The sequence below is a fragment of the Carya illinoinensis genome, chromosome 11 (assembly GCF_018687715.1).
Source record: "Carya illinoinensis cultivar Pawnee chromosome 11, C.illinoinensisPawnee_v1, whole genome shotgun sequence".
Taxonomy (NCBI): domain Eukaryota; kingdom Viridiplantae; phylum Streptophyta; class Magnoliopsida; order Fagales; family Juglandaceae; genus Carya; species Carya illinoinensis.
Genome location: NC_056762.1, coordinates 40,633,459 through 40,694,406, shown reverse-complemented (window position 1 = coordinate 40,694,406; position 60,948 = coordinate 40,633,459). Strand labels below are relative to the sequence as shown.

At 35.4% G+C, this 60,948-nt stretch overlaps 6 protein-coding genes across 6 annotated transcripts in view; 4 read left to right on the top strand and 2 right to left on the bottom strand.

Annotated features, from left to right (window-relative positions):
• The first annotated feature begins 408 nt into the window (after positions 1–408).
• Positions 409–3,280, top strand: LOC122280349 (basic leucine zipper 61-like). The gene is made up of 4 exons (XM_043091205.1): positions 409–1,468; positions 1,614–1,704; positions 1,826–1,952; positions 2,531–3,280. The coding sequence occupies exons 1-4, from the start codon at positions 888–890 to the stop codon at positions 2,686–2,688; spliced, it is 957 nt and encodes a 318-aa protein (XP_042947139.1). The 5' UTR covers positions 409–887; the 3' UTR covers positions 2,689–3,280.
• Positions 3,281–3,385: 105 nt separating this feature from the next.
• Positions 3,386–7,838, bottom strand: LOC122280348 (glutamate receptor 2.9-like). The gene is made up of 5 exons (XM_043091203.1): positions 7,358–7,838; positions 5,150–6,399; positions 4,702–5,017; positions 4,171–4,568; positions 3,386–4,070 (listed from the first exon to the last, which is right to left on the bottom strand). Exons 1-5 carry the CDS (start codon positions 7,629–7,631, stop codon positions 3,690–3,692), a joined length of 2,619 nt encoding a protein of 872 aa, XP_042947137.1. The 5' UTR covers positions 7,632–7,838; the 3' UTR covers positions 3,386–3,689.
• A 7,722-nt stretch (positions 7,839–15,560) lies between these two features.
• Positions 15,561–22,170, top strand: LOC122281632 (sodium/calcium exchanger NCL-like). The gene is made up of 7 exons (XM_043093319.1): positions 15,561–16,037; positions 18,514–18,699; positions 19,011–19,192; positions 20,523–20,668; positions 20,776–21,058; positions 21,145–21,453; positions 21,709–22,170. The coding sequence occupies exons 1-7, from the start codon at positions 15,623–15,625 to the stop codon at positions 21,955–21,957; spliced, it is 1,770 nt and encodes a 589-aa protein (XP_042949253.1). The 5' UTR covers positions 15,561–15,622; the 3' UTR covers positions 21,958–22,170.
• A 9,979-nt stretch (positions 22,171–32,149) lies between these two features.
• On the bottom strand, positions 32,150–35,077 carry LOC122282502. Its single transcript, XM_043094449.1, has 3 exons — positions 33,529–35,077; positions 32,932–33,114; positions 32,150–32,670 (listed from the first exon to the last, which is right to left on the bottom strand). The coding sequence occupies exons 1-3, from the start codon at positions 35,075–35,077 to the stop codon at positions 32,150–32,152; spliced, it is 2,253 nt and encodes a 750-aa protein (XP_042950383.1).
• Positions 35,078–37,314: 2,237 nt separating this feature from the next.
• LOC122280597 (sodium/calcium exchanger NCL-like) lies at positions 37,315–47,154 on the top strand. Its single transcript, XM_043091561.1, has 8 exons — positions 37,315–37,791; positions 37,891–39,028; positions 40,022–40,207; positions 40,632–40,813; positions 45,393–45,538; positions 45,645–45,921; positions 46,006–46,314; positions 46,764–47,154. The coding sequence occupies exons 2-8, from the start codon at positions 38,620–38,622 to the stop codon at positions 47,010–47,012; spliced, it is 1,758 nt and encodes a 585-aa protein (XP_042947495.1). The 5' UTR covers positions 37,315–37,791; positions 37,891–38,619; the 3' UTR covers positions 47,013–47,154.
• A 3,798-nt stretch (positions 47,155–50,952) lies between these two features.
• Positions 50,953–60,948, top strand: part of LOC122280611 (sodium/calcium exchanger NCL-like) — a 10,158-nt gene continuing 162 nt past the window's right edge. The window contains exons 1-7 of the mRNA XM_043091580.1: positions 50,953–51,577; positions 54,205–54,390; positions 56,084–56,265; positions 59,194–59,339; positions 59,459–59,777; positions 59,864–60,172; positions 60,635–60,948. The exon at positions 60,635–60,948 is cut by the window's right edge and continues 162 nt beyond it. Coding sequence (XP_042947514.1) covers positions 51,169–51,577; positions 54,205–54,390; positions 56,084–56,265; positions 59,194–59,339; positions 59,459–59,777; positions 59,864–60,172; positions 60,635–60,883 — 1,800 coding nt within the window. The 5' untranslated portion in view covers positions 50,953–51,168 and the 3' untranslated portion in view covers positions 60,884–60,948. The remainder of the gene's footprint in view (positions 51,578–54,204; positions 54,391–56,083; positions 56,266–59,193; positions 59,340–59,458; positions 59,778–59,863; positions 60,173–60,634) is intronic.

Sequence of the window (60,948 nt, the reverse complement as noted above, 5' to 3'; positions counted from 1 at the left end):
TCAGTTCCTTGAAGAAAACGAGCACATTAATCCATATCCTTACCACTAAAATAATGGGTACCCACCAATTCCCAAGATCTAAATCCTGATGATCATCAGACATCATCAATCAGGTAGTTTTGATATGCACTATATATTCTTTGCTAACAAGAAAAGTGGGCCATGATCATTAGGATGATGTTTCACTTACACACAAAAAACATCAATGTGAGATATGCATATAATATAGAGGGAAATCTTACATGTATACCAATATATATATATATATGTTCTTGGTGATTAGATCAATTAATATATATAATACTAAGGTGATGGATGCCAAGCAGAGGTGTCACATCGGCACGTGGTGGCTGATTCCGCCATCTATTAAACTACACTGACGACTTCCCTGTCGAACCCTTTCCCCCCCCCCCAAGCCCTCTAATTCCTTTCACCCCCTCATTGCCACCCCCACCTCCCCTACCAGCTGTTGCTAGCTGTCTCTAGTCCCTCCCATGTGACCCCTCCGAAGGCCTATGGTCCTTAGAAAAGTCACCACAATTCATGATAAAAGAGATCAGAGATATGTATCAGCAACAAATGCTGCTTGCTTGGATTTGTCAATGAACACGTTGTTGTCGTTGTTGCCCATGTTATGTTCTGGTTCTCAACACCTTCAACTTCTCCCAAGTGTTCTCCGGATTCTAAGATTTCGATAAAGGTTATGGTTTTGTGTTTTGCTGGGTCAGCTTGTTGCTCTTAATTAACTTGATTTCCCCTATCATATATAGCCCGCTTTTTTCGCTGTCTGTTTTTGGTGTTTTGGTTCGTCTTGAATCTCTCTCTCTCTCTCTCTCAAAATTGCACATATACTTCGCTATCTGTTTTATTACTTTGTTTGGTGTTATATGGCACAATTACCACCCAAGATACCAAGCATGGCTCAAAATTGGCATTCTTCTTCTCACCAAAGAATGCCCATTTCCACCGCAAATTTCGTTCCCACCAGCAATAATACTTCCACTTCCACGGCCACCGCCACCGCCCAACAACAACATCCCTCTTGGGTGGATGAGTTCCTCGACTTCTCATCCTCCCGGAGAGGTGCCCACCGCCGCTCCATGAGCGACTCCATAGCCTTCCTCGAGGTGCCATTCATCGAGGAATGCCGGAATATTAATCCTACCAACCGCACCTCACTGATTCATGGCGCCAGCGGCTTCGACCGATTGGACGACGAGCAGCTCATGTCAATGTTCTCCGACGACATCTCCGTCACGCTGCCGCCCACTGTGTCGTCCTCCAACGCCTCCACGCCGTCCGACCACAACAGCATTGACGACGAGAACAAGCCAATAATGCCGCTGGACCAACAGCTCAAAAGTGAACCGGGCGAGGTAGAAAGCTCATGCAAACCCGAGCAACAGGCGCCACTAACCTCTGCCATCCCCACCGGAGACTCCGTCGTCGATCCTAAGAGGGTCAAAAGGTAACCATATCGATATCCTACGCATTAGAAAACACAGAAACGTTCTTCATCATTATTAGTTAATATAACTGTATGAGGTACTCATGATCATATCGGATCTGTAAAAGAAGAATGAAAACTGAATTATTTCATGGGCGGGTGCTAGAATCTTGGCAAACCGGCAATCAGCGCAGAGGTCAAGAGTGAGGAAACTACAGTATATTTCGGAGCTTGAACGGAGCGTGACAACATTACAGGTACTCATGAATAATTTACTTGCCATTGATAAAATTTATTTCTTTATTTTTCCTAATTTAATACCTGATCTTCTAGTAAAAAATGAATATTTATTTGTAATGCAAACTACTACTCATGAAGACGGAAGTATCAGCATTGTCACCAAGGGTTGCATTCTTGGACCACCAAAGGTTGATACTTAATGTTGATAACAGCGCTCTCAAGCAACGGATTGCTGCTTTGGCTCAAGATAAGATTTTCAAAGATGGTAATTAATTAGCACTTTAATTCATTATCTTCTTCTTCTTCTTTTTTAACACATGCGAGAAATAGTTTCTTTCGCATAGTTAATCCTGCATGACACGCGAGAATTCATGCTTAATTTTTGGGGTGAGTAAACTATTTAATTAAGATCCGCGTGCTTAATTTAGCATGAAATTACCAGATAATTAATTATATATGTTACTTATAATAACCATTTAGAAATTATAGAAAATATAGGGTAATGAAATTTAATGAGCCGTAATATATGAGTAACGAGCTAGCTATTGGAACTGATGATCATATTACTGTGGCTGTATCATCTCACGTACTAGCTACTTGCGGGTCTCCAATATTTAGATTATGTGCAGAAATTCGTTTAGGTCTACCTACCTAGCTACCAGAAATATTACCCTTAAATATGTGTCACTATAATTACTTCCTCGGTCACTTTGCATGTTAATGTCTGTTGAGAAGGGAGGGGCATTATCTGGGTTTCAAACTTCATGGTAATTTTCTTGGTGCTAATTTTCATGATCTCATGGCCGCTTTTCTTTTGTTCTTGTCATGGTATAATATTTTCAGCTCATCAAGAGGCATTAAAGAAGGAAATAGAGAGATTAAGGCAAATCTATCACCAACAGAACCTAAAGAAGATGATGAGCAGCCCAGGCAATCAAAATGCAGCAGGAGCAGCACAGCAGCCCCCAAGTTCTGATACCTTGGGATGTACGGCCAATTAGGAGGCCGTGGGTGGGCGCATGCATTCTGCTAACCTGGGTTTTCACGTGATGTGTTCCCACTTGTTCGCTGACATGGGGCCCCTCCAACCAAGCTTTTTTTTGGGTGGGATTTTAGAGGCCAGATTGGTGTTGACACGTTGACTGCTTAGATTGGGTGGTGAAAACATCTTGTTTTTCTTTTCCAATTTATTTGGGGATTTGGGGGTTGGAGACTGGAGTTGGGTTATTTATTTATTTGTTTATTGCTGTTTTCGTGATTACATTTTTTCTTTTCTTATTTCTAACTTTTTACTTGTTTTTTTTTTTTTTTTGGGAGGAGGGGGAGGAGGAGGAGGGTGGCAAATGATGGTGTGTTTTTGTTTGGTGGGGTTGCATTGGGATACAAGAAAGATGTCAGGGCTGAGGGGTTGTTAATGCCTGTTTGTTGTATCTTTTTCTGTGATTTTCTATCCCATTTGGCCTAATAATGTGCTAAGACTTTTGTTTATTTATTTAGTTTTTTTTTTCCTGTAAGAATGTAAATATATTGACTTTTGAGAAAGATTTTGGGATTAAGCTAAAGAATCCCAATGGATTCGTTTCGTTGCTTCCAGCTGTCTCTGTTATGGTCTTTTATGAAGCCCAAATCATATCCAACTTCTCTCTTACTCTATAAAGAGAACAAGATTTTCAGGTCATTTTCGTTGCATGGTCTATCTGTTTTTTATGTTCCTTTGGTCAATATCAAGATCATTAAATGTATGTATGAACCTAATTACATAGAGCAAGCAATAAAAGAACTATTTTCTGGTGTTGCCTGAGGCCCTGAAGTGCTAGGTGCTTCCTCCAGACTCCTTATCTACAGTTTTATATAGCAGCTGCAAAACAACAGTATTTAAGCCTGCAACAGGACTGAACTAGTCTTGCTGTGAAAATGGCGCTGGTGTTTCTACTTCTGTACATGGGAAGCCTTGGGAAGCTTTAGCAAAATTCTCTCTCCCATGCCATTGCCTCAAAAAATTTTACACCTGGGTCCTTGAATTATATGTGTTTGAAAAATTTCCAGATCTTTCAGTGATGCTGACTCTTCGAGAGAATGACTTCCTCAGATGCCACCAATGTCTCATTACAGCCAACACGAGTGTCCAGATGGTTCTATGTCCAAACAATTTGTGAGCAACAACATAGACCACAAGAGCAGCTGTCGATGTACCTGCCGTTAAAAGGAACAGAACCCAAAAGCTACTAGGGCTAAGACTTAAAATGTCATCAATCATTTCCATGTCCACGCATCTCTGGGATGTAATCATGCTGGTCTCTAAATCTAGTAATGTTCCATCCTCAAATATGTTCAGTAGTGCTTTATTTACCTCAGGAAGCAGTGGAGAACCCTTTGGAAATACCTGAGGCACCCATCAATGAAAACTCTGATCATTAATCTAAATAATTCATAGTTAATTTGCATTGATTTATACGAAAGGAAAAAGCGACTTGAAGACGTACATAACCGAATCCTCCAACTTTGAAAACGGGCCCAGCTGTTGTAAACTCCTTGCAGTATTTTGCCAGAAATAATTTGGCATAAGGAACTTCAAGAAAGGCAGCAGCGATTTCCTGGATTCTAAGTGCCTGAGCATATTCTGCAGGAGAGTCGTAATTCTTAATGTTTCTGGGGTGGATTTCTAAGACCTCCTCCAAATAACTTGCCACAAACGATCCCCTGCAGTTTCCAACCACTGCATTGCCTTTCCTCAGCGACTCAACGTCACTTACTGTGGGTTCAAGCCGCTGCAATGTGAGTATAGTGGTGAGGCTAGCAGTGAAAGTTTGAGTGAGGACAAGTGCCACAAACAGCCACACCACCATTGCCATTCGCGACAGATTGCTATGCAGTTTTCCCCCTGTGCTCAATCAGATGAAATGAAGTGATATTAGCCATATACTCTATAAAGTTTTTCAGATTGATTTCAGACAGCTATAAGCTTTAGCATCTAAGGTAAAATGATATTAAGATAAAGAAAGTTTCCCTGTTACCATGTGAGGAGAAAAGAGTAGTGAATGATGAAGAAAGCAAGATGCCCATTTGATTCAATCCGGAGCCTTTGAATTCAGGGCAGTGCTTTCGCTCTATCAACCAGATGACAAAGCCATTGTAGACAGTGATGGCTCCTATTAGCACCCACATGGCTTTTGTGAAGGGCTTCATGAATAGCCATGCTCTATCAATGCTGCTTTGGGGGCGAACGGGAACTATCATTACCAATCCTGATTCTGTGTAGGGTATTGTAAATTCTGCATGTTGATATCGCTTGGACACTATGGCTATATCACCAACTACTGCATCAAATCTCTACTCCCATGGAAGAATAAAAAAAATCATCACAAATCAAAAATGAAAACTAAAAGTTGAAATGGCAGAATAATGGATTTAAAATGTTCTCAATCATGACTTGAATTATAAAGAGAGTAGAAAATTCCTCACCTTTAAATGAACCTGCTTCACTATGTTATCATATGTTCCATTAAAGGGGGTGAAATTGTATGGCAAGTAGAATGGCAGGCTTCCAACGGCTGCTTTGAACAGATCGATTGCAAATCCTTCAAAATGAGTAGTGTTTGTTGAGTTACCGAGTGTTACATTAACATATTTTTTGAAACTCGATTTGGTGGGTACACCAATTATCAGTGGTTTGGCATCTGTTGGGGGAGTCCATCCTCTTGGAGTGATCATAGGTCCACCAGGCCAAAACACCTGCCCCAAGCCTCTCATTGAAGGCTTGTACTGACTTTTTTCATCAATTGTGACCGAGAAACCCAATCCATCTGACCAGAATCCAAGTTCATTATAACTCTTCCCAATCACATTGATGACCTGAAATCTATGTGCAGGAGCTACTTTCCGGTCAAGAAACTGAACCTTTCCACTCAAGCCGTTGAATTCACTTAGCATCATTTTATCTAATAATTGTTTGCCACCCTTGCTGCTTTCTCTCATTGCCAGGCACACTGTCCACACAGCATCATAGGCCTGCACTGCAAAAGTCCCAGGTTCATGATTGTCCTCCTCTTCTGGATTTTCCAAGCTATACTTTTTACGAAATCTATTATAGAAGTCTTGAAAATCGGGATTTTCTTGGGGGAAGTAGCTTTTGACTCCTAAAGTTCCTCGCATGGAAGAAATGGTGGAGGCATTGAGAGAATGGACAAGGCTTGTAACGGGATCGGTTGTGATCCAGACATAATCTATCTCCATCATGTTCATTTCTTTAGCCCTCTCAAAAAGTTGCACAGACAATGGCAAGGACAAATGAACCACAAAAACTCTGCATTGTTCACCTTTAAGCGTTTCAAGTTCTTTAGACAGTACTGAAGGAGAAGAAAATGGTGAGAGGGCTAAAAGATTGCTTATTTCTGCTCCTACTTCTTGCAGGGCATCAGAAAGATGAGGCATGACTCCACTGCGAAAAGAGTCGATGTCTTCATAAATTACAGCGACCCGACGCCATTCGCAGGACTGAACAATAGCAGCAATGGCTTTCATTTGTGCATTCTGGTTTGGGGAAGCTTGGAGCAGGAAGGGCCACCGCTCTAATGCCCACAGTGGAGTTGAGTCAGCAATAGAAAGGACTGGGATTTTAGCTTGGTTACCAATCTCTGCAACGAGAGAAGCTCCTTCCCACGTCCCTGGTGAGATTATAGCTTGGACTTCCTGTTTATTGATAAGATCCCAAGCTGCAAATTACCACAATATTATTATCAGAAAAATACTAGCACATCACCACTTCTTGTTTTACAATAACAATGTGAAATCCTCTAACTTGATGCTAGAACTCTGTACAGTGATCTTGTTCAGTTATATATGCAGCACTACCATGAAATCCGTTATGAAATGATAAAAAATTAAATTTATAGAACTGTTTCCTTTTAAATGAAGTTGCACTACCAGAAGTGCCCGCGTTATAAGTACATAGCTGATAGCACGATCATTTAATTTTGTTTTCCATACCTATATATTTTTGCTTTCATTCTCATAGTTCTTTCTGCTCAGTCTTCACTTTAAACTAGCTTGCTAATTATCTAGAGTCCCCTGCTTTAGAATAGCATTGATTAATTGATCTCTTTTGCAGGGGGATTAAGCTACCATATTTCACTATGCAAAACACTTTGTTCCGACATTATCTTATCCGAAGTCAGCACCTAAATATGATAGCAGGATGTCAGGCAGGTAGTATACAGAAAGACGGGGCCACCCAACCTTGGGATGACTTGATCGTATAAGAAAGGGCATGTACTTAATGTTTTCATTCTAGTAATTAATGACGTTCATGTATGGGTTGCAGAAGATATATGTTCTTATTTTGATTAAGTTTAGCAAAAAGACTCAAAATCATATACAAATTTTGTTTTTGACACTAAAAATGCTAGCTTACTTTTTTTTTTTTTTTTTTTTTTGATATTGGGGATTGGGGAGGAGGATCGAACCAAGACCTCTCTTATGGAGGCCGGGTCTCATGCCATCTGAGCCACAGGCTCTTGGCAAAATGCTAGCTTACTTGATTGTGAAGATAAGAGTGAAATTTTGTTGGACAGTTCATCTCAGTAATCTTAGCAGTAATTGTGGAAAAGACACCATCATATGCATCGATCATTAAACTAGAGAGATCTTTCATCAAATGCGATGTTTACAAACCTGCAAGAGCTTCCTGATAAGGTTGTTCCCCTTGACAAATTTTCAGGTGAAAATCGAAACTTTGATTTGTCCTGTCATGAAAATCCTTAATCGCCATTTCCATTGCCACTTTCTGTTCTTTCCCAGCTCGATTGCTGTCATCTACTATCGCTCCTATGCTACCCCTGACGTGGTCCATCCCTACTGTGGTGGTCCTTCCAAGATGATCATCTGCTGTTGCCTCTTGTGCAAGTAAGAAAACAAAGGCCAAGAAAGTGAAGTAAAACATGTCCATTTGATGCAAATTAACCTACTTTATTTGCAGCAAATGGTACTGATCATTCTATTTATACCTATAATTGCATAGGCGTCTCTCTGGTTGATCTGGTCTCTTTCTATATATCTAGTCTTTGGAATTGAATACGAGAGATCACCGGGAAGGTTCTCAAGGTTTGAACCCAATTTTGTAAAACACCAGAACTGAAAGAATGTTTGAATTGACCGCGCGCCTGATCTCCACAAACACAATGTCCATTAATTGATTGTATCTATAGCTATGGGAACTATTGATGACAGTGTAATAATATATAGGAATAGTCTTACAAGTTGGGTTGGTTGAGTCTTCGGCAAAGAAAATAGGAATAGTCGATGGCAGCATTAATTTAACAGTACTACTAGCTAGGATCGGAGTCCTTGACAATTCACAGCCATAACTATGCACATATGATTCAAGCTGCTTTGTGCAGATTTTACAACAAGAAGATTAATGTCACATGCAGGCCTTGAAAAAGACTAGAACATTTGACTTCGTAAATTTTGTCGAAATATCCGAGGTTATAGGAGAGGCCACGTATAATATAATATCCTGCATTGCATGCAGCTAGCTCGATCGTTACGTACATGAAGTTTTGTATGGCCCTTTGAAGACTTCCATGTTATTCATCAGGAGCAAAAGGTTGACAGATTCAATCGAATAATCATGTAGGAGTCTTTGGACTTGTTCATAACGCGGTGCATGCTGATCGCTTTTGTTGATCAAGACCGTTAAGCTATTATATATTGTATGTAAGTCGACGCACGGACGTTGGACCATACCGTTAAGCTAGCTAGAATCTTGACTCTAAATTAATATTTTGATTGAAATTTTTTTATTGGATTTTAAAAATAGATAGAGAAAAAGTTTGGTAAAAATATTTTAAAGTTAAAAATCTATTTAAATATAATTCTTTTTGAAGTTTAAAAAAAAATATAGTAATTTTATATTTTATTTTAAATTTTATAAAAATTATAATGGTAAAGGAAAAATTAAAAATTAAAAATTATTTTATATTTAATATCTTTTTAAAAAAAAGTGAAAATTTTCAAAAATTATATGTATTCTCGTTATGAGGACCCTTAAATCATGATGTTCTGCTACCATAACAAGTGGCACGCTAGCTAGGATGCAGAGTAGGACCCATGTTCACATAAATACGTACACCTAGCTACAAGGATGCTAGTACAACATTCGAATTTGGACCTAAGATAAATAATATCAAGTAGTTTCATCCTTGGTAAGTTTTCTCCCTCTTTTATAATTTAATATTTTTTCAGCCAATCATTCATGTAAACTAAATTAAAAGTACATTGTCTTTTCTTATCATAGGTGCCGCTGCCAAATCGTTTTCACATAACTGCACTCTTATATATTTCTTACTCTAATCAATAACAGAACTTGACGACTTTCATATATTGTCATAAGTTTGCTCCCCACTTAAAAAAAAAAAGTGTAGTCCCGCCGAGGCCAGCTAGCTAGCTAGCATGCTATCCACTTTTCAACGCATCCAACCAACCTCTACTTGATTTCGATGCATGCAACAACCTTTCATTATTTGGCGCCATATATATGCTGCTGATATATATGATCCAAGAGATGAGGCCGACATTTGGATGCCAATCAACCATCGAAGTCGGCACCTCCAAACAAAGATCGTGTTCTCTCTTCACTGTGGAGTGTGGAGCATATTCTTCGCATTGCCACAGGTTATGTTGAGGAAAAGTTGTGTCCGCACATTAAAGGAGGAAAAGTTGTGTTCGCACGTTAAAGTCAATGATGTAGGGATTTTCTAATGTTAAGGAATGCGGATGAGATAATTTTGTTAATAGTAAAAAAAGTAGTTTATAAATAGTAATGAGATGATTTGAGTTATGTTTTATGAAATTTTAAAAAATGAGAAAGAAAAAATTAAATAAAAAATATTATAAAATTAAAATATTGTTAAAATATAAATTTACTTTTGTAATTTAAAAAAAATTGAATTGTTTTTGTACGAAAGTTTAGAAAAATTATAATAATAATTCGTTTGAAAAAAATTGTAATGATCATTATTTGAAATTATTATTTTTAAGAAGTAAATAAGATAGGATGAGATGTGATGAAAACTATTTCTAAACATCCCTAATTGGTACGTGATTGTTCAATAATATATATATAAGTTGTTTCTGTTCTCAAAGAATTGCAGAAGATCTATACATGTAAAGAATTTATAAAAAAAATAAAAAATATTTCTATACATGTCAGCTATTGATATACTAAAATTATAAAATTTGAAATTTAAAATTTAAATTTAAAAAAAAAATGACAAAATAATTTTGGTACTTAAAAAGTATATTATTTATATATACTTGTAGCACTACTCTTGAAAATAACCTCTCGAAAGAATAAAAAGGGGACCAGCTTGTCAAGACTATGAGATTGGATTAGGGGTGTAATCGGTCCGGTTCGGTCCGGTTTTGTACAAAATTGAGGACCGAACCGGTAGATATCGATTTTGTATTTTTTAAAACCGATTACGCACCGATTTTCCTCCTAAACCGGTATTCCGGTTTTACCGGTTTCCGGTCCGGTTTTTCGGTTTTAATAAAATATAAATTTTTTATAAAAATTCAGTTTAAAAGAAAAAACTGATTTAAAAAATTCTGTTTACCATTTACAAAAATCTGCTTTGCAAAAAAAATCTGCTATGTAAAAAAATTCTACTATAAAAAATCTGGTTTATAAAAAAAAAAAATCTGTTATATAAACAAAATTCGCTATATAAAAAACTGCTATAAAACAAAAAATAAAATAAGAAATCTAGTGTAAAAAAAAATCTGCTATAATCCTATATTAGACGATTAGTATTAGTATATATATATTAGTATTAGTTATAGTTATATAATATATTAGACAATATAATAGTATTAATATTAGACTATTAGTATAGCTATATGTTAGTATTAGTTTTGATGATTTAGTATAACTATATTAGTATGAGTATAACTATAATCTATATTAGAATATTAGTATTAGTATATATGTGATTATTTTTTATGTGATTAAAAATTATATATAATATAAAATATATTATATATAATATTAATATATAAATAATACCGGTCCGGTCCGGTCCAAAACTAATCAAAACCGAAACTGGATTGATTCCGGCCGATTTTTCATTTATGAAAACCGGTTCCGGACCGAACCAATCCAAAACCGGCACAACCGGTCTGGTCCGGTTTGGTCCGGGCCGGTTTTTCGGTTTGCCGGTTTTTTTTTTACACCCCTAGATTGGATTTAAATTTTATAGAGTTTCTATTCATATTCTATGATCAAATTGAAAAGGAGATCAACACAGTAAATCATTCAATATTTATTGAGTATGTAATTTATGAAAAACTCACTCAAATATTAATAAATTTTAAAAACTTCTAAAAGTTTCAAATCTCGAGAGGCTAATATTGTAATACTACTTATCATCTCAATGTTTCTCATCTTCTTATCATCTTATGATATAGTATTAGATGATTAGAGACTATTTATTATATTTTATTTGTGAACCTATCATTTAATGTCATATCATGATATGTTAAAAAGATGATAAAAAATAGATGATGAACATATATATATTTATATTAAAGAACCATTATATACTTTGCGTATGAAATGAAATAATATTGAATAAAAAAAAAAACCTTACTTTTATAAACGTGGTAACGCTACAGAATTGAATTAGGATAATAATTAAAATAGTAACACTTTTAATTGGCCCACTTACTATAATAATTATATTAATGGTTAATTATTTATTTATTTTACCATTGATTTGCATGATTATACAATAATTAGTTAACAAACGCTTTATTCAATTTGTTGGTGCGCTTTTACTTTTGGAATATATGTTTTTTAAGAATGATGCTATAGGTATCGAAAAGAATGCACCTTTTCTTTTCTTTCTTGAATATCTTGAATATATTTAAAAAAAAAAAAAGAAAAAGAAAAAGTAGTTGCACTAAACTAAACTAATGCACCTTCGTTGTCACGTTACTTAGCACATGCATAATTTACTCAAGCACCTAAAATGTGTTTAGCTCTTAGCCCTTCTCAACATATTCTACTATTATTTATTATTTTATTATTATTATTTATTTATTTTTATTATTATTTAATATTTTATTGATATTTTTTACTTACTTTTCATTATTATTAACAACATGCCTCATCACTTCTCAGCATTAAAATCCAACCTAAACATGGCCTTTTCTCCCCATAAGGAATCCCATCAACTTTGGAGTCTGGAAACGATAAAGACACTTGAATATATTTAAATAAGTACAAAATCTCATTTTTTCAATTTATATATTTATCTATCTTCTATTGGAGACATTAGACTCTTACAATAATAATTTAAGGGGCTTAATTTATTTTTTATTTCTTAGAAGTAGAATGGATGGAAAGTGAAAAATTATACTCACTATTTTTTCACAGCACCTACTTTTATTTTTTATTTTTATAATTTTGTTTTCTCTTAACAAGTATATGGTGTAAGAATGATGAGTTAAAAAACTTAATTAATTTAATAGAAAAAAATAAAAACAAATGTGATATGTAACATATGCATATGGATAACAAAATCCTTTCAAAATCGAGGGAGATCATATGGTACATTATGTTTGGTTAATAAGTAATTAGACTATTTCATTATTATTCAAAAATTATTCATTATTTTTTATTAACATTTATTATTATTATTCATAAATTATCTAAGATCACTCTAAAATAACGTAGCTAATTCGGAATTGTGAGTCTTAGACTCTGTTTAGATGTTGAATAAAGTTTATATGAGTTGAATTTTTTATGAATAGTAGTGAGTTAAGATGACAAAATGAATTTTATGAGGTCCACTTATGATTAATTTAGATGTTAAACTGCGTTTAGATGTATTTATAGGAAGCTAAAATTAATTGTAGATCTTATGTATAAAGAGTTAAGTTAAAAAAAATTTATAGATTTTAAGTATAAAAAAATTAAAATTAAGATAAATTTAAAAATTTAAAAATTAAATATTTACATGTTAAATTAAAATTAAAATTAAATTTAACTGAATTAATTTTAATAAAATTGATTTTAGTTAAATCTAACTTCCCATGTTTGGGTTACGTAGGTAGTTGCATTATTTATCGGGTACGAAGGGGTAGGGCCCAATTAGATATGGGTGGTTTGAACATTTTTGACCCCTCAGGAGAGGCCTGGGTGAGGGGGCATAGTAATGATTGTATGCACGTGATGAATGTCAGCGGCTAATATTAATAATAGGAAATAATAGCAATCCTGATGGGTTCGAAGTTTTTTTTTTTTTAATAAATTTAATATCATAATTTTTTTAAAAAATATTAAAAAAATGATATTAAATTAAAAAAAAAAAAAAAAAAACTCGAGATTCAGGAGCCAGTGGGATCCCTGACACCACCCACAATAATAATACAGACACCACATCTTGCCCCCACCGCCCGCAGAAGATAATAATACAGACACCACATCTAGCCCCCAACGCCCACAGAACACAGGAAAATGATATTGACCCTTTCAGCTGTTGCTGGGAGATTTTGCTCTTCTTCTTCTCCTCTTCTTTTTTGTTTTTTTTTTTTTTTTAAAGATTAAAGAATTATTTTTTAATAATATTATAATTTTTAATTTTTTTAAAAATACATTAAAAAAACTATAAGCAGTCGGTGTGTATAAGCTTGAGACAAACGGCATTGGCGTAAAAAAATTAAAACGACACAATTTCAACTTTTAGACAATTGTCCCATTTCCCCAATCAGATCCTCATTCCTTCTCCTCTGTATTTAGAATACTCAAAGGCTTGTCAAAACTCATTGAGCATTTGTACCAAATGAGAGACTTTGACAAAGCAATTATAGAAAATAAGAGTTTAAGAAATTAGAAAAACAAATTTTGAATCTAATAAGAGGAAGCATAAATGTAGACTGAGAAAAGAAAAAACTTTACTAATACTTGATAAAGCTATCGACGAAGAAGATCCACATAAAAATACTTAAGAAAATAGAGATCCACAATCCTAGACGTACAGGATGACGAAACACGATGCCGAGCCCTATTTTAGATTTTCAACGAGTATTTTATTTCTTTCTTATTACAAGTTGTGGCGCACTTCTTTTATTCTTCTATATAGAGCTTCTATACTAGTAAAATGATGGAATTGGCTCAAACGAGTATGAAGATGAAAAAACACAGAGGATTCAGATGATCAAACACGAGGAACAAACTCATTTGAAAGCTAGACGAACCCAAATCTCTATTTTATTTTTCTTATTTCTTATTTCATAAGTTTAGCCTTTTTTTTTTGAGTCATGCTACACAACCCTCCAACCCCCCAACACTCCACTTATTTTTTAATTTTTATTATTTTATTTATTATTTATTATTTAATATATAAATAATAAATAAAATAATTAAATTAATTAAAAAAAATAAATTCAAAAAAAAATATTAAAAAAATATTAAAAAATAAAAAAGAGGTGCGATGTTGGGGAGTTGGGAGGTTGAGAAGATTTATTCCAGAACAAAACATACGCTTTTAACAATTCTGCTCGGCAAAAGTGATTGACCTACTACTTCTTAACAATTTATTTACAATTATGAATTAAAATAAGAAAATGATAATTAAATCCATAAAATTGATCGAAGAAAATGATCGATAGAATTATTTTATTTTATTTTTATTTAATAATTAAAGAAGTAAATATTAGTGAATTGATATTTATTATTATTATTTTTAAATATTTAAAATTGTATAAAAATAATTAAAAAAAGAAGAAAAAATAAAAAAAAATCATTTACCCTGTATCGGTTAATTTCATCTATTGTCTATTTGTACTACTAGCATTGTCTATTAAAATAATATAATTTTTATCATTTAAGTTTAACTTTTATTATGATTTAATGTTTTCAAATATTTAGAAAGTCCTATTATTATTATTTTATTAAGAATTGTAAATTAATTATGATTAGATGGCAAGGATATCTTCAGTGAATAATAATAATAATAAAAAGATGGTAAGGATATCATATCACGACTCTTTAATTAGGTGTTGTCGTTTGTATGTAATTAATTTGTAATCTAGATTGGACTTTCGCCCTTCTCTTTCCCGTAACACGTCCATTCCCCCCATCAAATCACTGAGTCCTTTAGATGTGTACGTACTGGGCCATTACTGTCACTTAATGCTGCCCCCACTCTTTCATCACCCACGACGTTCTCGCCCTGTTACTCCTAACAAAAAAATTTTAAATATAAATACACACATTAATGTATTTTTTATATTTTATTTTTATTAAATATTAATATATAGATAATAAGTAAAATAATTAAATTAATTTAAAAAATCTAAATCTAAAAAAAATTAAAAAAATTATTATATATAATATATAGATTTATAAATAGCAAAACTCTGCTGCTAATATTGATTGTTCCCTCTCCCCCACCTACTTGCAATGGTAAAAACGAAAAATAAAGTTCACGGATGGAAGTATGTCTTTTCTCTTGTCATTATGAATTATTCAAATTTTAAATAATTTTCCTTTCTCTGTGGGATTCCGAGCCAGACTCATTAAATAGGCATCCAAAATGGGAAAAACGTTAAAGATGTTCCCCATTTGCGATATGGCTGGGGCACCGCTGGCTCTAGAATTTTTTTTATAATATTTTTAATTATTTAAAAAAATATAAAAATTGATAATAATATTAAATAATTTTTTTTCTTAATTTTTCTATATCATTCAAAAAAAAAAAAAAAAAACCAAAAAAAAAAGAAAGAAGCCAGCGGTGGCTTAAGTTTTGCCCTTTATGTTCAAATAATTCAGTCTCCTGACACGTAAGCTTTCATCCTCTCATATATGTATGTATGCATGGATGATGATCATGTCCGCACAAAACAACTCCAGAAAGCTCTCACTACTCTCAGATGTCTAGGGCCGTGTCCAAGCATCTAACCCTCTCCTTCCTCCTCCTCTTCTTCCTAATCTTGTGCGATCCCTTCTATGGCCGCTTCATCACCCACCCTACGTCCTTCTCTTTATCTTCTGATCTAGTCTCCGATGGGGTCCACCAGCTTCGTGGCCCGCCCTACCTCGCTCTCAACCGGTCCTCTTCCTTCTCTGCCGAGTCCACTTGCGAGCAGACCTACGGGTTCTTGCCGTGCACCACCACCGTCCTTGGAAATATCTTCCTCATCGTCGTCTATGGCTACCTCATGTTCCTCTCCGCCACCTATTTGTCCAAAGGCAGCGAGCTCTTGTTGGAGATTCTTGGCCCCGGTATTATTGGCGGTTTGTTCCTTCCAATCCTCGGCGCCCTTCCGGATGCCATGCTTATTCTCGGTGCGCACTTTTATTCACTTTTCGATTTTTCTCTATTTATTTTGTGGAAAAATTGTAATTTGGATCTATTTTTTCTTTTTGTTTCTTTGGTCTGTTTGTGTGTTGAAAAGCGGAAGAAAATAATTTTATAACTCCGAAGTTAATGTCAAATTGTCGAGTTTCTTTCTTCGTTTTTTTTTCTATCTTTTATATTTAGAAAAATCAGTTACAAGTATAATTATCTACTAATATGTATACTAATTTATTATAATTAGTTAAAAAATAAATTTTATTAAAAATAATAATAATTTAAATTTTAAATAATAACGAATGAATATTGATACGTATATAACGTACGTGACTTTAATTATATATAACAAAATTCTTTATATTTTCTCAGCAACTAAATATAAGATAGACTGATCACAAGGAAAAAGAAAAAAAATTTTTTTTTGGATCCTATCTGTTAAATTTTTTCTTCTCGCCCTATAAAACTTTCTAACAGAAACAAATTTTTTAAAAGATTTTAAAAGAGTTTTGTTAGAAGTAGTATTCTAATTTGCTTATCAATATTAATTTATTTATATGTTAAATATAAATTGATACTATTTTTAATAAAATTTACTTTTTAACCCATTACATTATATACTTATAACTAAATTTTTTTTTATTAAAAATCTTTTATATATAGAAAAAAAAAGAATATTCTTGCTGTGATTACGTGGAGATGTCTATAAAGAAAAAGTTTAGTTGCAAGTACAATTGTGCACTAATATGTGCACCAATTTATTGTGATTGGATAAAAAGTAAATTTTATTGAAAAAAATGCTAATTTAAAATTTAAATAGGAATGAATTAGTATTGATACATAGATTAGTACACGACTTTGCTTGTATATAGCAAAACTCGTCTATAAAATACTCTGATTCAGTTTGCTTCCCCACCTGCCCTTCCCGTTCTTTAAACTGTCACGGTACTTCTGATTCCAAACCCAACACTTCCTGACCTAAGTTGAGTCGTTTCAACTTTTGGGCCTAGATTCCGTGTATGGTATTTCATTGAGTAGTTATACCGAAACTTTTGTCCCGAATAACCACCGAATCAGGCCATTTTTAAAAAAAAAAAAATTCATTCATTTTTTTATATTCTTAAATATATATATTTTTTAAAATAAAAAATTTTACAAAATTACTAAAAAATATTTAATTAATCTCTAAGTTAAAAAAAAGAAAAGAAAAAAACCAATTCAGTAAACTTTGGATCTCGAATTCGGGACTCAAAACATTTTTTTATTTCATTTTTGTTGAATAATAATAGACTTACTAGTCTTTTACTACCATTTTATTACTTTTTTTATTTTTTTATTTTTTATTTTTAATTAATGATTAAAGAAGTGAATATTAATGAAATTAGATATTTTCTTAATTTTTTTTATTGATTAAGAATGTTAAAAAAATACTTACAAGAAAAAAATAAAAAAAATAAAAATTTCAAATGCACTAGAGTGATAAGGGAGTAGTAAAATTGTGAGAAGCCTATCATTACCCTTTTTTTCATATTGGCATAAGCGTAAGAATAAAATAAGAATAAAAGACCGGGTCGAAATACGGATTGAGTAGTAAGAGTTCGGTGGAGAAGGTGAGCAAATATGGTGTAGGAAATTCAAACAGTTTGCTCATTTGTTGCCGACTAATAAACAAGGACGCTAACTCGTTTGTTTTTCAAACTTTTCAACTCATTTTATCTCATTTACTTATTATAACTTTTTCAAATTTTCATACAAAATAAAATAAATAATTCAGCTTTTTAAAATTCCAAAATAATAATAATATTTTATTCAATTTTCAACTTTTATTTCAACTCATCTCATCTATAACAAGACCTAAATAATGCTGTTTTGTTTTCCTATTAGGTTTTGCTAAAAAGGCTTCAAACCTGCTTAGGCAGGCTTAAAATGGAACTTCTTGGATAATTCGAAAGAACTAGGAGTTTGTTACTGAATTTTGGTAGTGTTAAGAAGTCTTGAAGCTTTCCTGGTTGTTTTCTATCCTTCAAAAGTAAAAATAAAATAGAAATGATGATAGTCATTTAACCATTAATTTACTTATTGTTTTGGTCCGAAGGGATCTTGAAGAGGTTTCTCGACATTAAAAAAAAAAAAATTTACTTATCATTGTTTTTGTCATAGCTCACTTAGGGTGTGAGCTAAACCTCAAACTTCTCCAAAATTTGCTAATTTTAGTTTGCTTAGATGTCATACGCTCTTGTTGGTTCATTGTGCTAAATAGGTCTGACCGGTTACCGATTGGTGTTCTTATGTTATCGTTTTGTGTAAATATTTTCTTTCTGTTTGTTTATCAATCAAGATTTTATCTTCGATAAATTTGACTCTACTATCTCTCTCTTTCTTACTGCATTTTATATGTCAGAGCCATTGAAAATTCCCCACATTTCGATTGATTTTCTAATGCTTCTTATAATCTCTTGCCTTGTATAGTATCCGGTCTTTCAGGAAGCACAGAAACTGCTCAAAGTCAAGTTTCTGTTGGTATGGGCTTGCTAGCTGGTTCAACTGTTATGCTTCTTACGATAATATGGGGAACATGTGTTATTGTTGGCAAGTGCGACCTTGTTGATGGAGTTGCACAAGATGCACAAGATACAAAAGGGTTTAATTTAACGGGTATGTATGTCCTTTGGTTTTTAGTGTGTAGTCCCTTATCTGTAACTATATCAATAATATCTCCTTTTTAATGTGATCCTGAGGCAAGTATACATGGGACCCACCTGATATGTGGTAGACATGCATAAATTATGCCATCCACCGAACTGTGTTGCCTTGTGAACTTGTGAGAGTCATGAATGGATGTTTAAGTTATTATCCTAGACATCTGAATCGTTTGTTTATGTTTCCTGTAGAGTGAACTGCTCTGTAACTGTAGGATTAAACGTGTTACATGGATTCATGACCCAATAAAATCCCCATGGTTGCAGAATCGGGTGTTAGTACTGATATCTGGACTAGCTATGCTGCAATGATTATGGTGATTTCTGTCATCCCATTTTTAATTGTTCAAATACCACAAGTCCTCAGTTCAACCTCAGGAAGGCACTTGGCAATCTTGATTGCACTTATTGTCTCTCTCCTACTATTGATTTCCTATTGTCTTTATCAAGTAAGTGTGTATATGCCATAATTATATTTTCCGTACAGTTTCATTATCCATCCTTATCTAAATTTTCCGTTCTCCTTTGGATCATTTTGGATGGCCCTTTTTGTCTGATGTGGAAACTTTGGAAATTTGTTCTACTGAGGGTTTAGACAGAGTTATTAAACCTGTATTCTAGCTGGTTAGAATGGAAGCCGTGCTTTTGGGCTCTAGTTTATCTTATGGACCTGATAGGCAACCAAACTGGTCCATGATCAGATTGTTAAAACTGCTGGTTTTAATTAATAAATGGTTGAAGTCAAGTTTGGGGATGGCAAGAGTTTTACTTCGGGGTTTTATAAGGGAAGTGAACTCTGGCCCCTTCAGAAGCTTGACAACACCAAACTATTGAGCTATTTTTTTGGTTTGACGAAAGCTTGTACCATTGATAAACTAAACTTGTTTTCTTAATACACTTAACCTGTTAAATGCTTGGTGCTGCTCTAATGACTTAATTTTAGATGCTAAGAATTCGCACTTGGTTCACTTGCTAAAGAATAAGAAAGAGGGATTACCATGGATTTAGGTTTGATCCTATTCCATATAAAATAAAATTGAGATTAACATGCATAAAACCCATAGGGGTTGGCTCAAGTGGTAAAGGCCTTTTGCTTGGGTGTATGCTCCCCTTAGATCTAAGATTCAAATCTCCTTGGGTGCAAACAATTTCTATGGGCCATTGGATTGTAAGATTTTTATCTTAAATTACCCGAAATGAACTTGCGGGAAACTCCTTGCCAAGGGTCTGTGCACCCCCGGGATTAGTCAGAATGCTATTTTCCAGACACCCGGTGCCAATAAAAAAAAATATGCATAACCTGTCAAATGCTTGGTGTGGGTTTAATGACTTAATTTTAGATGCAAAGGTTTAACACTTGGCACTTGGCACACCCGCTTAAAAATAAGAGGGGAATCTCATGTAAATACCATGTATTTAGGTTTGATCTTATTCCATATAAAATCTGATTGAGATTTTGACCTCACAGTATGCAAGTGGTGAAATTTAATTTTCTGCCAAGTAATTTTGAAGAAAGTCCCGAAGCACACCTCAAATGAAGTACTCCCGAGGTAGTTTTAAGTACTTCATTGTCCACCATCCTTAGCTCCTCTTTAGAGACTTGGGACAGTGCACATTGGGCCATAAGGTTTTCTATTTTTTTATTCCCTGTTCGTTGTTGCCAAGGGAACTTGAAGTTGAGGAACATTCCATTAACCATAATCTCAACCTCGCTCCTTTTGCATATGGTGAATTGAGAGCATTGATTGTTGGATGGATAATGTGGAAAACCTTTTGCAGGTCCTTCAACCTTGGATCCAGAGGAGGAAATTATCTTATGTGAAGCACAAGCGCGTAATATTAGGACTTCTAAGGTATCTAAAAGACCGGGCAGTGGGAAGGCTGCTCAAAGATAATGGTGAACCTGATGAGGAAGGCATTAAAAAGTTAGTCTTTTTTGTTAAATCTTGATTTTCTTAAAACTTGTAACAGTTTTTTTCCCATTACAAAGCCTTTCCTGGTATTTGCTGATTTCTGTTCAATATCATGACAGGTTGTTTTCTGTAGTAGACACAAATGGCGACGAAAAAATTTCATATGGTGAATTGAGAGCATTGGTTGTTGGAATTCGGTTTGAAGAGATTGACCTGAATAAGGATGATGCTGTAGATAAATTAATGAGAGATTTTGATACATCCCAAGATGGTCACATTGATGTGACAGAGTTTGTCAAGTGCATTTCCAAATGGCTGAAGAGGGCAACGACAATGCGTATACCGACTGCCTCTGGTGGTCCTCGTTCTCACACGCTTAGGTTTTTAAATGCCTTTCACCTGGTAATTAAGTTGAGCTGTATTGTGTTCAATCATGATTTTCATATCAAACAAGATGCTTGACTTCTTTGGAAACTCATTTATTATAGGACACAGATAGAGAGCATGATCTGTTGTACGTGGGTGATGAAAGTGATGAAGTATTGGAGGATGCTGGGGGTTCCAGGTGGACATCTATCAAAGCAGTGCTATTGTTGTTGCTGGGAACTCTCATTGCTGCCGCATTTGCTGACCCCTTGGTAGATGCTGTAGATAACTTTTCTGATGCCACCAGTATTCCTGCTTTCTTCATCTCCTTCATTGCTCTGCCTTTGGCTACCAACTCTAGCGAAGCTGTGTCAGCAATTATATTTGCTAGTCGTGACAAACGTCAAACTGCCTCATTGACATTTTCTGAGGTTTGTTTCTCATCCCCCACTCTTCATATTGGCTTGTTCTATAGGGTGGAATGCCGGATAAATTACCAAAGTTTCAAGATATATATACCAAATGGTGGTTTTGGTGTCTTAGCTGAAGGAAAACAATAAAGCCAAAATATGGATATCAATGTCATTTATTGATAGGTAGAATTACAACTATATATTTTGCATCTCTTGTACATCGATTGATTTGAAGTGATCGAGTCTAATTCATATATTTGTTGGTGCATGCAGCTATATGGGGCAGTAACAATGAATAATGTCCTCTGCCTCTCAGTGTTCTTAGCCCTTGTTTACGTTAGGGGACTGACATGGGATTTCTCATCGGAAGTGCTGGTTATTGTTATTGTCTGCCTTGTAGTGGGTGGCTTTGCCAGCTTCCGCACCCATTTCCCGCTCTGGACAGCTCTTGTAGCTTTCCTACTTTACCCATTCTCCCTCGCCCTGATCTATGCTCTCGACTATGTTTTGGGCTGGTCATAGATTCACAGCTCAATGCACAAAATTTTGATGAGGATATATTCCATTTCCTGTACGTAGAACGGAGGTTGTTTCTTTTTAATCAGATGTTACTGTTTATTTTGTAATACATTTAAGCGTCTTGGTTTATATTTAAACTTTTTTGAGAGCAGCCACAGTATGGGCATATTTGTAGTTGCATAACTATTGCTTTCGAAGTCATCTTTTTTCTTGGCATTTGACCTTTGGCTGCTTTTGATGATATCCCTGAACAAAATCTGTGGCTAGTGTTGATCCCATTACTTATTTACCATCTAACTTCCTATAAAAGTGGGTACAAGAGTGTGATTGAAGTATTTCAATTTACAGCTCAGAAATTTGCACAAGGTTGCATGAATATTCACCTGAAACTCAGGACCGGAGGTTTTTTTTTGGTTGTTTAATCTGGCACCACGGTTATACTTTTAATTTCCAAGATGGTCCTTTCAAAAAAGTTATTCAAACTTAAATAGAAGGAAAATAAATTCATGAAAATAAGTTTACACAAATAGTGTAATGGATTAGATTAGAATTAGAAGGGACTAGAACAATCTGTAATGGAATTCATCTATATTGAGTAGAAAAAAACAGGGAAATGATAAGGCTCTCTTCGAGGGGAGCTCATTCGTGAATGAGATGAAAACAGAATATAACTTTCTTACTTTTCTTCTAGATGATTTCCCACGCTAATGTTATGCTAGATATACTAGTAATGAAGAAAGGCAGGATTGCCCCTTGTTGGTTACAGACTTAATGCTTTAATAGATAAAATGGGTCATGCTCCTGGCCGGCCCGTTAGTGGCCCAAACACTATCCTCCTTTCCGCCGATGCCCTAGCTCATCCCTTTCAGTCCAGCCCATACACGGAACCCATGTCACAGCATTAAGTGTTATGAGATAAGTTAAGTGAACTAGTGCCGAGTTCTTCTTCTTCTGTTCTCTTCCCAGCAGTGGCGGCGTGTAACAATCTCCCCCCCCATCAAAACACCTTGCCCACAAGGTGGGGATAATCGGTGCAAAGCTGTGTGTAAGGCTCCCATGAGGCGTCGTCCGGCGTTTGACCAGTCCAGCGAACCAATAGCTCGACAACCGGTAAGTTTTTCACTTTCTTCAACCTCCGGTGGAGGATCTCCTCCGGTTCCGGTTTTATAACGCCATTTTTGTCAATGGGAGGTAGAGTAGGAAAGATACTGACTTGGGATCCCAATTTTTTCTTTAACTGTGAGATGTGAAAAACATCATGGAGTTGTGATGAAGGGGGTAGTCGGATTCGGTAAGCAACTTCACCGATCTTGTGAGTGACCTGAAAAGGACCATAAAATCGAGGTGAAAGTTTCAGACTTTGGTGATGGCGAAGTGAAGACTGTCGGTATGGCTGGAGCTTGAGGTAAACCCATTCCCCGATGTCTGACTGCACTTCTTTTCTATTTTTATCTGCATATTTCTTCATTCTCTCCTGGGATCTAAGCAGATTTTGTTTCAATAGGGCCCAAAGTTGATCTCTTTCCTGCAAGGTAACTTCTACTTCCTCCAATCTTGTTGTGCCTGCTGTGTAACTTGATAGCTTTGGGGGTTGATAACCATACAGTGGTTGGAATGGTGTGAACTTACTTGAAGCATGCTAGCTCGAGTTGTAGCACCATTCGGCCAAGACCACCCATTTTGACCACTCCTTAGGTTTATCACAGACATAGGATGGCAAGTAGTTCTCCACCCATTTGTTAACAGCTTCGGTTTGACCATCTGTTTGTGGATGGTACGCCATACTGAAAGCCAACTTAACCCCTTGTAAGGACAGAAACTCTTGCCAAAATTTGCTAGTGAATGTTGGGTCGCGATCGGAGATAATGGAGTTTGGCATTCCATGGAGTTTGAAAATGTGTTTGAGGAATAGTTGGGCAATGGTCTTAGCAGTATATGGATGTGAGATAGGTATGAAATGGGCATATTTGGTGAACTTGTCGACGACCACCCATAGGGCATTAAAACCACCCGAGCTGGGCAAGTCTTCCACAAAGTCCATTGTAATGTCAGTCCATGGTATGGATGGGATAGGTAGTGGTTGAAGTAAGCCACTAGGAAGGGTATTATCCACCTTGACAGTTTGGCAAATGTCACAGGCCTTGAGAAAATTGCGCACATCTAGTTTCTGGCCAGGCCAGTAAAAATCCTTCTTAACCCTATAAAGGGTCTTGTCAAAGCCCAAGTGACCCCCTAAGGGGCTTCCATGTAAGAAATCCAATAGTTTGTGGATAAAAGAAGCAACGGCAGGGATATAAACTCTGTCTTTGTAAAACAACATGTCGCTCTTCACTGTGTAAGGGGGTGGTAGCTGTCCCTGTGTGTGTTTCTCCCATAGAGCCTTAATTCTGTCATCACTAGAATATAAAGCCTTGATCTTGTTCATCCAGTCCCAATGAGGAACAGAGATAAGAGATATAGTCACCTCAGTATCTACCCCTTCTCGAGATAGGGCATCGGCCACCACATTCTCTTTGCCCTTCTTGTATTCCACTACAAAGTCATAGCCCATGAGTTTAGCGATCCATTTTTGTTGCATAACTGTACCCACTCTTTGGTCAAGCAAGAATTTCAAACTCTGATGATCTGTTTAGATAACAAACGGCTGGCCTAACAGATAATGACGCCACTTTTGAACTGCTGAAACCAGCGCCAGAAATTCTTTCTCATAAGTAGAGAGTTTTAGAGACCTTCCTTTTAAGGCTTGACTAAAGAATGCAAGGGGTCTCCCTGACTGCATAAGGACAACCCCAATGGCCTCACCCGAAGCATCGCATTCAATGACAAAAGATTGTTGGAAGTTGGGCAGGGTTAAGACTGGAGATTCAGTCATAGCTGTTTTGAGGTTATCAAAGGCTGTCTGGGCTTCCTCATCCCAAGTGAAACAGTTTTTTTTGAGCAAACTGGTCAACTTTGCTGCTACACCCCCATACCCTCTGACAAATCTCCGGTAGTACCCTGTAAGGCCTAGAAAACCATGCAAAGCCTTAAGGGATTTAGGCGGAGGCCAATTCAGCATTGCTTTAATCTTCTCCGGATCAGCCCTTACACCTTGACCAGAAATTAAATGGCCCAAATATGCTATTTCCATGCAGCCAAACTCACATTTACTCAGCTTTGGATAAAGCTGGTTGTCTCGTAAAATGTCAAAGGTGAGTTGTAGGTGTAGTAAGTGAGCTGCTTCATCCCTGCTATAAATCAAAATATCATAAAAAAAAAAACCAAAATAAACTTCCGTAAATGAGGTTTAAAAACCTGATTCATCAGGCTTTGGAAAGTGGAGGGAGCGGCATCACCAAAAATTCGTAGTGTCCCTCATGTGTACGAAATACTGTTTTAGGGATGTCTTCCGGTTTCACCCTAATTTGATGATATCCCGACCTTAAGTCGAGCTTAGAAAACACTTTGGCACCATGTAATTCATCCATCAATTCATCCATCAATTCTTCCACCACCGGAATTGGGTATTTATCCTTCACTGTAACATGGTTGAGTGCACGATAGTCAACACATAAGCGCCATGTGCCATCTGCCTTTCTTACCAATAAAACAGGAGATGAATATGGGCTTTGGCTAGGTCGAATAACACCCGAGTCCAACAGCTCTTTTATGATTTTCTCTATTTCATCTTTCTGAAAATAGGGGTATTAGTAGGGTCTCACGAAAATGGGCTGAGTGCCAGGTAATAAGGTGATATTGTGGTCATGAGATCTGGTTGGCGGTAGGCCGGAAGGGAGGTGAAAAATGTCAGGATATAGGTCCAGGAGGTGTTGTATGGGCTGAGGAACTGTGGTAGGTGTTGGAGCTTGAGGAACCTGTTCAATGAGCTGTAATAGAACCCTTTTTTTTTTCCAGAGCAATAGCTCTATTAAATGCCCCTTCTTCCATCAAAGTGTTGCCTCGCAACCCTTTTAAAAGGATCACTGTGTCCTGATAATTAAAGCGCATGGTGAGGTCCTGGAAATTCCATAAAACTGACCCTAATCCTTGCAACCATTGCACACCCAACACTACATCACAACCGGCCAGCACTAGGAGATACATATCCACCGAAAATCTCATGTCTTGCACAACCATGGGAACATCCTTAATTCTGCCCTCACTCTGCACTTGGTCTCCATTTGCAACTTTCACCCTCACCTTATCATTCGTACTTGGAGGGAGAGCTTGGGAAGTATAGAAGGGTCCAGGAAATTGTGAGTACTCCCTGAATCAATGAGAATGGTCACTGGTTGGCTACCAATTTTGCCCACCACTCGCATAGTTTTAGGGTTCAAGGACCCTATAATAGCATGTAAGGTGATTTCTGGGTTTTCGGTAGACAAAGAGTTTTGTGGGAATGCAATCTGATTCGCCTCTGTGGTGGGAGCAACATCTATTAGTTCATAATTTTCATCAATTCCTTCAATCAAATACAGCTTAAGAGTGACACATTTATGACCCGGGGACCACTTGGAATCACAAGAATAACAGAGGCCTTAAGCCCTGCGCTCTCTCATTTCAGATTGGCTAACTTTCTGCACGGAAACAATGGCTTTTGGATGGTGTTGGTTGTTATCTATGGGTGGGTTTTGTGGGGTGGGTTTGAAATAGGTTTGTTGATGATTGGGTGTGGCTGTATGGTATTGTGTGCTTTTGTATGGGTTCTTTTTTTTGCAAAATTTTTTTTTCCTCTTGCATCTTTGCAAGTCCATAAGCTGTGAGTAAATCAGTAGGTGTAAACATTTTAACTGACACCCTTATATCATCCTTAAGGCCACTGAGGAAGCAACTAAGTTTGCAATCCTCAGATACTCCACGTAGCCTATTAGACAAGGCTTCAAAATCAGATTTATAATCATCCACACTACCCTTCTGGCTCAACTTAGCCAACTGTTCCATTGGGTCATCATATGTGGTTGAGCCAAATCTAATTAATAATGCCTTAACAAAAGCATCCCACGTGTTTATCCTTCCAGACTCCTGCAAATCTTCAAACCAAACCAGTGCTTTCCCTTCCATGTGAAGGGACAGTAAGCGCATTTTATGCTGATGAAGGATACTATGATAAGTACAAAAATGTTTTACCTTAAACAACCATCCATGGGGGTTATCATCGTTGAAGACTGGAAAATCCAACCGAATAGGCCTTGGCTGGATGTCGGAATTATGAGGTACCATTCTTGCATCATTGTATTCCAGATCCTCATTGTGTTGATGATTTCTGGATGATTCACCTGATAATGTTGTCTTCACACACTGCAGGTCTGCTGCCATACCCGAAAACTGCTTCAGCATTGCCTCCATCTGGCGTCGCATAGCTAGCATTTCCACTCCTATTGTATTAAACTGGCTATCAGTATTTTTTATATGCTGTTCCGTAGCTTTCTTTTGGGCATTGAGTCCCTCTTGTAAATCTTTCATGCGAGTATTTTCAGCCATTTCCACAGGGCAGGAAAGGGGCTCTGGATACCACTTGTAATAGATCAGATTAGAATTAGAAGGGACTAGAACAATCTGTAATGGAATTCATCTGTATTGAGTAGAAAAAAAAAGGAAAATGATAAGGCTCTCTTCGAGGGGAGCTCCTCCGTGAATGAGATGAAAACATAATACAACTTTCTTACTTTTCTTCTAGATGATTTCCCATGCTAATGTTATGCTAGATATACTAGTAATGAAGAAAGACAAGATTGCCCCTTGTTGGCTACAGACTTAATGGAATTAAAGCAGGAGATAAAATGGGTCATGCTCCTGGCCGGCCCGTTAGTGGCCCAACACTATCCTCCTTTCCGCTGATGCCCCAGCTCATCCCTTTCAGTCCAGCCCATACACGGAACCCATATCACAACATCAAGTGTTCTGAGATAAGCTAAGTGAACTAGTGCCGAGTTCTTCTTCTTCTGTTCTCTTCCCAGCAGTGGCGGCGTGTAACAAATAGCTTTAAAAAAAACAAAACTTCAGGCGCATACTCTCTCTCTCTCTCTCTCTCTCTCTCTCTCTCTCTCTCTCTCTCTCTCTCTCTCTCTCTCTCTCTCTCTCTCTCTCTCTCTCCCTCCTTGTGGCCCTAAGTAGGCGCTTCCTGCATCACCCATCAGTAACCATATTGAAAGGTCAGAGATGAGGTCCCTAGATAACCAAGGTGAAGACAAATGATTGTCGCTTTGCCAATTTGCTCCTTTGCGGGTGGGAAGGAAGTAATAAAAAGGTGGTTATTGATTCAACAGACTTAACCCTGCCGGCTTGATAATTGGGTCTTCCACAATTCTCTTTAACAAATTAATAGAACCAACGACTAGGGATGTATCAAAATTGACATAAACACAAAATTGCTTAAATGTGATGTGGCCTTTTGTTCTGTGTTTTTTACTTGATAAAGGAGTGATTCATCAGGAATCGGGGGTCTTGAGAGGCCGGACCAGCTGAATGCTGCATGAACTTTGAGCTTCGGACATGTTGAAGTGATTTTGGGAGGTAATGACAAAAACTCTCCTTTGATAACCTCATTTTCTTTTATGCTTTTATTTGAATTCTGGTTAGAGTTGAAAATGGAAGTTGACCATGAGGGTCCTCTGAAACTGGGGAAAAAAAAGAAAAAGAAAACACAAGATTAGGCTATATATGTAACATTATAAGCATAGACCAACATTTAGATTGAAAAAAAAAGAGAGTAAAATTCCGAGAATAATGCAGTAATAGAATATAGTAATTGCAATTTAAAGAGCTCAATTCAATCAATGAGAAAAATTCTTGTGAATATGTCACCAAGACTCATGTTCCCTTGTTTAAAAGATTGGAAATTTAAAGAAGAAGAAGAAGAAGAGGAAGATTGGAATCACTAAAAGTATACAGGCTTTGCAAATACTTTCCTTCTCTTCCTTTGGAGGCCACATAGGTGTATAGTTATAACAAGAAAAATTCTACTCATCATCCCAACACCACAAACCATACATAAATTTTTTAATTTTTAATTTTTTTCTCTTACTAAATATGTGGTGTATGTGTTAACATCGTGTTTTGTATGCCTTTGGGCTTTGTTCTAGCAATTCGGGTCTTGAATTTTTCATCTACACACTTAAGAAAACATAGAGAGTGGGGGGGCCTTGGTATAGGCTGAAGAGTCTCTGATGCTAAAGTTAATATATCTCCTTAGTAATAATTTGTGCTTGAGCTTAAAGGAATTGAAGGTGGAAAAAAGGCATAGCTAAATTTTGAGCAAAAATAAAAGAGGGAGAGAGAGAAAGCAGAGCGTGTATTGAGATAAGTATCTTTTATTTTATTTTCTTCCTTATCCCATAACACATCAATTTCTCACCTCGATTACTCGTTTCAATGCGATTTATTATTCTCATACTACATATTAACATATTATTTACTATTTATTATTATTATTATTATTTATTTAAATATACATATAAAATAATAAAAATTAAAAATTATGTATTAATGTATAATTTAGAAAATGATAAATATAATTTCTTTTCCTCTGAATGTTTACATTCCCAAAAAAGTAAGAAATAAAAATCACTGTTACTTAATTCTGCGCCGCTTATTCATCACCCAGTTGGCAACCCACTACAATACAGCCACAACGTTCGGTCCCTGTTACTCGTAATGGTGTTCAAGATTGTCTCACCCTTGTCAACTTTCCCATGAGCCAAAGTCTGAAAGTTAAAATAATGAAAAGAAAAAGACAAAAAAGAGAATTAGCATAAGAAAAAAAAGTTGAGAGACTCTTAGGACCGGAGCCACGAACATTTAAGATCATGCAGTGGAATTCCCTGTCAAGCCTGTGTCAAGTGGAATGAAGCTCGCTTTCAGCCTATCCCTGTCTCCTCAAGCGCGCTCTCTCTTTTCAAAACCATGCATTAATTTCTCCCCTTCAAGAAAAGCCGAACATTCTTGCACTTTGGATCACTGAGGCTGCTTTTGAATATTGAGATAATCTTAAAATGATATGATTTAATTTATAAATAGGAATATTTTATATATTTTATTGAGATATATTTTACGAGTTTTAAATTGTATTTAAATATTAAATTAAATTTTTTATAAATAATAATAAGTTGAGTAGGTAGAATGAGTTATGTAGGATCATCTAAATATATTTAGATGTTAAGATAGTTTATTATTATTTATGAGAAATTGAAAAAGATTATAAGTCTGACATATAAAGAAGTGTTGAGTTGAAAAAAATTATGAGTCCTACGTGTATGGAGGTTTTGAGTTGAAATGAGTTTAGTAATTTGAGAATTGAGTATTTGATTGTTAGATTCAGTTTAAAATTAGACTAAAATAAATTGATCTTAGTAGAATTTTACAACCAATAAGGATATTAATAATTAGTTTGAAATAAATTGAGATAAAGTTTTATCCAGATATAGCCTAATAATGAAAATAAATGGGAATAGATAAAAGAGTTTTGTTATAGACAAGCAGAGTTGTGTATTAATCTGCGTATTAATAATAATTTTTTCATATTTAAAATTTAAATTAATATTGTATTCAATAAAATATACTTTTTGACTAATCACATTATATTAATATAAATATTAGTGCATAATTATATTTATAATTAAATTTTTCCTAGATAAAAAGAAAAGAGGAAGCATCATCATATCATTTTATATAATAGATTCAGTGACAGAATTTCAAAGATCAATGGCAGATAGATTCACGTTCAATTTCGAAGATCTACTAAACATGAATTTCAGTACCGTTAACAAGCAAAGAGAGAGAGATAAACGCGTTAGAAGAGACAATCGTGCCAAATTTCGAGGAGACATCATATCATTTCATAAAATTCCTGTTTTTATAAAAAAAAAAATAATAATAATAGAAAGTGGGGAAGACATTATTTAAGACTTTTTTTTTTTGAAGAGTTAGGGCCACATGTCCAAGAGTGGCCCCTTCCCAAATTTATTAACAAAAGCCCTCACTTCCGGCGGAGGAATACCAAAAAGACATAAGGACCAAACGAGAAATCCAAAACAATACGTGCCTAAAAAAAAAACTCCCAACCCACAAAGACATACCCATAAACAAAAAACCAATTCTAAACAACATAACTTCCCCTAACATAAGGTAAAGACAATTTATCCAAACGAATCAAACCTTTAAGAAATGTTGGAACATGTGACAAAGACCGCCAAACTAAGGTAGAGCCTTGAGCTCCCATTTTAGCTAAGAAATCCGCCGGTGCATTTCCTTCTCTATAAACATGATGAATGGTAAAATCCCCACCTGCATACAATCTCATAGCCTCCTCCCAGAAATCTTCCAAATACCAAACTCCACAATGCTTCTTCTGAATCCAAGATACACAGATCAAAGAGTCAGACTCAATGTCCACCTGATGTAGCCCCAAAGTTTGACAATATTTCAACCCTATTAACAATGCTTTCAATTCCGCATGGTTATTAGAACCCACCCCAAGAGAGCATGAAAAGGACAGCACCATATTGCCATTTACATCCCGAATAATACCCCCCGCACCTGAATTTCCTGGATTACCAAGACTACACCCATCTATATTCAATTTCACTCTACCATTTTTTGGCTTTTCCCAACAAACCAATTTCGCCTGCACCTTTTTAATAGGTAACACTGGTATGTTCAAATCCCTCAACCTCTCCTCATCAACAACACCAATCTTTGTAATAGTTGTTAAGGAATTTTGCACTTTTCTTAGCCACACACAAATAGACCTCCAGATCTCTTCTATCAATATGGTTTTACCTTCCATCCGCGCCTTGCACCTGTATTGCCACAATTTCCAAATAATAATAGAAGGAATAAGGCCCATAAGATTACCCACCTGAGACTTGGTAGTTGCCCGTCTAAACCACATTAATACCAATTCAGACCATCGTCTATTTGGATCATAAGGAAATCCCAAGACAAGAGAAAACCTCTTCCAAATCTCAGAAGCCACATCACCTGCAGCAAGAACATGGTTTAAATCTTCATAGCCTCCTCGAGCACAGCAGTTGCACTTGGAAGTAATGGGTATACCCACCCTCCTCAATCTATAATCAACACTTAAACTGTCATGGAAAGCCTTCCACATTAAAACAGAGATTTTTTTTGGTAGAGCTTCATGCCAAACCCACTTTGCCCAAGTCACCCTTGGTGCACTAACCCGAACACATTGCCATGCACTTTTAGTAGTAAAACATCAATCTTTATTATGAATCCAAACAAGTAAATCCTGACCATCTTTGTGAGCACCCAAAAAGCTACAAATCTCCTCTGTTTTTTGCGCTCCCACTAATCTGTGCAACACATCAATATCCCAACCATTTTCAATTCTAACATCAGCTAACCTCATACTAGATTCATCAATCACTGGATAAGAATTAGCAAGAGGACCTTCATTTAACCAGTTATCCCACCAAAAAGAAATATTCCCCTCACGAACTTTCCATTTTGAATTTTCTAACACCGCTGGAATACATTTAACCACCATTTTCCAAAATCTTGACCCCTTCTTAGGATCCATTAAAGAGATATGGTTATCCCCAACATATTTAGCACGAAAAAATTGTGACCAAAGATCAGTCCCAGTCATAATTTTCCATGCAAATTTCATGTGTAAAGAAAGCTGTACCTCATCAAAATCACGCAGCCCAATCCCCCCCTCTTCAGTTGGCTTACACATCGCCTTCCACCCCACCCATTTCTTTTTCCCCTTACCATCTTTTTCACCCCAAAAAAAAGAACTAAGCAACCTGTTTAGAATTTTCAAAATACCTTTTGGCACTTGAAGGATAGACATAATATGAATTGACATACTCGACAAAACATGCTTCAATAAAATCAATTTGCCCCCAACCGATAGACACTTCACTTTCCACCCCCCAAGCTTATTCCTCACCCGATTAAGAATAGGATCTAAGTGTAAATTTGTAAGTCTTCCAGTAACAATCGGTGCACCAAGATAGGTAAAAGGAAAATTACCTTCTATAAAACCAGTGCTATTCATTAGATCCCTCTTCCGCCTTGTAGAGAATTGCTTTGCAAAATATATTGCTGTCTTTTCCTTACTCACTCGTTGCCCGGACCAAGACTCATAAGTCTCAATAACTTTCATCAATTCTCGCATCGACTTTTTCCTTCCATTTGTGAATATAACTACATCATCTGCATAAAGAAGGTGAGAAACAAGAGGCGCACCTCTCGGATGTGAATAACTCATAATATTACCACATAAAAAATTCTTCTTAAGTAAACGGGAAAAAACTTCCTCCATAATGATAAAAAGATAGGGAGATAAAGGATCCCCCTGTCTCAAACCACGCCCTCCTTGAAAAAAACCACGAGACGTCCCATTCATCATGACTGAATACCAAGGCGACTCAATACAATTTTTAATCAGAGCCATAACAGAAGGAGAAAAACCAAATCCTGCCATCACATGCAACAAAAACTCCCACTCCACTCTATCATAAGCTTTGGCCATATCAAGCTTCAAAATAACATTACCACCCAAAGCCTTTTTGTTAAGCGAATGCACCATCTCTTGTGTGAGATTGATATTATCAAAAATACTTCTACCTTGAATAAAGGCACACTGTTCAGAGGAGATCATAGCAGGCAATAGAGGAGCAAGTCTTGCCACCAAAACTTTAGTGCAGATTTTGTAGAAAACAGAACATAAACTGATAGGACGAAACTTATCAAAACCCGTCGGCTGAGCCATTTTGGGAATAAGCACAACAAAAGAAGCCGTATAAAATCTAGGGAAAGGAACTCCCTTAAAAAACTCCCTTACAGCCTCCACCACCTCCACACGCACAATATCCCAACAAGCACGATAGAAACCTGAACCAAACCCATCTGGGCCAGGACTACTCTCTATAGGAATACTGAAAACAGCTTGTTTCACCTCTTCTTCGGTAGGCAAAGAACAAAGCCTCAAATTATCCTCTTCCGAAATCACATTAGACACTAAATCCCCCAAATCTGGAAGTACTACACTATTAGATTCACCCAAAAAATCCATGAAATATTTCACAGCACCATCATGAATATCTTGCGGTGTTTTTAACGTAGTACCATTAGAAAGACTCATCTCCATAATCCTAGCTTGCTTCCTTTTATTAAGAAGAGCATGAAAATACATGGAATTTTTATCGCCATGATTCCACCATCTAACTTTGGCACACTGAGCCAACCGGATCTCTTCACGATTGGTCCAGGTGTCCAGTTCCATCTTTGAAGCCAACAGGTCCAGCTCCACATCTTCTTCATATCTCACTTGCAACTGTTCATCCAACCTCTCTATACGAGCCTCCAACTCCTGAATGTGCCCACTCGTCCACCCAAAAACTACCTTATTCCATGCTTTTAGAGCAACTCTTACCCTTTTTAATTTTGCCACCATTTTTCTAAGAGCACAACCAGCATCATCTTGGTCCCAAGCCTCACGAACACATCTATCAAAATCAACATGATCCACCCACATTTGCTGAAAACGAAAAGGCGCCGGCCCATAGCCTTCAAAACACTTCACAAACGAAATGACCATAGGAGCATGATCCGATGATGTACGAGGTAAATATCTCATAACTGAATCTGGAAAAGCACCAAGAAAATGTTGATCAACCAAGGAACGATCCAACCTAGCCCAACTCCTTGAATTTCCGACATGCCCATTGCACCAAGAATAACAGTTACCCAAATATTTCAATTCCATTAAACCACAATTATGTATCCAAGAATTAAACTCCTCCATGGCCACCATAGATCTAGGCCTACCACCACGTCTCTCCCCATCATTCGCTATAATGTTAAAATCCCCTGTCACCAACCAAGGATCATTAGAATTACTCTCCCTTGCAAGCTCATCCCACAACACCCTCCTTTGCTCACATAAACATTTAGCATAAACAAAAGAAATTTTGCATTTCATCCCACCATTAGCCACAAGAACAGAAATTTGTTGGCTTCCACAACTAACCATGCTTACATTAACATCATTCATCCACAGCATCCACAATTTCCCATTCCACGCACCATTTGAAAACCCATAGTCAAAACCAAGCATTTTTTTAACTTCATCCATTTGTTCATCACATAAAAAAGGCTCCGCAATCACAAACATCTTCGGCTTATAAACTTTAATAATTTTTTTCAACCTACTTTTAGAAGACTTCACCCCTCTAACATTCCAATACAATATTGGACTAATCATAAATTTAGTTTAGAGGCTCGGGTAATTACCCGTTTACTACTTCGTAATTTCTTGTGACCTTCCTCACTTTGTTTTTTGACTTCCTCTCTTATATCCGAATCAGAGGACACCTCATTAAGCAAAACAATTTTTTCCCCCTCCATCTCCGGTTCCGATAAACAATTCATAATTGCATTACTATCCCCTATTAACTCCTTCTCTGTACTCGGCTCAACCAGCTGCAAATCACGTACCTGTTCTGCATGGGCTACCACAATAGAAACAAGATCCTCCTGCGACACATCAACTGGAATCAGCCCCGGTTCTTCAGTCATATACTGCACCTGCACAACAGCATCATTCTCTGCATGCCCCATATCAGCTTCCAAACCCGGTTCTTCAGACATTCCCTGTACGTGCATCATGGAATACTCGTGAGCCATCTCACTGCACCCCACTGCTCTCGGATCCTCCTCCACAGAACCTAAACATTGTCCTTCCAGCACCTCTGTAATCTCTGGCACCATCACCGCCGAAACAGAGCATAGAACCGCATTATTCCCAGCCGTTACCTTATCCTCAAAACCTTGATCCTGCAACTCCTTCCACTGCATTTCTTCCACTTCCTGTTCTGCCATGTTAATTATAGGCTCAACCCTGCCCTCCACTACCACATCCGACGTACCTTGCTCAGCCATTTCTTGCACTGCAATGGCCAAACCCGATGCCTCTGCCTCCTTCAACTTTTTCGGCACATATTCCATCTGAACCTGCTTTTTCCCTTGTTCCTTCCGTAAAGCTCCCTTCATACATGTCTTCATGTTATGACCCTGGACTTTACATAAAGAGCAGAAAGCCAGCAGCGTCTCGTATACAACTTCCTGTAACCGGCTAGTAGGGCAGGACGGTGCACCAATCCAGAACGAATTTAGTGGAGATTTCGCAGCATCAACCTCCAAGCAGACCCTTGCACCATCTGTTCTAGTGGCACACCTTGTCGCATTGTCAATCCGGATTAGTTTTCCAATAGGCGACATGATGCTTTTCAAGATCGATGGATGATAGAAATTGGGAGCCAATCCAGGGAGAAAAACCCAAACGGGAACCACCGATGGTTCCTCCTCCTCAGAAAATTCATGCGTCCAATGGAACGGACGATACACCACTCCGTTTACATCACATGCTTCCCTCGAGAATGCCTTATTAAAATCTTCCTCCGTGGTTAACCGGACAAACACATTCCGTGGCCTTCTCATGGCTGAAACCACCGCCATACCAGACAAACCCCATCTGCTTTTAATAAATAACCGAATCGCATCCAGCGATGGCCTCTGCCTAAGGAACTTCAGCACCAGTGAAAACCGAAACGGTTCAGCCGACTTCAACAACTCCTCCTTTGAAAACAGGAAATAAACTTCTCCATCCATGGTTTTGTGAACCCTCGGTGGCAGCTGCACATCAATAAACGGCTGAGGGGCTACAGAAACCAGTTCTGCAAAGGATCTGTTGGCCGCCAGCATGGGGCCATCAAAGCCCCTCACGGCAGCCATGCAAAGAACGTGAAATAACCCTAGCAGAGCACTAAGGGTAAAAACGTCCGAGTTTTATATTTGAGAATAGACATTATTTAAGACATCCAAAATTGAAAAACGATAAAGATGTCGTCCCCACTTTCGATTCAGGAATTTTATTTCAATAATAAATCAATACAAATCTAGTCTTTCAATACATTTCCCATGATGATATCACAACCCTCTTCGATCCAAACATGTTCTTATTAGTTCGTTTGTTTTTATAATCATTCTTATTTTATTTTATTATTATAATATTTTATTTAATTTTTAAGTTTTATCTCAATTCTTTTGTTAAAACAAACGAGGATACACTACATGTTGAGATTGAAACTTTATTTGAACATTCGTAGAAATTTTGGTTGGAGTTCAACAGTTGCTTGAATAATCTTCCTCAGGCTAGTCATTTTTCCTTAGACGGATTCTTGTCATTGTAATTGCAATCCATTCCAAGTGATCCTGTTTCGGTAGCTTTTCAGTAAACTTTTCCTAACTGAATGAAATGATCATGTTCTCTGGTTGACCACTTCTGTATCGGGTTAGGTGAAAAATGATATATACAACCGCCAGTTGTGTTGTCCCCGGCGTGCAACTGGCTTGTGATGTATTATTTAATTTTTTTCATTTCCCTCTTCCTCAGTTCACAGTTCACTCCCTCCCCATTTCGTTCCTCCTCTATCTCTCCATTGAAATTTCATTTCTCCCTTCCTCTCCCTCCCTCCCTCCATCTCCATCTTAGTCGGACCTCTCCCTCTCCCTCTCCATTTTTTTTTCCCTCCCTCTTCTTCTCCATATCGTAGCCTTAAATCTATGGGCAACTCCATTTTATTTTTTCCTCCCTCTTGTTCTCCGCATTTCGAATTCCAGTTGCAGAGTTTGTGGGCAACTCCATTAGGGGTTAAACTCGACTCCACTGGGGGTTAATCTCGTTGGGTTTTTGGTTTGGGCGGAGTACCTCGCTCCTCCTCTGCAATGAAAACCTCGTCATTGCTACCGATTTCTTCGCTCTCCGTCCTCCGTCTTTGCCATGAAAACGTCGTCAAGTTTATTGAATTAGTTACTATGATGACAAAGGTGAGTTACGTTCGTGTCTAGTGATTTGGTTTGTTCTTAATTACTTTGTTTGAAGGCCCATAGATTTCTATTTCTTAGATCCGATCTCCATGATTTCAGAACAAGGGGCCATGGTATTTGAGCATGCGGCAAATGGAAGCTTGCCAGAAGCTTGCACAGAAAGGGAATCGCATGTGCTTTCGTGGAGAAGACGAAGGGAGGGCAGAGCTGTCATGGAAAGGAGGGAGAGCTTCGAGGGAGGAACTTGGGAAGAAGAAAAGCTTCGTGCAGTCGGGACTTTGTGAGAATATTGTGAGAAATCATGGTGGATTCTCTGTAACTGGTTTGTGTCTGTAATACAGACTTGTATTAGTCTATAAGTTCTGTGAATCTGCTAAATCAGAAGAATCGAAATCGAGAAGCAACTTTGTGAGAAGGAAAGTTTGTTTGAGGCATTTTATGGAATACTTTGTTGCAATTCATTTATGCTTTCGTCTTTGGTATCGTATCATCAATTGTTTGGACGTGTTTCTGATTATTTTTTTTCACTATATTAGCTGTGCCATGTCAGCAGATTACCCGGCGGTTTCTCCCTGCCGGTTGTGCGTAGAAGCACTGGTACAGCACCAAAATGTGTTGACCACGTACTACTCTTCTAGTTGGCAGATAGGACATGTAGGAGTACCTGAAGTTGTTTGTTGGTTGGAAGACTTTCATGTTCAGGGGCAAATAACGGTTTATAGATTCAAAAGCATAGACTTTCATGCTCACTCTCAGATGTCTAACTGATCAACACTCCCCCAAAAATCCTCACCTCCGGCCTAAAACCCGTCTTCTAAGGCTAAGGCCATGTCCAAGCATCGAATCCTCTCCTTCCTCCTGATCCTCTTCTTCTTCCTGATCTTACGCGATCCCTCCTATGGCCGCTTCATCACCCACCGTACGTACTTCTCTTTATCTTCTGATCTAGTTTCCGATGGGGTCCAGCAGCTCCGTGGACCGCCCTGCCTCGCTCTAAACCGGTCCTCTTCCTTCTCTGCCGAGTCCACTTGCGAGCAGACCTACGGGTTCTTGCCGTGTACCACCACCGTCCTCGGAAATATCTTCCTCATCGTCGTCTATGGCTACCTCATGTTCCTCTCCGCCACCTATTTGTCCAATGGCAGCGAGCTCTTGTTGAAGATTCTTGGCCCTGGTATTGTCGGCGCTTTGTTCCTTCCAATCCTCGGCGCCCTTCCGGATGCCATGCTTATTCTCGGTGAGCGGTTCTATTCACTTTTCAGTTTTTCTCTATTTATTTTGTGAAAAAATTGTAATTTGGATCTATTTTTTCTTTTTGATTCTTTGGTCTGTTTGTGTGTTGAAAAGTGTAAGAAAATTTTATAACTTGGAAATTAATGTGAACATGGAGTTTCTTTCTTTCTTTCTTCCTCTCTTTTAGATTTTCTCAGCAACTAAATATAAGATTAGACTGACCATAAGAAATTAAAAAAAATAAAAGAATTTTGGATCCTATTTGCTAAGTTTTTTTTCCCCCCCCTTGACTTCCTTGTTAAAAATTCTATCGTAAACTAATTTCTTAAAAGTCTTTTATAAAAAAAGAAAAGAAGAGAATATTCTTGCTGCGATCTGTGAAAATATCTTTGAAATGCTCTGATTCAGTTCGCTTCCACCTCCCCTGGGTTTCTTCTACCTTCACAGTAGTATTGAGTCCAAACCTAACAGTTACTGGCCCTACTCATTTAATTGAGGGTCATTTTCCTTTAATTTATGGTTAAGTTGAGACGTATCAACTCAACTTTTGGGCCCAGATTCCGTATATGAGATTTCATTTAGGTCTTTTACCCATTTCAGTGGGTACTGGTACATTTGAATAGGCTGGTGGCAACGATTTTGATTTTGAGTTTCGAGTATGCTTTGTATATGGATAAGAGTAGACTTAAAAAGTATCGGCCGCAATACGAATTGAGTAGCGAGGGGTTCCGTGGAGATGGTGAGCAAATACGATGTAGGAAATTCTAAACCTTGAATTGACTTCTCCAAAATTTGGTTCATTGTGCTCAAAAGGTCTGACCAGTTACTGATTAGTGTTCTTAACTAATGTTATCTTACATGAACTTGAACCTAGTATCTCACTCTCTCTGATATCTCTCTTACTGGATTTTATCTGTCAGAGCCATTGAAAATCCCACACTTTTCCGATTGGTTTTCTGATGCTTCTTATAAATCTCCTGATTTGTGGCTTGTGTAGTATCCGGTCTTTCAGGAAGCACTGAAACTGCTCAAAGTCAAGTTTCTGTTGGTATGGGCTTGCTCGCTGGTTCAACTATTATGCTTCTTACGATAATATGGGGAACATGCGTTATTGTTGGCAAGTGCGACCTCGTTGATGGAGTTGCACTAGATTTACTATATACAAAAGGGTTTAACTTAACTGGTATGTATGTCCTTCGGTATTTTTCTAGAAGTACTGTACGTTATAGCAACAAAAAAATTTTATAAAAATAAACTTACGAATTGACGTGACTTTATATCATTTATTAGATCTACTTTATAATAAAAATAATTTTATAATTTAATATATTACATGAAACTACACTATTTTATATATTTTTTTTTGTGAAATCTATTTATAATTAAAGCATTTCTCTTTTTGATTACCCGGGACCATAGGTATGTAGCAGACGTGTAAATTTTGCCATCCACCGAACTGAACTTGTGAGAGTTATGAATGGATGTTTATTATTCTAGACATATGAATCGTTTGTTTTTGTTTCCTGTAGAGTGAACTGTATTTTAACGGATTAGACGTGTGGTAGGTTAGATGGATTAATTACCCATTAAAATCCCCATGGTTGCAGAATCGGGTGTTAGTACTGATATCTGGACTAGCTATACCGCAATGATTATGGTGCTTTCTGTCATCCCATTTTTAATCGTTCAAATACTACAAGTTCTCAATTCAACGTCGGGGAGGCACTTGGCAGTCTTGATTGCGCTTATTGTCTCTCTCCTACTATTGATTTCCTATTGTCTTTATCAAGTAAGTGTGATATCTTTGCCATAATTATATTTTCTGTGCAGTTTCATTAGCCATCCTTATCTAAATTTTCCGTTCTCCTGTGGATCATATTGAATGGTGTGTCGAATAGCATTTGTTCTAAACTTTTCTATCCGTACATATTCTTTCATTTCCTTTGATGCTTGTGATCAATGTTCATGATGGCCGGTAATCTCTATCACAATTAGCATTTTTTTTGGGAGGATATTAGGAAGTGCAACTTTTAAGGAAGGGGTGCACGAAGGCAAGCTAGTCCTCATAGAGACAAAAGTTGTGTGAGAATTCAAAATGCTTAGGAAATGAGATGAGATGAGAACTTAATCAATAGTAATAAGATAGTTTGTGAATGGTAGTAAGGTAATTTAAGTTAAGTATTTATTACGTTTTGAGAAATGAGAGAAAAAGTTGAGTAAAAAATATTATAAAATTAATATATTGTCAAAATATAATTTTTTAAAATAATTTTTGTTTTGAGTTTTGAAAAAATTAAATTATTTTTTGTGTTTTATATGAAAATTAAGAAAAGTTATAACAACTAGTTTGGAAATGTTGTAATGATTAGTTTAAAAGTGTTCGTATTTTAATGATGTTTGGGAAGGAAATGAGATTGGATGAGATGCGATGTGATATGATGAAAATTATTTCCAAACTAACCCTTAGTATGCAAGAAGTTGAGCAATACGCATAGGGGTGAGTTCGGTCCAGTCCGGGAAGGTTTTACGGACCGGACCAGACCTATTCGGTCCAGGGTTTTTCCACCCTGGACCGGACTGAACTCCTGGACCGAATTCCCTAAGGGTCAGGACGGTCCGGTCTGGTCCGGTTGGTCCATTCGGTCCATAGTTGACTTTTTTTTTTTTTTAAATCCTATGACATTTTATTTAATACTTATGTAATTATATTGTGATATATTTAATATATATAGTATACTATTATATATATTAATAATATGCTAATACTATTAGTATATAGTAAATTAGTAATAGTTCTTAATTTATTTGCTATAACTAATAATACACTAGTACTAATACTATAACTAATAACTATATGTAATAATAGTAATATTATATGTAATATACTAGTATTACTATATCTCTTCAAACATTACATATTTATTAATACTCTATGTCATACTATATTAAATAAAAGTAATACTCTTATTACTAATACTCTACGTAGTCATATTAAATACTATATTACTAATACTCTATATAGTTATAGTGATTTAATACTAACATATTACATATTAAGTTAACTATACTAATACATTATAAATTTATACATATATGATATATTATAATTTATACCATAACTCTTATAATATGTTAATATATTAATATATACTAGTACTATATATTATAGTTAATAGTTATACATTAAATAGTATAATAATACATTGATACTAAATATATATAGTTATAAACTTATAATGATTTAGTTATTATGAATTTATGATTAGTTATAAACTATTAGTAAAGTCTATATATTACGAATCCATTATAATTCTATAACTATATATATTTAGTATCAATGGATTATTATACTATTTAATATATAACTATTAACTATAATATATGGTACTAGTATATATTAATATATTAACATATTATAAGAGTTATGGTATAAATTAGTAAAGTATTACTTATAGTATTAGTATTATAATTAACGATTAGTATAGACTATTATTATACTGATAGTCTATAACTATTAATAATATATATAGTTATAAACTTATACTAGTATTAATAATATTAGTTATGTTGAATCAATCAGTTAGTATAACTATTTTCTACATTATTAGTATTAATAATATTAGTATTAGTTATAACCATATATCCTATATTAGACTTAAGAGTCTTAGACTATATAACAGACTAATAGTATTAGTACAACTATATAACTATATATTAATACTAATTATAGTGAAAAGTATAACTATATAATAGTATTAATAGTAGACTAATTGTATAGCTATATATTAGTATTAGTATATTATAATTTCTATATTATAATTTATACTATAACTCTTATAATATGTTAATATATTAATATATATAGTAGTACTATATATTATAGTTATACATTAAAGAATATAATAATATATTCATACTAAATATATAGTTATACAGTTATACTTATAGTGATTTAGTTATATATTAGTATTAGTATTACTTATAGTATTTAATATAACTATATAGTCTACATTAGTATAAGTATAACTATAGTATATTATAATATTAGACTATTAGTATTATTTTTTTTAATACCATATTAGACTATTAGTATTAGTATATAATTATAAATATTAGTATAAGTAAAAAATTATATAATTAATTTATAAAATTATTTATATAAATTATATTTATTTTATCTTTTTTTTTTCATTTGGTCCGGTCCGGGGTGGAAAACCCCTGGATCGGGACCGGACTGAATGACTTCGGTCCTCCTAAAAATGGACCGAACTGAATTGGGTCCGGTCCAAAAATGGCCGGTCCGGACCAGCCGATTCTCACCCCTAAATACGCATCATTGGGACGGGAAGAAAGGTGACTGAAGGCTTGTTTGAAAATACAAATCATCTCATCTTATCTCATAATTTCTCATAATTTTATTTTCAAACATCACTCAAACAAAATTAATTTTCAATTATTACATAATCATTATAACTTTCCTAAATTTAAAAAATAATAATAATACAAAATTTTAAATAAAATTAAAAATATTATATTATGACAATATTTTAATTTTATAATATTTTTATTCAATTTTTTCTCACTTATTTCCCAAAACTCAATAAAACATCTTAACTCAAACCTTTTTACTATTATTCACAAATTATTTTAATACTATTCACAGAACTCTAATCTTGTCTCATTCTCCAAGCATGCCCTTGATTCACTTGCTCTCTTCTTTGTTGATGTGAACTCCCCGGGTGGGGCCGAATGGGTTTGTCTAGCCTCTATGAACAAGGAAGCCTTGTGGAGAATCATCATCAAATTGAAGCAAGGGGAACCATGGTGTTCTAATCAGGTGAGTGAGGCTTATGTAGTGGGGCTATGAAAGAATATAAGAAGAGGTTGTGATATATATGCAAGAAATATTTGCTTTACTGTGGGTAATGGATTGAAGGTTAAATTTTGGCATGATGTATGATGCAGTGATAGGGCACTCAAGAAAGTATATCCACAAGTTTATGGCTTAACAAGAATGAAAGAAGCCTCAATTGCGGATCTATTAATCATCTCCAATGGTATTCTCCAATGGAATCAAAGATGCACAAGATTGGAAAATTGATTTTTTACGGTGCTCTCTTGTATACTCAATTTTTTTTCAAGGGGAGTTGAAGAGAAGATCTTTTGGTACCCTCTAAAAGAGGGATATACATAGTACACTCTTTCTACCAAATCATGACCACATTCAACACAAATCCATTCTCATGGAAGAGTATTTGAAAGACAAAGGCACCTCTAAAGGCATCATTTTTTGTATGGATGGCTTCTTTGGGAAAGATTATCATTCTAGACAACTTGAAGAAACATTAAATCATAGTCATGGATTGGTGTTGTATGTGTAAGAATAACGGAGAGTCCATTGATCATCTATTACTTTATTGTGACATTGTTATGACTTTATGGAATGACGTCTTTGCTCGGTTGGGACTAGCTTGAGTGATGTTGAGAAGGGTAAGCGACCTCCTAACTTCTTGGAGAGGCATTCGGGGCAGTTATCAAATTGCATCAGTATGAAAGATGGTCTTAATATGCCAATGGTAGTGCGTTTGGAGGGACATGAATGAAAGAAGTTTCAAAGACATTTAAAAAAAAAAAAACTGCTTTTGGGCTCTGGTTTATCTTATGGACCCGATAAAACAACCAAAGTACTGGTCCACGCTCACATTGTTAAAACTGCTGGTTTTTCACTTAATACATGGTTGAAATCAGGTTAGGGGATGGCAGGAATTTTAGTCGGGGGTATTAGAAGGGAAGTGAACTATGATCCCGTAAAAAGCTTGACAACGCCAAAGCATTAAGCTAATAATTTTTTGGTTTGACGAAAGCTTGTAATATTGATAAACTAAACTTGTATACTATGCATAACCTGTTGAATGCTTGGTGCGGCTTTAATGAATTAATTTTAGATTCACACCAGCATCCCGCATAAGAATAACAGAGGAATCCCATGTAAATACCATGTATTTAGGTTTGAACCTATTCTATATAAAATCTGATTTAGATTTTGACCTCACAGTATGCAAGTGATGAAATTTAATTTTCCACCAAGTAATTTGATAAGAGTCCCGAAGCACATCTCAAATGAAGTACTCGTGACGTAGTTTTAAGTACTTCATTATCCACCATCCTTAGTTCCTCTTTAGAGACTGGGCTCAGTGCACATTGGGCCCTAAGGTTTTTTTATTTTTTTTCCTTGTTCACCGTTGCCAAAGGAATTTGAAGGTGAGGAACAGTCCATTCAGCATAATCTCAAACTCGCTCCTTTCGCACATATACAGTGAATTGAGAGCATTGGTTGTTGGATGGATAACATGGAAAACGTTTTGCAGGTTCTTCAACCTTGGATCCAGAGGAGGAAAATATCTTATGTGAAGCACAAGCGTGTTATATTTGGACTTCTAAGGTATCTAAGAGACCGGACAGTGGGAAGGCTGCTCAAGGATAATGGTGAACCTGATGAGGACGGCATTAAAGAGTTAGTTTTTTTGTTAAATCTTGATTTTGTTAAAACTTGTAACTGTTTTTTTCCCATTACAAAGTCTTTCCTGGTATTTGCTGATTTCTGTTCAATATCATGGCAGGTTGTTTTTTGTAGTAGACACAAATGGCGATGGAAAAATTTCATACAGTGAATTGACAGCATTGGTTGCTGGAATTCGGTTTGTAGAGATTGACCTGAAAAAGGATGATGCCGTTGCTAAATTAATGAATGATTTTGATACATCCCATGATGGTCACATTGACGAGAGAGAGTTTGTCAAGTGCGTTTCTCAATGGCTGAAGAGGGCAACGCGTATACGGATTGCCTCTGGTGGTCCTGGTTCTCTCACACTTGCGTTTTTAAATGCCCTTCTCCAGGTAATTAAATTGAGCTGTATTGTGTTCGATCATGATTTTCATTTCAAACAAGATGCTTGACTTCTTTGGAAACTCATTTATTAGGACACAGTTAGAGAGCTTGATTTGTTGGATGTGGGTGATGAAAGCGATGAAGAATTTGAGGATGCTAGGGGTTACAGGGGGACATCTATCAAAGCAGTGTTATTGTTGTTGCTGGGAACTGTCATTGCTGCCGCAGTTGCTGACCCCCTGGTAGATGCTGTTGATAACTTTTCTGATGCCACCGGTATTCCTGCTTTCTTCATCTCCTTCATCGTGCTGCCTTTTGCTACCAACTCTAGCGAAGCTGTGTCAGCAATTATATTCGCTAGTCGTGCCAAACGTAAAACTGCCTCATTGACATTTTCTGAGGTTTGTTTCTCATCCCACACTCTTCATATCAACTTGTTCTATAGGGTGGAATGCCGGATAAATTGCAGAAGTTTCAAGATATATATACCAAATAGTATTTTTGGTGTCTTAGCTAAGGGAAATGCTGGTTGTCCCGAGGATGGGTCTCAATAACCTTTTTTTTTTTTTTTAAATTTTTAATTTTGTAATTTAGTGATTAAAGATGTTGTAGATTTTTTTAAAATGTTTAAGGATATAAAAAAATGTATGAAAATAAAGAATTCATTTAGCGTTCTCGGTAGAATTCGTCTGGCTATGGTGCACCACGACTCCTTAGCTAAAGGAAAACAATCAGCCAAAATATAGATGTCAATGTTATTCATAATTCATTTGTAGAATTACAACTCAGATATTTTGCTTCTCTTTGTACCTCGATTGATTATAATTCATATATATGTTGGTGCATGCAGCTATATGGTTCAGCAACAATGAATAATGTCCTCTGCCTCTCAGTGTTCTTAGCCCTTGTTTACATTAGGGGATTGACATGGGATTTCTCATCTGAAGTGCTGGTTATTATTATTGTCTGCGTTGTGGTGGGTTGCTTCGCCAGCTTCCGCACTTATTTCCCTCTTTGGACAGCTCTTGTAGCTTTACTACTTTACCCATTCTCCCTTGCCCTGGTCTATGTTCTTGACTATGTTTTGGGCTGGTCATAAATTCACGGATCGCTGCACAAAATTTTGATTGGAGGATGTACTCCATTTCCTGTACTTAGAACGGAGGTTGTTTCTTTTTAACAAGATGTTACTGATTATTTTGTAATACTTATAATTTCCAAGATGGTCTTTTCAAAAAAGATTTTCAGACTAAGGGAGGAAAAAAATTCATGAAAATTAATTTGCACAATTAGCTTTAAAAACCCAAACCTCAGGCGCATGCTCTCTCTCTCCCTCTCTCTGGCCCTAGGTAGGCGCTTCCTGCATCACCCATCTGTAACCATAATGAAAGGTCAGAGATGAGGACCCGGATAAATAAGGTGAAAACAAATGATTGTCGCTTGGCCAATTTGCTCCTTTGCGGGTGGGAGGAAGTAGCCAAAAGGTAGTTGTTGATTCAATAGACTTGAACCTGCCGGCTTGATAATTGGGTCTTCCACAATTCCCTTTAACAAACTAATAGAACCGACGACTAGGGATGTATCAAAATTGAGAGAGACACAAAATTGCTTAAATGGGATGTGGCCTTTTGTTCTGTGATCTTACTTTATAAGGTAGTGATTCATCAGGGAATCGGGGGTTGAGAGGCCGGACAAGCTGAATGCTGCATGAACTTTGAGCTTTGGACATGTTGAAGTGATTTTGGGAGGTAATGACAGAAACTCTCCTTTGGTAACCTCATTTTTTTTTATGCTTTTATTTGAATTCAGGTTAGAGTTGGAAATGGAAGTTAACTATGAGGGTCCTCTGAAAATTGGGGAAAAAAAGAAAAAGAAAACACAAGATTAGGCCATATATGTAACATTATAAGTACAGACCAACATTTAAATTGAAAAAAAAAGAGAGTAAAATCTTGAGCATAATGCAGTAATAGAATATAGTAATTGCAATTTAAAGAGCTCAATTCAATCAGTGAGAAAAATTCTTGTGAATCGTCACAGAGACTCATCTTTCCATGTTTAAAAGATTGAAAATTTAAAGAATAAAAAGAAGATTGGGATCACCAAAAATATACAGGCTTTGCAATTACTTACCTTCTCTTCCACTGGAGGCCTAATAGGTGTATAGATACAATAAGAAAAATTCTACCCATCATCTCAATATTACACACCACACATAAATTTTTTTAATTTTAATTCTTTTCCCTTATCAAATATGTGGTGTATGTATTAACGTCGTGTTTTATATGCTTTTGGGTTTGGTTCCAGCAACTCGAATATTGAATTTTTTACCAGCACACTTAAGAAAATATAGAGAGTTGAGAGCCTTAGTGGAGGCTGGAAAGTCTTTGATGCTAAAGTTAATATATCTCCTTAGTAGTAATTTGTGCTTCATCTTAGAGGAATTGAGGGTGAAAAAGGTTATCCCAAATCTCGTAGGTTAACGAATTTGAGGTACAAACCAAAGTTTTGAAATCCGTTCCGGAGACCATTCCGGTCGAGGTACTGGAACGGAATATTTCGATACCAGTACGTTTCGGTGTACCGTTTCGGGATTAATTATATATTATATATAAATATTTATATGTATATATAAACTAACAATTAATAAAATAAATACATATATATGTAAGTGTGTGATATGTATATGTGTATATATATAGAAGAATTAAAGATTTATAAAATGAATATATATTGAAAAAAATCATAAACTTGAGTTAAGACACAAAAATAAAGGAAAAAAATTAAAGAATAGACAGATTATTAAAAGTAACAATATTTCTAGTGCACGGAAAGAGGTATTTGAATTCTAAAAATACAATTTTATTTATTATTTTTCAACTTATTTATAAGAGAGTTTTTTTTTTTTTTTGGAACCGGAATTACTATTCTGGCCGGAATTGACTGGAACGGCCAGAATTTGATCCGGAACGGAATAGACACCTATTCGATTCCGGTCACTGTTCCGGCAGGAAAAATTCTGGCCATTCCGGCCGGAATGAAACGGTTTTTAAAACCTTAATACAAACCCAAAGGCATAGCCAAGTTTTTGAGCAAAGATGGAAGAGGGAGATAGAGAAAGCAGAGCGTATATTGAGAGAAGTATCTTTTATTTTATTTTCTATTTTATCCCACAACACGTCAATTTCCCACCTTGATTACTCGTTTCAATGCTATTTATTATTCTCATGCATATTACATAATAACATATTATTTACTATTTATTATTATTATTTATCTAAATATATATAAAATAATAAAAACAACAAACCATATATTAATGTATAATTTAGAGAAATATAAATATATATTTTTCCTCTAAATGTTTACATGACCAAAAAAGTAAGAAATAAAAATCACTGTCACTTAATTCTGTGCTGCTTATTATGAGATGTGTTTTACAAGTCTTAATAATTAGTCTAGATGAATTGAGGTGAATTTATATTTTATATATAGTCTAATAATGAAAATAAATGATAAATAGATAAAAAGAAGAGAAGAAGTAGCATCATCTATTATGAAAATTCTTCTTGTCATTTTCACACTTTACACATTATATTTATTTTAATTTTTTTTATAATAAATATGTAGTGTATGGATAATAAATAGAATAATTTAATTAATTTAATAAAAATAAAATAAAATAAAATAAAAAATAAAAAAAATAAAAAATAATATTTTAATATATAAAATATATAATATACGATGATATATAATATTCCTCTTCCTCTTTTAGAATAGGTTCAGTGTAGGATTTCAAAGGTCAATGACAGATAGATCCACGTTCAATTTCAAAGATCAACTAAACATGAATTTCAGTGCCGCTAACAGGCAAAGAGAGAGAGAGAGATAAAGGCGATAGAAGAGACAATCACGCCGAATTTCGACGGCCTCGATTTGCGATGGAGATGGAATTGATGAGAGAGCAATGTGGACAAAGAGAGCGATGACAAAGAGAGCGATAGGGCCACAGAGAGGGAAATGGAGTCGGAGGGCAGAGAGAGAGAGAGAGTGACAGGATGAGAGAGGAAAAGGAACTCTAAAGGCAACTACATCAGATGGGAGGGAGAGGAAAGGAAAACGGACTTTGTAATTTGCATGTGGGTATACGGTAAGTATCAAAATCATGATTTGTCACTCTTTCGTTGGGGGTGTAAAACTCATGAAGACACCACGTCCTATTCGAAGATTTTCTCAAAAGAGTTTTCTTGGGATGGAAATATGTGAATATTTTTTGTAAATATTTTTTATTTTATTACAAAATATATGTTATTAAGAAATAATAGAATTCATATAAATATTTGTAATTATAATATATCGTTTTAAAATTGAATAAGATTACTTAATTATTCATATTTTAAAAATATTTTTAATAATTTTTCTTTCAGTATGAAATTCCCAAACTCATTTACATAAATAGGACATCCAAAATTGAAAAACGATAAAGATGTACTCTTTCTATTTTTATTTTTATTTTTATAAAAACAGGAATTTTATTTCAATAATCAATCAATACAAATCTTTTTTTTAATTCAATACATTTCCTATAATGATATGAGAACCCTCTTCAATCAAAACATGTTCTTCTTCATAAGTAAAACCCAACTTTGCAAGTCGAGGGGCTACATGACCATTTCCTCTGTGAGTAAATTGAACTAATCCCTCTTAAGAAGCATCTTATATCATCTATAACTTGTCCATACCATGACTAATTATCATCCTCACCATTGATGGCCCTAATAACCCCTTGACCATTTCCTTTAAAGATAACATTTCTAAAATCCAGATCTACACATAGCTTGATCCATTGCTCTTTACAGAGCATTATCTTGTTTATTTTCACAATTATTCTCACAATCCCCTTCAGTACTATCTGTAACAAGATTGAAACTTTTCCTAACGGTAAGAAATGATCAGTTTCTCTGGTTGACCACTTTTGCATTGGGTTAGATACACCGGACCACACATACATCATTTGATTCTGTAGTCTGTACAGCTCCAAAATGTATGGACCCCGTACTACTCTTCTAGTTGGAAGATAGGACATGTAGTAGTAGATGAAGTTGTTTGTATTGGTTGGGAGACTCTCATGTTCAGGGGCAAATAACGGTTTACAGATTCAAAAGCATAGACTTTCATGCTCACTCTCACATGTCTAACTGATCAACACTCCCCCAAAATCCTCACCCCCCGCCTAAAACCCGTCTTCTAAGTCTATGGCTATGTCCAAGCATCTAACCCTCTCCTTCCTCTCGATCCTCTTCTTGATCTTATGCGATTTTTCTTATGGCCGCTTCATCACCCACCGTACGTACTTCTCTTTATCTTCTGATCTAGTTTCCGATGGGGTCCTGCAGCTCAGTGGACCGCCCTGCCTCGCTCTCAACCGGTCCTCTTCCTTCTCTGCCGAGTCCACTTGCGAGCAGACCTACGGGTTCTTGCCGTGCACCACCACCATCCTTGGAAATATCTTCCTCATCGTCGTCTATGGCTACCTCATGTTCCTCTCCGCCACCTATTTGTCCAATGGCAGCGAGCTCTTGTTGGAGATTCTTGGCCCCGGAGTTGTCGGCGGTTTGTTCCTTCCAATCCTCGGCGCCCTTCCGGATGCCATGCTGATTCTCGGTGAGCACTTTTATTCACTTCTCAGTTTTTCTCTATTTATTTTGTGGAAAAATTGTAATTTGGATCTATTTTTTCTTTTTGATTCTTTGGTTTGTTTGTGTGTTGGCGAATGAAAATTTTAAAACTTGGAAGTTAATGTGAACATGTCGAGTTTCTTTCTTTCTTCCAAGTTCCAGTACCCCTTTTAGAGTTTCTCAGCGACTAAAAATATATGAACATGTCGAGTTTCTTTCTTTCTTCCAAGTTCCAGTACCCCTTTTAGAGTTTCTCAGCGACTAAAAATATATATAAGATAGACTGACCATAAGAAATTAAAAATAAAAAATAGAATTTTGGAAACTAATTTCTTATAAGTCTTTTATTAAAAAAAAAGAAAAGAAAAGAATACTCTTGCTGCGGTCTGTGAAATTATCTTTTAAATTCTCTGATTCAGTTTGCTTCCACCCTCCTGCTTCTACCTCCACAGTAGTATTGAGTCCAAACCTAACAGTTCCTGGGCCCAAACCTAACAGTATTGAGGGTCATTTTCCTTTAATTAATTTATGGTTACGTTGAGACGTCTCACCTCAACTTTTGGGCCCAGATTCCGTATCGAGATTTCATTTAAGTTCTTTTACCCATTTCAGTGGATAATATTGATACAGGTGTGAAATCGTATTAACGGATCGTGTTTGTATCGTATTAAAATATATATATTATATTATATAAATTAATCTTAATCTGAGCTGTTAAACTTATCGTGTCAAAATTTCAAACTCTAACACGACCTATTAACATAACGTATTTTGTCAATTCGTTTTGACCTATTAGTGAATATTACTAAATAGATTAACATGACACAATACGATCTGTTTCAAATTGTTTATATAAATGAGTTAAATAAGTCTGAAATTAACCTGTTTGACCTGATTAAATTTAACATAATTTTCTATAAATGTTAAAATCATAATATCTATTAAAATTATAAACTAACTACAAGTCTAAAATTATAATCTAAACAATAAAAATATCAAAATTAAAATTTTAACAATTTTACTTTTAGGTAAAAGGGTATAATTATAAATTTATCTTTCTTAACGTGTCATAACGAGTTGACATATTATCAACCTGTTAAGTAATCGTGTCTTAACAGGTCAAACTGTTTTGATCCGAACATGTTAAGACTAAACCTTAACTCATTATTATTATTTCGTATTCATATTGCGTTAATAGATCGTATAACATATTATCACTTCTATTAGTACATTTAAATAGGTTGATGGCAACGATTTTGATTTTGAGTTTTGACCATCCTTTGCATTGGGATAAGAGTAAGGGTGGGTTTGATTACGAGATGAGGTTTCAAATAAAAGACGGGGATGATAATACACCACTAACCTATTTATAATTTATAAATAATTTTAAATATAATAATAATTTTTTATTATATTTAAACATATCAAATTATCAATAAAGTCAAAATAAAATTTAAAATAATATTATTCTTTTACATAATTGTATACAAGCTGTTAATAAAAAGTAAATTTATCATTTTTCAAAAGACAGTGCTACTCCCACGGAGGGAGTCCACCGAAACCTCACCGAACAGTAAAATTTTTTTTCATCTTTGATTTGTTTTTTTTTTCAAATATATTTTTAAATACATTAAATATTTTTAAAAATAAAAATAAAAATCAGTAACTCCTTAAAAAATATTTACTTAACTATTCAGTAAATAAAAAATAAAAAATAAAAAACCCACTGTCGGTGGCCAGGTGGCCACCACCTTATATGGGAGAAGCAATTCCCTTAAATAAAAGATCAAAATTACATACAATATTATTAAAATATTATTTTTAATATTATTATTATTTTAAAATTTTAAAAAATTAAATTATTTATTGTATTTTGTACAAAAATTTAAAAAAATTATAATGATAAGATATGATAAAATATTTTTCAAATCCAAACTGAGCGCAAGACAGAGAAAGTATCGGCCGCAATACGAATTGAGTAACGAGGGATTCGGTAGTAGAGATGGTGAGCAAATAGGATGTAGGAAATTCTAAAAGTTTGCACACTGGTTGCGGACTAATAAACAATGCTCTATATATTATAATGTGCTATTAATTTGTTTTCCTATTGGGTTTCATTAAAAAGGCTTAACAAACGCTTAATATGGAACTTATTGGATAATTTGAAAGAACTAGGAAGTTAATTTGCTACCGAGTTTTGGTAGCAGTAAGACGTTTGAAGTTTTCCTGACTGCTTTTTATCCTTTAAATTAAAATAAAAAATGATGATATTCATTTAACCATTAATTTGCTTATTATCATTTTTTTAACATAAAGCTGAATCCATGTAATTGCACAGCTAGCTCACTGCTTAGGGTGTGAGCTAAACCTCAAACTTCTCCAAAATTTGTTAATTTTAATTTGAATGTATACGCTCACCTTGTTTGGTTCATTGTGCTCAAAAGGTCTGACCGGTTACTGATTAGTGTTCTTATCATCTTACATAAACTTGACCCTGTTATCTCTCTCTCTCTCTCTCTTACTGGATTTTATCTGTCCGAGTCATTGAGAATTCCACACTTTTCGGTTGATTTTCTAATGCTTCTTAATTATAATCTCCTACCCTGTGTATAGTATCCGGTCTTTCAGGAAGCACAGCAACTGCTCAAAGTCAAGTTTCTGTTGGTATGGGCTTGCTAGCTGGTTCAACTATTATGCTTCTTACAATCATATGGGGAACATGCGTTATTGTTGGCAAGTGCGATCTCGTTGATTCAGTTGCACAAGATGCAAAAGATACAAAAGGGTTTAACTTGACTGGTATGTATGTCCTTCGGGCTTTTTTTTTTTCTCTTCAACAAATAAGATTTTTTTTTAAAAGAGGCCAATATAAATATACAGAACATATACAAGAGTAACAATACTTATGCATGAGTGTCTAAAGATACAATAAATCATGTGTGTTCATGCCATTAAAGTCTATTATGAAATAAGGTATAAAGAAAAAAGGATCTGATCGCTTTCATTGTCCATTCATGATCAAATTCTGACCATTTCTCGCTATCCATATGCACCGCCATAAACAAATAGGTATGTCCTTGGATTTTTTTTATTAGTTGTCAATTATGAAAATCAAAGATTTTCCATTGTCCCTGATCTGTAACTGTATTAATAATGATATGTAGTAGACGTGCACAAAATTATGCCATCCATTGAACTTTGTTGCATTGTGAATGTGGTAAATATTTTCAAAATAATTAATTATATATTATATTTAATAATAATATTTTTGAGTTTAATTTGAAAGTTATGAATTATTTTGGAAATAGACGAATAAAGCAAAGTTTATAAGCTATTGCTTAATTGCTTATGGTTATAATAAATTGGGTCCTAAGCCAGTCATTGGCTTAGTTGTATTGATAGCTTTCCTTAACCCAAAGGACAAAGATTCGTACCACCCTAGACAAGAAATGAGATTTAGGTCTTATTTGTTTTCATAAATAAGATGAATTAATATTAAAATTAAAAGTTAAATAAAATATTTTTAAAATATAATTTTTAATATTATTTTTATTTTAAAATTTTAAAATATTAAATTATTTATTTTATTTTGTATAAAAATTTGAAAAATTTGTAATGATTAAATGAGTTAAAGAATGTTTATGAAAACAAATAGGCCTTAATCTTTTATTGAAAGGATGGCCCCTCCACACGGGCCTGAGCGACTAGCCCAATAGCCAGCCCGATCGGTGAGTGCAGCCCAAGGCATTTGGCAAATAGGTGGGCTGCAAATAAAATACAAAAAGGGCACTGCTTGGGACTCAAACTTGGGCAAGCCGGATGGAGTGAAGCAACGTGACTATTGGACTGTGTCCAACAATTGTGTCTTTTGGTACCAGGCATAATAAATATACTCGTTTGTATCAAATTACATAAAAATGAAAAGTTACAACTTTTAATTCCCATCCTTTGCCCTATATAAATAGACATATTGACTTACGAATTGAAAAAACACAAAACCAACAAAAGGTAATTTCGAAATTCTCTCTCTCAAAAAGTTTTCATTTCTTCAAAAACTTGTTAGGATTTATTTATTCTGCATAGTACAGATTTCTAATTCTTTAGTTGAATAGCAAAATCTGAAGATATTCGGAATCTAATCTCGTGTGTGTATAACGCAATTAGACAAACATATTTGTTTTAGACTTCATTGTATCTTGGGAGTAAATTTACTTGTAACCCACATGCATATTGGTATTGGTAGAGGCGGATATTGTTTTAAGAAAAGTGACATTATGGCGTGCATTTAAGCAAACTTTTCTCACTATATTTTGTTTTGCATCCCCTTTTGCACTAACAGTGAACTTGTGAGAGTTATGAATATATGGATGGTTAAGTATTTCCTAAACATCTGAATCGTTTGTTTATGTTTCCTTTAGAGTTGCTGATCTGTAACTGTAGGATTAAACGTGTTACATGGATTCCCGACCCAATAAAATCCCTATGGTTGCAGAATCGGGTGTTAGTACTGATATCTGGACTAGCTATGCTGCAAGGGTTATGGTTGTTTCTGTCATCCCATTTCTAATCGTTCAAATACCACAAGTTCTCAGTTCAACGTCGGGGAGGCACTTGGCAGTCTTGATTGCACTTATTGTCTCTCTCCTACTGTTGATTTCCTATTGTCTTTATCAAGTAAGTGCGATATCTATGCCATAATTATACTTTCTGTACAGTTTCATTGGCCATCCTTTTCTAAATTTTCCGTTCTCCTGTGGATCGTATTGAATGGCTATGTTAAATAGCATTTGTTCTAAACTTTTCTATCCGTACATCTTCTGTCATTTCCTTCGATACTTGTGATCAATGTGACAATGTTCATGGCCGGTAATCTCCATCACGATTAGCATTTTTTTGGGGAAGAGATTAGGAAGTGTAACTTTTAAGGAAGGGGTGCACGAAGGTAGTCCTCACAAAAGTTGTTTGAGATTCAGAGGATGCTTAGGGAATTTATCAAATGAGACAAGAATTTAAAGAATAGTAGTAAGATAGTTTGTAAATAGTAATGAAATAGTCTGAGTTAAATATTTATTAAGTTTTAAGAAAAGAGAGAGAAAAAGTTGATTAAAAGTTATTATATGGTTAATATATTGTCAGAATATAATTTTTATTTTGATATTTGAAAATGTTGAATTATTTTTTGTGTTTTGTATAAAAGTTTGGAAAAATTATAATGATTAGTTTGGAAAAGTTGTAATGATTAGTTTGGAAATGCTGTAATGATTAGTTTGAAAATATCTGTATTTGAATGATGTTTGAGAAAAAAATGAGATAAGATACTAGGTGATAAAAATTATTTCTAAACAATCCCTTAGCATGTAGGAAGTTGAGCGATACGCATCATAGGGAGGGGAAGGAAGGTGACTAAGGGCTTGTTTGGAAATACGAATCATCTCATATGATCTTATCTTATAATTTCTCATAATTTCTTTTCCAAACATTACTCAAACAAAAATAATTTTTAATTTCAAATATATAACTTTATTATCTAATCATTTTACTTAATTATTCCAGCTTTATCAAATTTTTAAAAAAATAGTAATACAATTTTTTTTAATTTAAAAATAAAAATTATATTTTAATAATATTTTTATTCAATTTTTCTTACTCATTTCTCAAAACTCAATAAAACATCTTAACTCAATCAATTTCACTATTATTCACAAACCATTTTACTATTATTAACAAAATTCTAATCTCATCTCATTATCCAAACATGCCCCTAATTCACTTGCTCTCTTATTAGCTGCTTCTCAAGTGAGGCAAAATGGGTCTACCAAGCCTCTATGAACAAGGGAGCCTTGTGTCGAATTGTCATCGAATTGAAGCATGGGGAGCCATGGTGTTCTAATAAGGTGAGTGAGGCTTATGTAGTGGGGCTATGAAAGCATATAAGAAGGGGTTGAGATACATATGCAAGAAATATCTGTTTTATTGTGGGTAACAGATTGAAGGTCAAATTTTGGCATAATGTATGGTGGAGTGATAGGGCACTCAATGAAGTTTATCAACAAGTTTATGGCTTAATAAGAATGAAAGAAGTCTCGATTGCAGATCTATTAATCATCTCCAATGGTATTCCTCAATGGAATGCTACATTCCTCAAAGATGCACAAGATTAAAAAATTGATGTTTTTTCGGCATTCTTTGAACTTGTATACTCCATCTTTTGTCGAGGGGAGTTGAAGATAAGATCTTTTGGTACTCTCTAAAAAAGGGATATACATAGTACACTCTTTCTACCAAATCATGACCACACACAACACAAATCCCTTTTCATGGAAGAGCATTTGGAAGATAAAGGCACCTCAAAAGGTATCATTTTTAGTACGGACAGTTTCTTTGGAAAAGATTCTCACTCTAGACAACTTGAGGAAATGTCGAATTATAGTCATGGATTGGTATTGTATGTGCAAGAATAATGGAGAGTCCATTGACCATCTACTATTTCATTGTAAGATTGTCATGACTTTGTGGAATGAAGTCTTTGCTCTGTTGAGACTAGCTTGAGTGATGTTGAGAAGGGTAAGTGACCTCTTAGCTTCTTGGAGAGGCATTTGGGGCAGTTCTAAAATTGCATGAATATGGAAGATGATCCCAATATGGCAATGGTGGTGCGTTTGGAGGATTAGGAATAAAAGAAGTTTTGAAGACATTTAAAAATAAAAACTGCTTTTGGGCTCCAATTTCTCTTATGGACCCGATAAACAACCAAAGTACTTGTCCATGCTCACATGTTAAAAACTGCTGGTTTTCCACTTAATACATGGTTGAAGTCAGGTTAGGGGATGGCAAGAGTTTTAGTCCGGGGTTTTAGAAGGGAAGTGAACTATGACCCCTTAAGAAGCTTGACAACACCAAAGCATTGAGCTACTTTTTTGGTTTGACAAAAACTTGTATACTTAATATGCATAACCTGTTGAATGCTTGGTGCGGCTTTAATGACTTAAATTTTTAGATTCACACCAGCATCCCGCATAAGAATAAGATCAGAAGAATCCCACGTAAATACCATGTATTTAGGTTTGATCCTACTCTATATAAAATCTGATTTAGATTTTGACCTCACAGTATGCAAGTGATGAAATTTAATTTTCCACCAAGAAATTTTGATAAGCGTCCCGAAGCACATCTCAAATGAAGTACTCGTGACGTAGTTTTAAGTACTTCATTATCCACCATCCTTAGCTCCTCTTTAGAGACTGGGCTCGGTGCACATTGGGCCCTAAGGTTTTCTATTTTTTTGCCTTGTTCACCGTTGCCAAGGAAATTTGAAGGTGAGGAAGAGTCCATTCAGCATAATCTCAAGAGTTTTGTTATATACAAATATAGTTATGCACTAATCTGTATATCAATACTGATTTATTCATACTTAAAATTTAAATTAACACTGTTTTCAATAAAATCTAATTTTTGACTAATCACATCACATTGGTGCACATATTAGTACACAATTATGCTTGCAACTATATTTTTTCTAATCTCAAACTCGCTCCTTTTGCATATATACAGTGAATTGATAGCATTGGTTGTTGGAAGGATAACATGGAAAACGTTTTGCAGGTTCTTCAACCTTGGATCCAGAGGAGGAAAATAGCTTATGTGATGCACAAGCGTGTTATATTAGGACTTCTAACGGATCTAAGAAAACGGACGATGGATAGGCTGCTCAAGGATAATGGTGAACCTGATGAGGAAGGCATTAAAAAGTAAGTGTTTTTTTTTTTTTTTTTTTTTAAATCTTCATTTTGTTACAATGTGTGACAGTTTTTTCCCCATTACAAAGTCTTTCTTGGTATTTGCTGATTTCTGTTCAATATCATGACAGGTTGTTTTCTGTAGTAGACACAGATTGCGATAAAAAAATTTCACATAATGAATTGAGAGCATTGATTGTTGGAATTCGGTTTGAAGAGATTGACATGAATAAGGATGATGTTGTAGATAAATTAATGAGAGATTTTGATACATTGCAAGATGATCACATTGACCAAACAGAGTTTGTCAATTGCGTTTCTAAATGGCTGAAGAGGGCAACGCGTATACGGACTGCCTCTGGTGATCCTGGTTCTCGCACGCCTAGGTTTTTAAATGCCTCTGGTGATCCTGGCTCTCGCACGCTTAGGTTTTTAGATGCCTTTTACCAGGTAACTAAGTTGAGCTGTATTGTGTTCAATCGTGATTTTCATATCAAACAAGATGCTTGACTTATTTGGAAACTCATTTATTATAGGACACATATAGAGAGCATGATTTGTTGGATGTGGGTGATGAAAGCGATGAAGAAATTACGGATGCTGGGGGTTCCAGGTGGACATCTATCAAAGCAGTGCTATTGTTGTTGCTGGGAACTGTCATTGCTGCCGCATTTGCTGACCCCTTGGTAGATGCTGTTGATAACTTTTCTGATGCCACCGGTATTCCTGCTTTCTTCATCTCCTTCATCGTGCTGCCTTTGGCTACCAACTCTAGCGAAGCTGTGACATCAATAATATTTGCTCGTCGTAAAAAACGTCAAACTGCCTCATTGACATTTTCTGAGGTTTGTTTCTTATCCCCCACTCTTCATATCAGCTTGTTCTATGGGGTGGAATGCCGGATAAATTACAGAAGTTTCAAGATATATATACCAAATAGTTTTTCTGGTGTCTTAGCTAAGGGAAATGCTGGTTGTCCCGAGGATGGGTCCCGATACTTAAAAAAAAAAAATAGTAATTTAAAAAGTGTATTTTAACGATGTTGTTATTTTTTTTTAAAATATTTAAAGATATAAAATAAATGTATATAAAAAAAAAAAAAAAGTCATTTAGCATTCTCGGTTGAATTCGTCGAGCTATGGTGTACCACGACTCCTTAGCTAAAGGAAAACAATCAGCCAAAATATGGATGTCAATGTCATTCATAATTGATAGGTAGAATTACAACTCAGATATTTTGCATCTCTTGTACCTCGATTGATTTGAAGTGATTGATTATAATTCATATATTTTGTTGGTGCATGCAGCTATATGGGGCAGCAACAATGAATAATGTCCTCTGCCTCTCAGTGTTCTTAGCCCTTGTTTACATTAGGGGATTGACATGGGATTTCTCATCTGAAGTGCTGGTTATTATTATTGTCTGCGTTGTGGTGGGTTGCTTTGCCAGTGTCCGCACCCATTTCCCTCTTTGGACAGCTCTTGTAGCTTTCCTACTTTACCCATTCTCCCTTGTCCTGATCTATGTTCTTGACTATGTTTTGGGTTGGTCATAAATTCATGGATCGCTGCACAAAATTTTGATTGGAGGATATACTCCATTTCCTGTACTTAGAACGGA

Bases quoted from the DNA above. Each gene is read 5' to 3' on its own strand.
- LOC122280349 (XM_043091205.1), top strand. From the start codon at position 888: ATGGCACAATTACCACCCAAGATACCAAGCATGGCTCAAAATTGGCAT. The intron at 1,469-1,613 runs GTAACCATATCG...GGCGGGTGCTAG, and splicing joins GATCCTAAGAGGGTCAAAAG to AATCTTGGCAAACCGGCAAT. The intron at 1,705-1,825 runs GTACTCATGAAT...CTACTCATGAAG, and splicing joins GGAGCGTGACAACATTACAG to ACGGAAGTATCAGCATTGTC.
- LOC122280348 (XM_043091203.1), bottom strand. From the start codon at position 7,631: ATGGACATGTTTTACTTCACTTTCTTGGCCTTTGTTTTCTTACTTGCA. The intron at 5,018-5,149 runs GTGAGGAATTTT...CCATGGGAGTAG, and splicing joins TGAAGCAGGTTCATTTAAAG to AGATTTGATGCAGTAGTTGG. The intron at 4,569-4,701 runs GTAACAGGGAAA...GATTGAGCACAG, and splicing joins TACTCTTTTCTCCTCACATG to GGGGAAAACTGCATAGCAAT.
- LOC122281632 (XM_043093319.1), top strand. From the start codon at position 15,623: ATGTCTAGGGCCGTGTCCAAGCATCTAACCCTCTCCTTCCTCCTCCTC. The intron at 20,669-20,775 runs GTTAGTCTTTTT...ATATCATGACAG, and splicing joins GATGAGGAAGGCATTAAAAA to GTTGTTTTCTGTAGTAGACA. The intron at 21,059-21,144 runs GTAATTAAGTTG...CATTTATTATAG, and splicing joins TTTTAAATGCCTTTCACCTG to GACACAGATAGAGAGCATGA.
- LOC122282502 (XM_043094449.1), bottom strand. From the start codon at position 35,077: ATGTTTGTGATTGCGGAGCCTTTTTTATGTGATGAACAAATGGATGAA. The intron at 33,115-33,528 runs GTAGAAGTATTT...TTCTTTATGCAG, and splicing joins ACAGTGTGCCTTTATTCAAG to ATGATGTAGTTATATTCACA. The intron at 32,671-32,931 runs GTAATTTTCCTT...GGGGTGAAAAAG, and splicing joins TAGCACTGGTTTTATAGAAG to ATGGTAAGGGGAAAAAGAAA.
- LOC122280597 (XM_043091561.1), top strand. From the start codon at position 38,620: ATGTCCAAGCATCGAATCCTCTCCTTCCTCCTGATCCTCTTCTTCTTC. The intron at 39,029-40,021 runs GTGAGCGGTTCT...TGGCTTGTGTAG, and splicing joins GGATGCCATGCTTATTCTCG to TATCCGGTCTTTCAGGAAGC. The intron at 40,208-40,631 runs GTATGTATGTCC...CCATGGTTGCAG, and splicing joins AAAAGGGTTTAACTTAACTG to AATCGGGTGTTAGTACTGAT.